This window comes from Antechinus flavipes, chromosome 3 (genome assembly GCF_016432865.1).
Source record: "Antechinus flavipes isolate AdamAnt ecotype Samford, QLD, Australia chromosome 3, AdamAnt_v2, whole genome shotgun sequence".
Lineage (NCBI taxonomy): Eukaryota > Metazoa > Chordata > Mammalia > Dasyuromorphia > Dasyuridae > Antechinus > Antechinus flavipes.
Window position 1 is genome coordinate 383,025,054 of NC_067400.1, and position 72,089 is coordinate 383,097,142.

The window sequence follows — 72,089 nt, forward strand, 5'->3', positions numbered from 1 at the left end:
TTATGTGGGTTTATTTTGTATCCTGCAACTTTGCCGAAGGTGTGGATTGTTTCTAATAACTTTTTAGTAGTGTCTCTGGGGTTCTCTAAGTATACCATCATATCATCAACAAAGAGTAATAATTTGGTTTCCTCATTGCCTATTCTTATTCCTTTAATCTCTTTCTCTACTCCTATTGCCAAAGCTAGCATTTCTAATACAATATTAAATAGTAACGGTGATAGTGGGCAACCTTGTTTCACTCCTGATCTTATTGGGAATGGTTGCAGTTTGTCCCCGTTACATATGCTGCTTACTGCTGGTTTTAAATAGATGCTACTGATTATTTTAAGGAAAAGTCCATTTATTCCTATAGTTTCAAGAGTTTTTAATAGAAATGGATGTTGGATTTTATCAAATGCTTTTTCTGCATCTATTGAGATGATCATATGGTTTTTGTTAATTTGATTATTAATATGGTCAATTATACTGATAGTTTTCCTAATATTGAACCAGCCCTGCATTCCTGGTATAAATCCTACTTGATCGTGGTGTATTATCCTGGGGATGATTTTCTGTAGTCTTTTTGCTAATATCTTATTTAAGATTATAGCATCAATATTCATTAGGGAGATTGGTCTATAATTTTCTTTCTCTGTTTTCAACCTACCTGGTTTAGGTATCAGTACCATGTCTGTGTCATAAAAGTAATATGGCAGTACTCCTTCTTTCCTATTTTTTCAAATAGTTTATAAAGCACTGGGGATAATTGTTCTTGGAATAGAACTTTCTTAACCCTTTTTCTAGTGGGGGTCACTTCTTTGTGCAATCAATATCTGTTATTCACAATACCCATTTTGCACTCTGAATCTCAACCAATCAATTACCCACATGACATGATGGTAATTTTAAAAAACATTATTTAAAATGGAATGCAAGAGAAATAAGAAATTCAAATAATTATCAGGTATTCCTGGCATTCATATCATTGGGCTGACTATTTAAATGTCTTCCAGCAGCACTAATCCACTCCTTATTGAATTGCCTATTGAGTCTTCAACCTGTTGCTAGCAGGAAGCAGACACAATCATTCAACTCAGCACAGGTATCACAGATCATTTTGGCAGCAGTCTCCTAGTGGGGCATTTCTTGTCTTGTCTCATGTGGCTGTCTGGGATATGCCTTTAGCAGGTACTGGAATCTCTGCTCTCATTTGTCTGGAATACCCAATCTAGCAGATGTCAATAGTCTCCAGAAGGCTATCTGGGGTTCACAGTCTATTCAATACAAGAATTCTGTCCTGTGGCTCACTATTCCTCCCCCAATACATCTGGTAATCTTCCTCTTCATTAACACAGCCTACATTTTTTCTCTCCTAGCACATGCATCTTCAGCTTTATCTAAACATTGCCTCCATATCTGTTATCTCTCTATTCATCTATAACTTCCTCCAGTACTATCTTCAGACTATTTAGACTTAGATCTTTTTTCCCACTAGCCAGCCATATGCAGCTCAACTGTATAGTGGAATAAGCATTGACTTTAGATCAGAGAATCTGGGATCAAATTTTACTTTTGACACTTACTATTGTGTGACTTGGCACTAGTCGCTATCCTTTCTGAGTCTCAGTTTCCTCACCCGAAAAGTGAGGAGCCTGGATTAGTCCCAAGGTCCCTTCTTGTTCTATATCTAGGATCCTATGAGTTACACAATTTAGTATAAGTGTATTGCTCTAACCATAATGCATTGTGGGGAACATGTCAATCCTTCAAAAATAACCATAGAATAAAATCATAGAATGCCATATTTATCATTTTTTAAAACTAAGAGGCACTAGAAATGCTATCCCTTGATTCTGACTCATAATACATGCTTAATAAATACTATTTAATTGACTAGATGCCAACCTCCCCAGACCAATTAAAATGTTTTCTAAATCATGTAATTGATGAACCCTAAACTAATTTAGTTCACCCACAATGTGTTTTTATTTTCCCACTGAAGACCTTGTGAGTGCTAGATAGGTCCTAAATGGAAGTTTTATAGGGGGGGGGGTAAAGAAGACTCACAGGAGGTAAAGGCACAAATGGGTCATAATCTGTACCAGTGAGAGGAGTAGGCCCACTGATAAGAGCTTTGATCAGTCAAAGTATAAAAGAAATACCGTTGACAGAGGTTGTTTTTCCTCACATTAATATGAATTGTTTCTCTTTCTGTTATCACAGACTGTTAATACTAGAACCAATTCAACCCTCACACTACATGAAAGAATTGAGGTCCAAAGATTAAGCAATATATACAAAGTCATACATCTAGTCAATTCATAAATTCATAAATTTAGATCTGGAAAGGATATTAGATGTCATTAAGTTCAACACCTTCATTTTTATAAATGAGAGGTGTGACCCACAGAGATATTAAGTGACTTAGCCAGAGTCACACAGGTAAAGCATCTGAGGAATAATTTGAACACTCAAATCTACCTAACTCCAAGTGCAGCATTTTCTCCTCTATACCACCTGGTTGCTCCTAGAATCTGAATCACCCAGTACTCTTTCCAACCCTTATTATCCTCATGGAAATCCCATGAGCTACCTGAGGAGCTGTCCATGATAGCACTAGAAGATATGGACAGGTACAGGAAAAAGTCAGCTAAGTGGTTGTCAGCTCCTTCCCAAACAAGTCAATCTCTACATTAATTGACTATTGATTACCAGCACAGTCCCCTTTTCAATAGCTACTCTTTCACTAGTCTTCAACCTCTCTTTGTCTACTAGCTGCTATCCTACTTCCCACAAACATGTATATATCTCCTTCATCTTCAAAAAACCTCACTTGATCACCCCCCCCCATCCCTGTTAGCTCTTTTCCCATATTTCCCCTTTCTTTTGTGGCTAATTTCCTTGAGAAGGCCTTCTAAAATATGTGTCTCTTCTTTCTTTCCTTTGTCTCTTGTCTTGGCTTAACAGTCTAGTTTCTGACTTAATCATTCACTGGAAATTGCTTTCTCCGATGTTATTAACAGTTTCTTAAATTCTCAAATCTAATGGCCTTTTCCAAATCCTTGCCTTTATTAACTTCTTTGTGGCCTTTGACACACATTCATCCTCTTCTCTTTCATGTTATTTTCTCTTTATGTTTTCATGACACTACTTTCTCCTGATTCTCTTCTGAGCTGACTTCTCAACATCTTTTGCTGCAGAACTTCATCTCAGGTACAACACGCAACTTTGGTTATCCAAGAGGAGTCTGCTCTGAGCCCTTTTCACTTCTTACTCTCTTATGTTTCATTTGGTGTTATTATCAGCTCCCATAGATTTTATTATTATCTTTGTGCTGATGACTCTTAAATCTATTTGTCCATCCATAACTTCTCATTTGATGTCTATTCTTACACTTTTTACTTCAAGCAAGATGTTTCAAACCAGATGTCCTATATTCATTTTAAACTCAGTGTGTCTAAAACTGGACTCATTACCCTTCTCCCGATCCCTTCTTCCTAACTTCTCTATTATTGCTGAGGGTATCACCATCCTTTTTATTCCCTGGGCTCCCAAATTTAGGTATCATCCCAGAATGCTCACTTTCTTTTGCCATTTTCCCTATAACCAATTTGTTGCCAAAGCTCATTGGTTTTACTTTTATACCATCTTTTGCATATGCCTCCTTCTCTTCTTTAATGCTGTCCCTATCCTTCTCTCAGCAATCTGGACTATTGCAGCAACCTGCAACTATTTCTTGTTGTTGTTGGCCTGCCTGCCACAAGTCTCTCCTCATCCTACTCCATCCTCCATATAACTATCAAAAGGATTGTCAGGTTTGACCACATCACTCCTACTACTAAATAAACTATAATGCCTGGCTCTCTATCACCTCCAGGATAAAACAAAAAATCTTCTGTTTGGCATTCAAAGTGCTATGTAGCCTAGTTGTCCTAACTTTCTGGTCTTCTGATACCTTAATCTTCCCAAATACTCTGTGATTTAATGATATTGACTGCTTTGCACAGAATACTCCAACTCCCAATTCTTAGCATTTTCACTATTCCTTGAACACTCTTCCTCCTAGATTCCTTGGCTTACTTCAAGTATTAGTTAAGAATTTATTTTGTAGTGGCAGCTAGATAGCACAGCGGATAGAGCACCAACACTGAAGTCAGGAAGACCTGAGTTCAAATTTGACTTCTTACTTCTTATACTTTTAATACGTCTTAGCTGTGTGACACTGACACTGAGCAAGTCACTTAATCCCAATTACCTCAGCAAAAAAAGTAAAAACTTCTTTTTGATCTCCCTTAATTCTATGCTCTCTCTCTCTCTCTTTCTCTCTCTCTCTTTTTCTGTCTCTCTCTGTCTCTGTCTCTCTGTCTCTCTCTGTCTCTGTCTCTCTCTCTCTCTCTCTCTCACACACACACACACACGTACACACACATACAAACACACAGGGTTGTTCAGGTATTGTTTCCTCTCATTAGATTGTGAACTCTTTGAAAAGATAACTGTCTTTTGTCATTTTTGTATACTCAGTGCTTAGCATAGTACAAGGCATAACATAAGTGTTTAATAAATGTTTATTGATTTATTGTCAATGGGTTCCATTTAATCATACCTTGGTCTCTTAGAACTTAATGGAGTTAGTAACAAAGCCCAAATATACTTTGTTACTAACTTTAATCTTCCTTTATTTCTTTTCTTCATGCTTAAAACCTCTAACAGCAATAACAAGATATATTTATATAGCATTTAGGGTTATAAAACATTTTCCTTACAATAACCCTCCAAAATAGGTAGTGCAAATTTTGGCATTACTATTTTAGAGATGAGAAAATTGAGGCTTTGAAAAGTTGAGTGACTTTCCCATGATTCAAAACTGCTTAGAAGACTGAACTAGGAAGTTGGAGGAAGAAGAAGTGTATAAGAAATGGGACTGGTATGATACGAACAGAATGAATTCATCTCAGCTGGCACAATACTACTACTTAGCAATGTGGCACTGTCTACTTTCTGAAACTGGGAAATATCTGCTAGATTTTAAGTTCTTTTAGGTCAGAGACCATGTATTTTTCATCCTCATCAACTAGCATGTCACTTAGCACAATGCTTAATTGTAGTCATTGCTTAGTAAATGTTTTGTGAATGAGTAAATATCTGGAAGACAAGGTAGGACTCAATTCAATTTGATTCAAGAAAGTCTGCTAGAGAAATGAGACTGGCATTTCATTAATGAGACTCTTAGGAAGACAGCATACATAAAAAAAAGAAGCTGAAAGGGGCATCATTGGAGAAATGGAGTGGGGAATGATGATGATGGAATCCAAACCAAACACTATGGCAGGTGATGTAAAAGAAGAATTAATTGGATTTCTTAGTTCTCTTTAAAGGGAGACTTTGGGAGATTTTTGTTCTGCTCTCTAGCCTTCCAATTAGATGGGCAGAGACTACTGAGGACATTGATGAGGTGTGAATACTGAAGCTGAAGCAATCTCCACGAAGATGAATTTCCTGGTGATGTATTTATCTTGGGGGATGGGGATGGGGATGATTTGGGGATACTAATGGTAGAGCTGAAACCAAATATTTCAGAGAAGGTGGGAAATGAATTCTATATAATGTTTACATGACAGTCCATTCTACTGGATTCCCAAACCAAGAAATATATCAACTAGCAAGCATTTATTAAATGCCTATTATATGCTTGGCCTTTGTAAACAAAATAGTCCTTTCCTTAAAGGAATTCACATTCAATCTGGTGATAATATACATACATACATACATGCATGTGTATATAGATAAATAGATAGATAGATGTATCTCTCTCTCTCTCTCTATATATATATATACATACACACACAAACATATTAGTAAATACGAAAGATTATACAATGTAAATAAAAGATAATTTGGGAGTACAGAGAAGCACTAGCAACTAGGGGTAATTAGGAAAGGCTTCAAATAGGAATTGGCACATGAGATTAACTTAACCTCTCTATACCCTAGGTCAGAGGTATTAAACATTGGCTAGGGGCTATAATGTCATTTTGCAACATTCCTGAGTTAATCCAGAACTAGATTAAAATGTAATTGGCATATAGATAATAAAATAAAAATACAATAAAATATAAATAATGGTAATATATGATTTTTTAAGTCAATAAAGTTCTTCAGGGATATTTGTGTATGGTTTAATTTTCAATGTCTCTATTTAAGTTTGACACCATTACCCTAGGCATTTCTCTGAGGCAATAAATTCTTAGAAAATTTGTTGAGCAGGATAAGTTTCCACCCTGAAAATTCACTTTGTGGATGAAAACACAAGTCCAAATATCCTCTCACCCCCATCAAACACAGCAAATGACAAAAAGTGTAGCTTACATTCCAAATGCCAAAATTAGTTGGCAAGGATAGAGAGAGAGAAATTCTAGGTAGAATTTAGCTAAATCAACACATTTTTGCGACTTGAGTGAGGTGAGCTTTTGGAATCTTTACAAACTGCTAACTCATTAGAGTTGATAGATTATTGATCTGATCTTACAAGAAGATGTTTTGGGCCAGAACCTGAAACAAGGTACTAAGTAGAACTAATTGATACAAGGAGGGAACAGTGGCCTGTTTCTGGGCCCAGAATTAGAAAAAAAATTCAAATAGGTGGTAACTGAAAAGAACCAAATAGAAAAAAAAAAAAAAAAAAAAACGTTGACAGAAGAATTGAACACAGTTTACCTGGAGGCCCAAGATCAGGGATGTGCTAATAAATGTTTGATAACTCTCCCCCCTTTTTTGTTTAAGAAATGACATACTTTTTAGTTGACCTGGATTATTAACATTCTCTATATATCTAAGTCTAAAATAAAACAATAAATCAAACTATGATTTGTGGTAAAATGCTCACATTGAAGATTTAATAATCACTCTCCCTAACAAAGATGAACAACAGCTGATGCAAGGATTCTGGATTGCTAGTGAATGCATTTTTGGCCATAGTTGGGCAAGTTTTCCCTTCCAAAGTTAGCCTTGAACCAGCTAGTTCTTTTTCCAGGTAGGAATTAGTTAGACAAATTATCTTAAGCAAGATTTCCTGGGTATCACTTTTTTTTTTTTGGTAGAAGATTCAACTCTCATTCTTAGAACACATAATGGAGTAAAAAAGTGATCCTGATTGGTCCCAACAGCAGGGGCACAAGACAAAGAAGGCTGTTTCCTAGTTATATGTGTAACTATTGTATCTGACATGACCATGGTATATCTGGCACATTTTAAATGGCTTGAGTCCCCATTCAGAAACCCTGGGGAAAATTACAGGAAACCCTAGTAAGTTGACATCAACTCTCTACTTTCAAATACATGAACAATAGTGTATCAGAAGGAAATCTATTCAGAGAAAAGAAAATACATACATATGTACATAAGTAAATTATAGCAAGCCAAATTTCAATGAATAGTTCCCAGTACCACTTATAGTCTGAGAATGAAAAAATTCAGTTGCACACCACTGATTCATAGACTCATAAACAAAATTGGAAAAGCTATTAGAGATTATAGAATCTTTTCTTAGCTGGACATTAGTAGGTTAAAGTATATTTCCAGTGATGACCTCCACATAACAAGTAGTTTAAGGATACAATCAGAAAAGAAGATGTAAATATAATTAGAAAAGGAGGTGGGTAGGTCATAGTGAGATAGAGAGAAAATAGCTCACATGTTCTACTAGTTGGTATGTAAAAAAGAAAAAAAAAAACCTAGAAAAGGCTTCTAGTTGTTGGGTAGAATCATGGCAAACAGTAGAAGAGAGTTTCATGAGATGTGGACTGCAGTTTATACCCATGGAGAGAATAGCATGAGCTAATGAAAAGAGGGCTAGATTTACTGAATTCATTTACTGGTCTGAATCTCAGCTCTGACATTTCCTGACCAAATCAATTTCATTTTCTGGTTCTCAGTTTCTTTAGTCATAAAATATAGGGATTGGATGGAATGACTTCTTTGTTTCCTAAAGTTGGTTCTGAAGCTATGATCTTAGGAATCCTCATATTGATATGATTCCAAATCTACTGAGGGATTGAAGTGTTGTTATCTGTTGCCCACAACCTTCCCTAGGTTCCACTCTCCTGGTCTGCCCAGTGTTTGGCACTCTTCATAGAAGAATTTACAAATTTTAAAATGAGGTGCTAAGCTATGATTTTTTTTAAATTTTGAGAAATTGTCCCCTTGGTTTATATCTAAATATATCTATATATACATATACCACACACACACACATGTAACATCTATGTCTCTCTATATAATATGTATAGAACACATATACATATAGATTCTCCTGGAAATGAAGATCTTTGTGCTCCTTTAGCAGGTGACATATTTTGTCTTTGGAGCCTTTTTTTCTTGAAAAATCCAATAGCCCTAACTTTAATTATAAATGAGTAACTAAAATGTTTTCATAACATATATATTATCTATATCCTACTTCTTGACATAAGAGCTGGCCATCATCATCTTGTCCAGAGAACACAATTTCACTATTATCCATATCCCCTCTCCAAACACTCTCATCCCCATTTTGTGAATTTAGACATTTGGATAAATTCAGTCAAAACACCAAAACCTTTCAGTGCCTTAGCTCTAATTCATATGCAGAAAAAATTAGCTGTGAAAGTAATCAAGTCTTTGAGGCTTGCCCGCTATTCTCCTAAATCTGTATGTTGAAAGAGAAGGTCAGAGCTCACAATGCTCTTTCATACTAAGCAGTCAGGTTGCATGTCTGGCCAACTCAGGCAAATAAGAGAAAGAAATCCAAACTCAATTGGGTTCATCTACCCTTAAAAAAAAAAAACCCTGCTGAAAATCCTAGAAGTTAAAGTGGAATTTTCTTTGATCTCCTTTACCATTGAGAAAATAACTGTAGCCAAGAAATTCAGGAGGAAGGAAGGAGTGGGGAGGAGCTTTGGGGGCTGCTATAAAGTATTATGTTCCTAAAGGTGCTTTTAATATTGAAATAATCAAGATACGGTAGGGGTTTCCTGCTGTCACTTCTCTATTACATTATTCTGCTAATTATTCCAACATAATATTCCCTACTTGACTTTTTGAGTTATATGATTTAGAGTGGGGCTGGGTTGGGATGCTTTCTCCTTAGAATTCTGTATCAGCAGTGCATCATGAAGGAGAGAGATACAGTACAATGAGAAGCATTTTTCACTTTGGGACATTGAAAAATTGGTGCAGTTAAAATTTTGTTTTGATGACCATTATTATAATAGTTCAGTATTGCAAGGCAGTCCCCAGTACCTGACCAATAAGAAATTAAGAACACCATCTGAGCAAGCATCATTATTTTTGGTAATAATGATGACGATGATATTAATATTATTGTTATTGAAAAGAGTGTTTAGATGATAAGGTTACCATGGGTTCTATTAAGGAGAAAGAAAATCCCATCCAACAGATGGGTTCACTAGTCCCTATGTGGTTTTTGGCATTCTGAGTTTTAAAACATAAGCTGAATAATCAAGGATTCTCATCTGTCTACTTTTTGCTCCTCTCCTAGGAAAGTTCTGAGCAACTGTGATGGGGACTCCAGTTATGACTGGTCTGCAGAGATGAGGCTTTGTGTATGTTATCTTGTGACCTTACCTCCAAGAAGGCAAATGACTAATGTAAGAGCCAACATCTGCCATTTCAAAGCACTCTTTTGATGTCAGTATAAAACTGAAATCTTTCACCCCCCTTGTCTGACCTTAGGTCCTCTTCTGCATCCTATGTGTTTCTTTTCTATGTACGGATTCCCCTGAAGACCAGTGGGAATTTAGCCTGAAGGAGGGAAGAAAGACATATGGTACTGCAGGAGGTAACAAACCTTGGCCTAAAAAAACACAGCTTCTTACAAAAGCATTTTGTTTTGTTTTGTTTTGTTAAGATAAATGAATCTAAGAGTGAATGTTACTAAGCAACCTAATTTAAATTGTTTTGAGAACTGGAAGGAAATGCTTCGTGTGTGTGTGTGTGTGTGTGTGTGTGTGTGTGTGTGTGTGTGTGTGTTTTTAAGAATTTCCATCAAAGTAATTCTTTAGACAGGAATATTTTTTGCTTGAACCAAAGGTTCTTAGAGAATTCATTTTGCCATAACTGGACAAAATCTAGTACTAGGAATTAGAAGATCTTTTATTACATACTATATGAACTAAATGATCATGGGCAAGTCAATCACACAGAACCTCAGTTTCCTTATCTGTAAAATGGGGGTGATAAATAACTTTTATATTATCTACTCTTCCTTCAAGGTAACTATAAGGAAAGTATTTGATAAACCTTAAAATGAGAGATTATTATTATTAATGATATATTTATCCAGTTATATATATAATATATGCACATAATTTATACATATAAGCCAGTGGTTCTCAAAGTATGGTCTAGAGAATCCTGGGGATTTCTGAAACCCTTTTAGAGGATCTACAAATTCCAAAGTAGTTTTTATTTCCAATATGATAAATGTCTATAAATATGATCTAGATAAACAAAAACGCTTTGGAGAGATCCTCAATAATTTTTAATAGGATAAAGATATTGAAAACGAAAGTTTGAGAACCACTGATATAAACTATATATCCATAGCTCAGAAATGACAACAAATGTGGCCAAATTAATTTCTATTACTTTCACCTTGTTTAAGTGCTACAAGCTTTCCCAAATGCCTTCTTGTCACAACTATCTCTTTCTCCTCTGAGTCAATACATCATTCAACGATGGTATACTGCATAAAGTGCCAAGCTGAACCAGAAAGATGTGAGTTCAAATTAGTCCTCAGATATTTATTGACTATGTCACTTAACCCTTTCTCAGTTTCCTCGTCTGTAAAATATCTGACATGGAAGGAAATGGCACTTCACTCCAGTATCTTTGCTATGAAAACTCCAAATGTCATAAAGAGTCAGACAGGACTGAAATGACTGAACAACAAAATGACAATCATTTACTAAGCATCTATTCTGTGTCAGAAACTATGCTAGCATAGAGATTCAAAAAAGAAGAAGAAGAAGAAGAAGAAGAAGAAGAAGAAGAAGAAGAAGAAGAAAAAGAAGAAGAAGAAGAAGAAAAAGAAGAAGAAGAAGAAGAAGAAGAAGAAAGAAAATTCATCTTTGTGAGTTCAATTTAATCTCACACACTTGCCAGCTGTGTGACCCTAGGCAAGTCACTTAATCCTGTTTACCTCAGTTTCCTCATCTGTAAAATGAACTGGAGAAGTAAATGGCAAATCCCTCCATTATCTTTGCCAAGAAAATTGATTGTGTTTAATAGAGTTAGACATGAACAAACAACAATAAAATGAAAACAACAGATTTTGAGAAGGAACTACATGATCAGAATTTTGCACACGAAAGATCAATTTCTAATTAATCTTTTAAAGCTATGCCTTTTTTTTTATCAGAGCCTTTGTAGCATTCAAATTGATTGTAGCATTTATTATTTGGTGAGTAATTAAATACAGTCTTTTAACAACTTTGTATTGGTTTTTGTTCTGTGATATTGCTATTTAACATTTCATGTATTTAGAGTTAGAGGATGTAGATTTGCTACTTACTATCAATTTGTTCATGGTCATTTTACTTTCTTTAATCCTCAACCTACTTATTTGTAATAGGAAGGGGATGTTAGAGTTGATTATTTCTAAGATTATAAGACCCTAGGATTATTGCTTTAGAACTAGAAGGGACCTTATTTATAGTTCCTCAAGTCCCTTACTCTCATTTCACAGATGAGGAAACTGAGAAGTTAAGTAGCTTGCTCAGTTGTCATTCAACTATTAATTATCTGTGGCAGTATTCGAACCCAAATCATTTTATCTCCAAATCCAGTGCTCTATACTATCCCATGCTGGGATATTCTAACTATTAGAGTACGACTTTGTCAGATGATAAACAAATCTCTGTTCTCTGATCTAAGGTTCCTTCTGATTACAAGTCCTATTAACTATTATATGTCATATTTCCTGGATGACAAAACTATTTTAAATTTCTTTTCATGCCTCAACACTGAATATAATGTAAGAAGACACTCACTAAATTTTTGTTGAATAATTGGTCTTCATGATACCAGTAAAGGCTCTGATAAAAAAAAAGGCATAGCTTTAAAAGATTAATTAGAAATTGATCTTTCGTGTGCAAAATTCTGATCATGTAGTTCCTTCTCAAAATCTGTTGTTTTCATTTTATTGTTGTTTGTTCATGTCTAACTCTATTAAACACAATCAATTTTCTTGGCAAAGATAATGGAGGGATTTGCCATTTACTTCTCCAGTTCATTTTACAGATGAGGAAACTGAGGTAAACAGGATTAAGTGACTTGCCTAGGGTCACACAGCTGGCAAGTGTGTGAGATTAAATTGAACTCACAAAGATGAATTTTCCTGAGTCTAGGGCCAGCTCTCTATCCACTGAACCACCTACCTGCCCTTCACATTCAATATCCTCCACAATCTGGTTCCTTTCAAGTATTGTTTCACCTCTCTTCTTTTTCATTTTTACTGATGTAGTGAAAGTACTGAATCCAAAGTCTTCTCCAAGGATAATGAATTCAAGTTGTGGCTTTGCCATTTACTATCTGCATGACCTTGGATTATCTCATCTTTCTAGACCCCATTTTCTTTTATAATAAGGGGGAAATTGCACTAGATTACCTTTCCAGTCTTTTTCAGCTCAAATTCTACAATCCCATGGTCCTCTCCAGCCAAACCCAACTATTCACTGTCCTGCATATACATTCTGCATTTATCTGTCTCTTTTGCTAATATTCTTCCTTCCCTTGTAATTCCTTCTCTCCCTCTCTTTCCTCAGTCTCTACCCATAGAAAAAATAAAATAAATACTAAAATCAAATACCATTTCTTCCATGAAGCCTTCCCAGTTTATTCCATACAGTAACAATTCCCTTCTCAGATTTCAAATCGTAATGGGTTTTGGAAGAGCACTGGAATTGTATATAGCCAGAGGGAAAATATATTCAAATTACTTATAGCACCTTTAACAAGTAACGTCTTTGTTGACTAGTTTTCTCAGTATAATGGACTTAATACTATTTGCATTATCTCCACAGGATAATTGGAATGTATGTATGGAGAAAGCTTGGCAAACATTTAAAAGTCTGCACAAACATCAGTTATTATAATTATTTTATTCATTTTAGGTTTTTCTTATTGTTATTATTATTGGTTTGTCTTTAGCTGAGTCTCTGCCTTGTACTAAAGTTTTTGCATTGGCACAATCCTGGAGAAATTATCTGCAGAATAATTCATTTAGTCATACTATCCATCCATACTCTTTTATTATCTTTCAGCTAAGTCTATGAGGACAGTCATAGATTATGAAAATGAGTGTTACTTCTTTCAAACATACAAATACACACACACACACAAATCCCTTTTCAATCTAAAAGACAATAAACAATATAAAGACAAAAGCAAAACCTTAAACTCGAGACAATGTATCAATTATTGCTTTGAAAGAATAAGATACCACTTTAGGAAATGATTGCAGTTGAAAGAATGTTATTACCTCCTTTTGTGAGGGAAACAAAGAAAATTACAGTTCTACTTGAAGTAGCTATAATTTGTGTGCATCTGGAAATTAATGATATTACAATATATAATTGCGGAATGTCTTAATTTCATCACATAATTATCTTCCTTGAGCAATATAATATATTAGTACAGTGAAAATTTAATCTCTGTAGTTGTAACAGACAAAAGATTTATTAGACTTTCTTCCTGGAAAAAAAAAAAAGTGAATAATTACAAGGAAACAAACACATGCGAAAGATCACCTGTTGTTCTTGACTAGTAGCCCAAGGCAAATAAACCACAAACCCTTTTAAAAAAAAATTATTTAATAGTAATAGTTAACATTTATATGGTGCTTATTATGTATTAGCCACTGGTAAACACTTTACAATTATTATTTTATTTGAACTTCACAACAACTCTGGGAGATAGGTGTTACTGTTATCCCCATTTTACAGATGAGGAAACTGAGGCAAAAAGAAGTTAAGTCATTTACTTAGGGCATTCAGCTGCTAAATGTCTCAGTATCTAGTAAGTGAATCATATTTGAACTCGGTTCTTTCTCATTCTGTCCCAGTATTCTAATTCCACCACCATCATATTGCATTATTTTATCTCTATGCAAACTTCTAGTTATTATCTTTTTGTTTATGTTTTTGTTTTGAAATTTGGTGTTACTTATTAAACAGCTAGATGGTGCCAGGAATAGAATGTTTGGCTTGGAGTCAGAAGATCTGAGTTCAGATTCACTTCTTAAGTATTTATTAGTTGTAGGAACCTGGGCAAGCAATTTAACCCCTGTTTATCCCAGGGTGGTTGTGAGAATCAAATGAAAGCATAATTGTGAAGTGTTTGGCATAGTGCCTGGAACATAGTAAATGCTGTATCAATGTTAACTATTGTTATGGTACTAGACTCACCGCCTTAGTTTTTTCTTTTGGAAAATGGGAATAAAAATGTAGTTACCTCACAGACTGTTGTAAAGAGCTACTGAGATAATGTATGTAAAGTGCCCTACAAACCTGAAAGTACTAGGTAAATGATACATATTCATTAAAAATCATGGGATCTCAATGGTGTATCAAGCACACCCATGCCTGAATAGGGTTCCTCTTTACAATAACTCTGACTGCTGCTTTAAGCTTTGCTTAAATATGAAAAATAATAAAGAACTTGTTACCTGTCAAGGCAGTATCCCCTCTTGGGATGGCTCCAATTGTTAGAAGTTTTGCCTTCTATCGTTCTGAAATATGTCCATATAGAATTTCTATTCACTAATCCTTATCCTGTCCTCTGTATTAAAAAAAAAAAAACAAACCTTCTTTTATATAAATTTTAAATATATGAAGAGTCAAATTATTCTTCTGATATCAAGTCTTCTCCTTTCTCAGCTAATTCAATCTAATCTTTGTATGACATAGTTAATTAAGAACCTTCATGATTCTGGGCACCTCTTTCTAGGTGCTCTCCAGCTCATCATTGTCCTTCCTAAAATTTGGTGCAAAGAACTGGACACAGTTCTTGAGATTTGTCCTACTAGAGCACATTATAGTAGGAGATACAGTAATCTCTCTCATTCTGAGTACTCTGCCTGTCTTCAAGCAGAATTAGGAATTACTTTGGAGCACAAATCACGGGAGGGATCTGCAGGACCTTAAACTAGATTGAGCTGAGCTCCATTGGTCACTTCTAGTGATATAAATGATACAGAATTGAAGGAATTCTGCTTTGGAATGATCAAGCAACCCTTTTATTGCTGGGAATAGGGTAAGGGAGGAGAGGAGCTGTGCCAAAGAGAATTGGTTACTAAGCAAGAAGAGCTGCCCACTTTTGTTGTTGTTTGGTTGTTTTTCAATTGTGCCCAACTCTTTGTGATTTCATTTGGGGTTTTCTTGGCAAAGATACTGGAATGGTTTGACATTCCTTTCTCTAGAGTCCTACTTAGAAGACTTTAAAAAGATGATCCCACTTTTGGATACTCTGTCTCTTCTTTTTAATCAATTAAGTATTTATTATGCACTTACTATGTGCCAGGCACTGGGCTAGAAATGGAAATACAAATAAAAAGAATGAAGTAATCCCAATTTATTAGTAATTTACATTACAATGGAAGAAAAAAGGAATTATTTTAAAAGCATAAATAGATGTTTAAGAAACACAAATGTGTATATACAGAAAGTAGTTGAATATAAGGTAATTTGAGAGAGGAGGAACTGGCAGTTGGAAGATTCAGTAAAGACTTCATATAGAAGACTGTGCTTGAATTATATTTTAAAGGAACAGAATGCTATAAGATGTAAGAAAAGGATGTATTGCAAGAATGTGAGACAACTGGAGCAAAAACAAGGAGACAGGTGATGGAGAGTTGTATGTGAGGAACATAGAGAAGATCAGTTTGGCTGGATTGTAAGTGACAGCATTGAGATTGGAAAAATCTCTCTGGACTTCCTGTAGAGGGAAAATGAAGAGCTCCTTTCTTTTCAGAAACCCCCAGCTAGGACAGCTTCTCACATATTTCACACTTGTTTTCCAAGCAAATCTGAGCCTAGACCTTGGAACTCTAGTTTTCTCTTCTATTCAAGCACTGCCCCCCTCCATGAGAACAGGCAACTGAAAAGAGATCATAAAACAGAGTAGTCAAGAGTAGTTACATTGGATGTTTGGGGATCTTTAGGCTCCTCAGAGTCCAAGATCTGACTGAAAACAGGAGACATTTTCTATAACTATATCCTTCTTGGAAAAGACAACCCCAATAGGTTGGTGAGTCCAAGATCTGAACAAACATGCCAGATTCTATAGACCTTGAAGAAGCTGTTAGGACAGTTAAGAACTATGGTAAATGGAAAATAACTCTTAAATAGTACCACAAAATGTTGCACATTTTGGTCTTTCAAACCATCTTCTTCCTCTTACATGAAACAGGACTGCCCTGGACAGGGATCATTATATAACAACCTTGCCCTCAAATTTTTGCTCAGAGGGAATGATGGGAGGAAGCAGATAGCATTTAGAGTTAAGATTCTGGAGGAAGTAATGTGGGCTGTGTCAGCATGAGGACTTTTCAAGGAAAGGCAGAAATAGATTATGACAATTAGCAGAGATTCAGACAACATTTTCCTGGGATAGAAGACATACTTTTGATGCATGAGCCATGCCCATGATTCTGGAGTAAGGAACCTCTGGTCCACAGGCCATATAAGGCCCATGAAATCATTTGCTAAGACAACCACAGGTGATGATGAACTGAAAGTTTATAGTACAACAATCTCCCATTGTTTGAGTTCTATAAACTGATAATTTTGTATGGCTTAACAATGATATAAACATCCAAATAGCTCTTGGCAGGAAAAAAAAAAAAAGGTTTATCACCCTTGCCTTAAACAGCAATTTTTAGGGTGGCAGATGCACATAATTCTAGCTCACTAACCTCTCTGTAAGGAGAACAGAGTAGCTAGCCTTGTAGCACCAAAACTCCAACTTCCCCTCCTGGCAAGAATCAGTTTCCCCTAGGAAAAAAAGTAGTGAGATAATACTCTAGAGATATCTATTCATTCTATCCTTTGAATCATAACTAGTGATACTTATGTAGAAGATACTCTTTAGCTATAAGACCTTGGGCAAGTCGCTTAATTTCCATTTGCCTTAATGCACTGGAAGAAGAAATGGAAAAACACACCAGTATCTTTTTAAAGAAAACTGATCGTGAGGTGATAAGACAAGACTGTACAATAACAATCTCTAGGGTAACAATCTAAAGCTATAACAGTCTAATATGTTGATTTTTTTTAGATCCTAACTCTACCATCTAAAAGAGGGGGGCAAAGGAGAGATAAGTCTAGATTCTTAGTCTTTCCCAGGTAGAGAAAAAAAAGAAGAATGACTTCTATAATAATACTTTTTATAAAATTAATAAAGCTTAATAAATGCTTGTTAGAGTCATCCTCTTAAATCCCCCAAAAGACTGCACTTTTTTTCTTGCACCCATTTTGGCCCTCTGGGTCATTAAGAAACAACTATGTAGCTGAGACTTCAGGAGCACACTAGTGCTTGCAGCTGCCAGTAACGCTGCTGCAGGTTTATTTACTGAGCACCAGGAAGTGCCTTCAATTCTGCTTTAAAAGTGTGGTGAGAGAAACTAGCCCCTGGGTGTGTGGAAGGAAATTTCGTGTGCAGACTGATGAGTGAGAGGAAAGAGAAGGCAGCACTGGGAAATAGGAGGAGTGAGTCTGTTTATAGGAGAGAAAAAAAGATGGAGTGAAAGGATCTGCATTTATGATGATGCATTAGAAGCTTGGTGTCCTGATGGTTTTTGTAGTAGTGGAAAATTAGCCTAAATGATTGTGAACTAAAGAGAAAGACAGAGAAGCAGAGAGCAAAGAGGAATCAAAGAAGGAACAGACTATTGAGATCCTCTTAGTGTCTATAAAGACTAATATACTCACGTAAAAGTGTGAGTACATAGAGGCCCTGAGCTATGTTTGTGCCATCCCACTCCTACTCCATGCCACAAGCTAACTGGCTGTGTAGGGCTTGACTTGCATATAAACTGGAACCCAAAGACTACATTTAATGTGAAAAAAAGTGATACTGAGGAGCCAAGAGTTTAAAGATGATAGCAAGTACAAATAGGACACTATCCTGCTCCTGCTTCAATCTAGTATCAAGCAGGAAGGAAATGAAACAAAAAAAAAAAGTGGAAGCATATATGCTATATGATGGAAATCAATAGTAAGAAGTCTAATAAAACTGTGGAAGGAAGGAAGGGAGGGAAAGAGAAAAGAGGAAGGAAGAAAGGGAGAAAGGGAAGAAGAGAGGGAGGAAGGAAGCAAGGAAGAAAGAAAAAAGGAGGAAGGGAGGAATAATCATTTATTAAACATTTATTACAAGGAGCAACTAGATGGTACAATGGATAGAACATTAGCTCTAGAGTCAGGAGGACCTGATTTCAAATCTGACCTCATTTACTTAACATTTACTAGCTGTGTGAGCCTGGCAAGTCACATTAATTGCTTCTCAAAAAAAAAAAAAAATCCCAACTAAAAGAAAAGAGAGTTAAAAAAAAAAAACATTTATTATGTATTACAGGACCTTGATGGTAGATCTCATCTTTCCTTGGAACCTGTCTTCCTTCTGTCAGCACATCTTTTGGTACAAAGCTCATTTTTTATGGATTGTATAGTTAATAGTGTTTGTTGACCTTGAAACCAACAAGACCTGACAAATTCCACCTAACAAATACAGACTGTGTGTTGCTGAGTTGGTTATTTATCTTAAGGCTCAAGGCAATGAGGTAGCTAGGTAGCTCAATGGTTAGAGAGCACTGGGCCTGAAGACATAATAGAGCTGATTTCAAATTTAGCCTCAGATACTCACTAGTTATAAGATCTTGGGCAAGTCACTTAATTTCCATTTGCCTTAATGCACTGAAAGAGGAAATGGAAAAACACACCAGTATCTTTTTAATGAAAACAGATCATGAGGTGGTAAAGAAAACTGATCTGCCTAACTTTTTGGATAAGAATTCATTATTTGATAAAAACTTCTGGGATAACTGGAAATTAGTATGGCAGAAATTAGGCATGGACCCACACTTAATGCCGTATACCAAGATAAGATCAAAATGGGTCCATGATTTAGGCATACAGAACGAGATTGGAAATAAATGAGAGGAACAGAGGATAGTTTATCTCTCAGACTTGTGGAGGAGAAAGAAATTTGTGACCAAAGATGAACTAGAGACCATTACTGACCACAAAATAGAAAATTTTGATTATATCAAATTAAAAAGCCGTTGTACAAACAAAACTAATGCAAACAAGATTAGAAGGGAAGCAACAAACTTGGAAAACATCTTCACAGTTAAAGGTTCTGATAAAGGCCTCATTTCCAAAATATATAGAGAATTGACTTTAATTTATAAGAAATCAAGCCATTCTCCAATTGATAAATGGTCAAAGGCTATGAACAGACAATTTTCAGATGATGAAATTGAAACTATTACCACTCATATAAGTGTTCCAAATCACTATTGATCAGAGAAATGCAAATTAAGACAGCTCTGAGATAACACTACATACCTGTCAGATTGGCTAAGATGACAGGAAAAAATAATGATGAATGTTGGAGGGGATGCAGGAAAACTGGGACACTGGTGCATTGTTGGTGGAGTTGTGAACGAATCTAACCATTCTGGAGAACAATCTAGAATTAAGCCCAAAAAGTTATCAAACTGTGCATACCCTTTGATCCAGCAGTGGTACTACTGGGCTTATATCCCAAAGAGACACTAAAGAAGGGAAAGGGATCTGTATGTGCCAAAATGTTTGTGGCAGCCCTGTTTGTAGTGGCTAGAAACTGGAAAATTAATGGATGCCCATCAATTGGAGAATGGCTGGGTAAATTGTGGTATATAAATGTTATGGAATATTATTGTTCTGTAAGAAATGACCAGCAGGATGAATACAAAGAGGCTTGGAGAGATTTATATGAACTGATGCTAAGTGAAATGAGCAGAACCAGGAGATCATTATACACTCCAACAACGATACTGTATGAGGACGTATTCTGATGGAAGTGGATTTCTTTGACAAAGAGACCTAATTCAGTTTCAATTGATCAATGATGGACAGAAGCAGCTACACCCAAAGAAAGAACACTGGGAAATGAATGGAAACTATTTGCATTTTTGTTTTTCTTCCCGGGTTATTTTTACCTTCTGAATCCAATTCTCCCTGTGCAACAAGAAAACTGTTTGGTTCTGCAAACATATATTGTATCTAGGATATACTGCAACATATTTAACATATATAGGACTGCTTGCCATCTAGGGGAGGGGGTGGAAAAAGGGAGGGGGAAAAATCAGAACAGAAGTGAGTGCAAGGGATAATTGTTGGAATCTTTACAAACTGCTAACTCATTAGAGTTGATGTTTTGGGCCAGAACCTGAAACAAGGTACTAAGTAGAACTAATTAATACAATGCTGTGTTTACACCTTTACTGATTGGAATTCACAAATATGGGAGATTCACAAATTAAACTTTGTAGCTTTGTGAATTCACACCTCCCTTGAAGCTCTTAGGGCCAGAGAGCACTATGGGAGAAAACCCATAATCCCATTCTTTGGTATATAAGAAGAAAGCAGAGATCCAGTGGGGAGAATTCAGCCAAATTACATAGAGAGGGGAGCGTCAAGTCAAAGAAGCCACGAGTCGGAGTTAAGCTAGAGCCAGGAGAGAATTACTTTGGAAGGCAAAAGAGACAGATTCATCTTTGCGCTGGCTGGAGGCTGAAGGGAACAGAGGCAAAGGACAAAGCTGCAGGAGTTCTCAGAACCGAGTAGAAAGATAGGCCTCTAAGAATCTAGCTATCTGGGCCCAAGGAAAGAGACAAGACTTGGAAGGAGAAATAAACATTTATATTTTTACCAGCTGGCTGCATTTGGGATAATTATTGATCTGAACTGATACTAAGACTGCCTCCAGAAAATCTCTTCAAGAAACCTTCTCTCGAAGAGAGAACTATTATATTAAAAAGCAGAAAATCACCACATTTTGGTGCCCGAACAGGGACTTGAATTTGCTTCCAGAAAGAATCATTATTATATTATTTTAAAGAAGAAAAAAGAACACCACAGATAATGTTGTAAAAAAATTAGCCTGGCATGGGTTCTGTCAACAAAAAGTTATTATAAAATAAAAAAGTTAAAAAAAATAAAGTAAAAGATAATGCCTTTCTCTTAAAAAAAGAAAAAGAAAAAGAAAATTGATCTGAACAACAATTTCTAGGGTAACAATCTAAAGCTACCTTTGAAGTTGAAGAGAAGGTGCTGACCTATATTGGTACTGGGGGAAGGGGTTGTTACATGGGAGTTCCCTGTCACAAAGAAATTATAGGTCTAGGTACTTTTCCTATATCTTCTTATTTCAAAGACTATGTCTATTGCTGAGATACCCATTAAGTTCATGTTGCCTGCCTAAGAGTTGCCTCCAGCTCTTAACTTATTTGAAGAACAGAAATAATTAAAAGATCCCTTGTTTGAGTGGTCACCCTGAGGATGCCAACTCTGCCCAACTTTCTCTCTTTAATGACTCATCATTTAGATGCTTCCAAGGAAACACTCTTCCAGATCCCATCACACTGTTTTATAAAACCAAAATACACAGATATGATTTTCATTTTTTTTAAAAAGAGGCCATTTTCTTTAAATGTGATAGGAAAAAAATTACTAGATGAATGAATGTTATAAACAACAAATACCAAAGAAATTCCTAGTGAAGTGACATTACTTTCAGCTGGAGCTGTCAGGGACATCTATTTGGTAAAGGAGATGGTATTTTAGAGCTTTGAAGATGTGTAGAGGATGTATAGATGTGCAGAAACCTCATTTATTTCTTATTGGTGGAGAGAAAGGGAGCAAGGAGACATACTAAGGCAGGTAGGAAATAATGAAAATAAAAGCTTAGGAATAGTGATAACTTCTGACACTAGTACTTCCAAGATCAAGTGAACTAAGTGAACTAAGGAGAGAACTCTTGCTGATCTATTGTCTGTATTATCTATTATTGATCTCATGATCCTAGGGAGGTAACACAAAAGTCATATGAGGAAAATCACTAAGGAACAACAGATCTGTGAAGCCACACTAATATTATGAAAAGTTGTCTTCTATCTGGTTCTGGTTTATTATTCTAATACATAATTTGGGAACTACCCTATAACAGCATTCAATAAAAAAGGAATTTGAATCTCAGTGATTTAAATACTGTTTATAGTCAGCTTCAGAGTAGAAGCAAAACTTATGTTCTCTTTAAAAGCTGGTACCTAATAGAGAAATGAAAATTAAAAAAAAGAAACTCTGAGGAACCACCTTACACCTATCAAATTAATTAGATGACAGGAAAAGACAATGATAAATAATGAAGGGCATGTGAAGACTGGGATACTAATGCATTATTGGTGAAGTTGTGAACTGATCCAGCTATTCTAGAGAGCAGTTTGGAACTATGCCCAAAATGCTATCAAACTGCATATACCTTTTGATCCAGCAGCGCTCTTATTGGGTGGGTATCCCAAAGAGATCATAAAAGAGGGGAAAGGACCCATATGTGCAAAAATATGTGTAGAAACTATTTTGTGGTGCAAAGAATTGGACAATGAGTGGATACCCATTAATTGGGGAATGGCTAAATAAGCTATGGTATATGAATGTAAAGGAATCATGAACAGGATGATTTTAGCAAAACCTGGAAAGATTTATATGAACTGATGCTGAGCAAAATAAACAGAATCAGGAAAACATTATGCATAACAACAGCAAGATTGTGTGATGATCAATAATGATAGATTTAGCTCTTCTCAGAAATTCATTGATTCAATGCAATTCAATAAAATTTAGATGGAAAATGCCATGCATATCCAGAGAAAGAACTTTTCACCTTTTTCTTTGTTTTCTTTTTTTTCCCCCATTCTTGTGATTTGTCCCTTTTTTTCTGATTTTCTTTCCCAATGTGACTAATATGGAAATTAAAAATGAATTTATAACCTATAACAGATTGCTTACTAGCATGGGGAGAAAAGAATGAGAAGAGAGAAAAAAATTGGAACTCAAAATCTTACAAAAATGAATGAAAACCATCTTTACATGTAATTGTAAAAATAATATACCGTTAAAATAAAATAAAGCTCTTTCTCTCCTTTTCCACCCACTCCTGACCAACTGATTTGTCTCCCTGATTATAGGCAACATTATTCTTTTCTCAAGGCTTATCCTACCTCCTTCTACTGAAGATGAGGGAAGGAGTGATTCTGACTCTTCAAATTCATTTGATGGAAGGAAGAAAAGGGTGACTTTTACATATAAAGATTAAAATCTTCCTGTTTATTTTTGTGGCCTACTTCTCAGAACTATAACTAGGAATTTATTCCTGGGACAAATGCTGTAAACTATTTCCAGTGAAAATGGCATGCCTTGTATCCTCAGTCAAAAGAGTAGGGACAATGGTCACATCTTACATTTACTCCACATCTTAATATTTACAATGAGCTTTCTTCATGAGCAACCCTGTGAAGAACATGCTGCAGGAATTATTGACCCTATTTTATTGGATGAGGAAATTAAGACTCTACTTCTTGGGTAAGTGGAAAGATCCTGGGACACTAGTTCAAGGCTACTATTTAGGAGGGTGAAGAGGAAGAGAAGAATCATAACTGAGTCCAGCCTACCATCTGGTAGCTTCCCAGTTTAACTAATTATTCTTGCCTAATTGGTGTCAAACTCTATTTTTTTCTAGCTACTGAAGGATTGCAAGTACCCTTACAATATGCTGCTCTCTAAATTGAGCACACCAGAGCAATCCCTGATCGCCCCACCATAGTTATGGCTCTGCAAATTCTTTTTCCTGAGTTGGTGGATTTCAATATGCAGAAATCTTTGGACCTGCATCAGTTCCTTCTTGTCCATCACCCTGCCTTTTCTTCCTTGTCTTCCTTGCCTGCCTTTCTCCTAAAGGGCTGATCAGGCAAGAATTAGAGCTATTCTAGTTACCCCCAATCCCCATCCTTTTGTATAGTTAGGATTTGCCAGAAAAAAAAATGAACTGCTGACTATGGTACTTTCCTCTTTAGCTATGGTTTTTCTATTCACTATAAGAGAGGATCTGAATTTAAAAGTATTTATTCTCTCTTTCTTCTTGCCAGCCTTCTTCTTATCCCTCATTCCAGAACTTCTCCTCATTGTTGTATTCCAGGCCATTTGTTTACTTGATTAGAAGCAGTGAATGCTGGTCAGCTCTATCTCGTGTCAGTTCTTTCTTGGAATATTGTGACTCCTCATCTATTTGTTTTTGTTTAGTCTCTTGCTTCTATGGTGGAGAGGGGGAAAGTGATAACCCTGCCCCCTGTTAAGTCTAATCTGGGGGGCTGGATTGCTTTGGTCCTCGTTGGGGGGGGGTCTTGTGACCTGAACTGTGAGGGCAGGTGCACCTGGCTACCTCCAAAATATGGGTCTTATTGAAAGCAGCAGGGATGAGTACATTGAACTGAAGTTGATGAATATTCCACTTCAGTCTTGTCCAGGGGTTCCAGACTCTCTTTGGTAATCTGGTGAAGTCTATGAACTCCCTTTCAGAATAATGATTTCAAATAAATAAAATCAAATGCATAGGATTGTAAAGGGAAGGGAAGAGAACAAACATTTGGAAAGTGCCTACTATGTGATGGGCTCTATGCTAAGTACTTTACAAATATTATCTTGTTTGATCTCTACAACCCCACTGAAGGATAGGTTCTAATGAGGATCCCCATTTTACAATTGAAAAAAATTGACATAATAAGTTATCTGCCAAAAGTCACACAGCTAGTAAGCATCTGGGGCTAGGTTTGAATTCAGACATTCCTGGTTCCAGGTGTTCCACAAAGGAAATCTATTATATTATAATATAGTTATAAAAAAAAGTTAAGTTCCATGTTAATGCCTAATTCAAGATCTCTCCTATCTTCTTTAGGCCTCTTTTTATTGTCCTAAACCTAGACTCATTAGCAAGATTGAGTTAGATAGAGGATTAGGAGCAGCACGTTCTAGTATTGGGGGAATTCTAATCCTGCCATTGACAGCTGACTCCATATTCCATGGGCTCAAGGCTCTCTTACCTGTCTGTCAGCACTCCCATTCCTCCTGACCCTGAACATAAATCTTAGACACCATATAATCAAACCTCCTCATTTTCCAGACAAAGTACTGATGCCCAGAAAAATTAGGTATCTTGCTTAAGTGACCTTGGATTTGAACCATGCCGTTGAATCCTGGATTTGAACCTCAATCCCTTAACTCCAAAATTAGTACATTTTCTCCTGTATCATTCTGTTTCCTCTCCAGGTGGTCATTTAGCTGGATGAGCAGGTTCCTCAGAGAGTGCCTACCAACTAGCCTTAAAGAGCTTCATCCCTATTTTGAAAATAGCCACTAATATCACTTTCTTCCAGCTCCAAATAGATCTCAGTTGGCAGAATTCATTAATGTACAAGAGCTTCTTGTCTTATGTTGTTCTTCTGTCATGTCTAATTCTTTGTGATTTTATGGACCTATCCATGGGGTTTTCTTGGCAAAAATATTGTTGTTTACCATTTCCTTCTCCAGTGTTATCTCCATTTTACAGATGAGGAACTGAGGCAAATAAGGGTTAAGAGCTGACCCAGAGTCATATAACTAGTAAATGTCTGAGAATGGATTTGAAGTTAGATCTTCCTGATTCTAAACCCAGTGCACCAACTGCACCAACTCCAGCACAAAAATCACAATATTTACCTAGCTATATAGATATCTAAACATAGCCAGCAACTTAGCTTAGAAAACTGATGGCCAAGGGATGCTTTCTTCCAGAGAAATCACTGTCTGCCTAAGCAAGTTTAATTCTTCCTGATTTCTCAATAGTGAATACCACTAATGCATAATCTAACTACAAGAAAGGGAATGCAGGATGTGGCTGTTTTCTAAGGAAGGATAAGTGGATAATTTCTCTTTTCATTGTGTTGTCAGAATGACTAGAAATTGTAGCTCCAAGTACGTTCAAATGGTAACAAAAATACTACTCTCTAGTCCATCCTCCATTCAGATGTTAAAATGGTCTTCCTAAAACAAATCTTACCATATAATTTCCCTATTCAATTAACTCCAGTGATCCCTATTACCTCCAGAATCAAAGACAAAATCTCATAGGTTTCCAAAGGCCTTCATAACCTGGCGCTTTCCCACCATTTTCATTCTTCTTATAAACCTTACTGGCATCCTTGTTGTTGCTCAAACAGGACACCATTTTCCAACTTAAACTCCATTTTTGCTGGCTATCCCCACCCCTGGATCACTCTCCCTCCTTAACTCCATTTTCTAGCTTCTCTGGCTTCCTTCAAGTTTTAGCTAAAATCTCACGTTCTTAAAGAAGCCTTTCCCAGTCATTCTAAATCTCCATATCTTCCCTTTTAAATTACCCACATATCATCCTGTGTATAGCTTATTTGTATGGAGTTTTTTTTTATGTTGTTTTCCTCTACAAGATTGTGAGCTCTTGACAGATTTTATGTACCCAATCTTAGCATTGTGCTTGACATATAAAAGGTGCATAATAAGGTCTAATTGGCTAAATGATTGACAGTGATGAAGAAAGGGAATGGATTGTGAATATAACTACATAGTATGTTTCTATTATGCAACGATCATACAGTCTTAAATCTAGATGGGAGTGTTCTTGATCTGGGATCTAATACTTTAAAAAACTATATTTCAGCATGATGGCCTATCTGATGGCCAACTAAGTTGTGCAGTGAGTTGACAGAATGATGGGTCTTCAGTCATAATGACCTGAGTTGAAATCCAACATCAGACCCTAGATAAATCATTTAATATGTTTGCCTTAATTTCCTCAACTGTAAGATGAAACTCATAAAAGTATCTACCTATTAGGGTTATTATGAAGATCAAATAAGACAGTATTTGTAAAGGGCTTAGCACAGTGTCTGACACAAAGTCAGTATTTTATAAATGCTTGTTAACATTCCTTCCTTTTTCTTCCCCCAACTTCATTCAAGAAGTGACAGAGTTCAAATTTGAGCTCACATCCAATTACTCCAAATTCAACATTCTTTTTCCATTTCAATAAATGATTCTGAGACAGGAAAATTATAGTCTAAGTTTCTCTATAAGTCTCTCAGTTTCTTCTTCTGTAATTTGGAGATGAAATATCTATGGTACAACAGAGTTGTTGTGAGGATCATATAAAAACATCTGATTCCTAATGCTTGGCAAGACTTAAAATGCCATATAAATGCTGGGTTTTTTTCTATTTCCTCCTTCTCATTTACTTTCTTTTCTATTTCCTTCACTGAACTATGGAATCTCAATGTTGGAAGGATCCTCAGATAGTGCCTAATTTCATATTTTCTTTTCCTTTCTTTCCTCTCTTCATCCTACTTTTCCTCTTGCCTTTGGACCCTACTTAGTCCCTTTTCCTCCTCCAACATGGTTCCCTATGAAACAGAGATGTGTCAGTAAAAGCTTAACAAATGCCTAGGGAGGTGGGGGAAGCCATGTACTCACAGCAAACTTTTAAATTGATTTGACATTTTCTCTATCACTTTCCTAAGTCCGACAATCGACAAAATAATATATTAATCCACTGTAGACTTTGCTGATTTCTGAGGTGCAAATACTCATACTAAAAAATTAACAATGCCTCTCTTCTCAGGGACTCCAACATATTGCTTTTACAGATTAACTTTCAGAAATCATATGTGCAATATAATGTATGTTATTTTTCCCAAAACCAATTAACAACATAAAATAAATTATATCTATAACAAGAGAAAAGGCTAGGAGTATAGATTGGGGGCAGAATGTTGCTGGCTTAGAATATTTGCTTAAACATTATCTCATAGGTCAAGGCTGCCCAGCTGATTGATTGTAAAAACCAATGTGATCAATAATAAAGTGGCATCCTTTGTTTACCTATTTCTGTGTCCCACTCACTCAGAGACATTCACACTTCACAAAAGATGTCCCTTAATCACAGCAGGTTTGCAGGGCCCTGCTGCAGGCAATGGGAGATCACTCGATATTTTTTAGTAGAGTTACTGTAGAGCTGAAAGGAACCTTTAGATATCATAGAATCATAGTTCCAGAGCTTTAAGAAGCCTTGGAGATAAACTAATCCAACCATTGCATTTTTAAGTTGAGGAAATTGAGACCTAGAGAAATAAATAGTTCTCCAAAGGTCATCCCAGTTAGAACCAGAACTAGGGCTAGAATCCAAATCTCTATTCCCACTCCTTTGTAATTACTGCTTTTCTGTAACACAACCTCTACCTTTAAAAAGCTTTGGATGTAGGACACAAAACATATAAATATTTTACAATGTTTTTAAATTTATTTTCTTTAAAAAAGAATCAATACAAAGACTATGTCTTTGAAGGGACTATGAGACAGCATTATTAATCTCTGATTAACTAAGGGTTCATGTTGAAAAAAAAAAAAACCTTTCATCTTATCATTCAAAATCTTCCTGAAATATTTGTTGTTCAGTTGTATCTGACTCTTTGTGAACCCATAAGGGCTTTTCTTGGCAAAGACACTGGAATAGCTTGTAATTCCCTTCCTTCAGTGGGTTAAGGCAAGCAGGTTAAATGACTTGATCAGGATCACAAGGCTAGTGAATCTCTGAGGCCTTATTTGAACTCCAGTCCAGCACTCTATCCACTTAGCCAACTAGTGGCCCCTTCTAAAATATGTTAATAAAATAGCTCTCTCTAAGATTTGCAAAATATTTTCATTTAGTCTTCACAATAAGTCCATGAAGTAAGTGATATTAATATTTTTATTGTCCCATTTTATATATAAAAAAACTGAATTTGAATTAAATGACTTGTCCAAGGTCAGTTAGCTACTAGATGTCTATGGAAGGATTTAAACTTGGGTTTTGATGACTTCAAATCCAGAACTCTTATTCACTAACTCTAAACTGTAAACTCATTTTGCAATTTCTAAATTGAAAATGGGCTTGCTATATGCAAGTGGCAACAACCTCTTTCTTATCAGAGGTTCCCACAAGAGGGGAGTAGAAAGTTGGGACTTCCTGGGTTTTCTTTATAGTATCCCACCCCACAAGAAGGTTTGTTTGATTTTAAGGTAGTAAAGAAAACAAAACAAAGTGTGATTCCTGCTGGAAGGCAACCTCTACTTAATGACAGAAGCAGTTTCTAAACATAAGCTGAAATAGGAAAAAAATCCCTTGAGATTTTCAGGATTCTCATATCAATAGATGTACTTTGCTTTCAAGATATTCTTAACTAGAATGATGCACTTCTCTGTCATAGAAGAATTTTGTCTCTTTGAGCCCATAAACAGGCATCTTCTTACTGCTATATCAGTTGTCATTGGGCCATGGTTTTCCACTAAAAAACAACAGGAAACAATGATGTCATTAGTGGCCAGGATATGGACTATGCCATTCCTGGGAACCCATGTAGTGGTTTCTTCCTTGCTCTGCTTCCTTTCAGACTCCAAGACTACCATTAATTAAACTAAACAAAAATTAAACTGTTTATCCTTTCATATGCCATTGGGAGAGGGTGTGTGTGTGTGTGTGTGTGTGTGTGTGTGTGTGTGTGAGATCAAGAAGTGGAAAATAGCCTTTTATGTCCTTGGTTATTTGAAAAGTATGAGAAGCTCTTGGCCTATAAGTTGAAGTACTTTCTTCAAAATTATTTTTGCTTGTTCTGAAAAAAGGAGAAAACATTTGATTAGAAATTTTGCCTTCCCCCTCCTGCATACTCCCTACCATATCTATCCTCTCTCATGCATTTATTAGGTGGATTCTTACGAAGGTTACTTACAATGGGAATAGAGGAATCTAGACATATTTTCAGCTCATTGGGTATCGAACTACAGTCTAAACATCATTGGTTCAAAAAGGCTCAGTGAATAAATTGCCTTTAATCTTAAAACCTGCAGTCTCCTTAAAAAGGAAACATGTTGCTGATTCATTTACATCTGAGAACATTTGGACATTTTAATAAAGCATTGAGATAGATGTTTCCATCAAAACGGTAATCAGAATTTCCACATGTAAATAAATAAAAAATATTAGAGAAGGAGTTGGATTTAGGATAAAAAATTCTAGATTTAAATCGAGGCTTTGCTTTATGTGAACTTTGGGGAATCACTTCTTGATTCTAAATCCAGTGTCCTAGCCCTTAAGTCCCATGATTTAACATGCATTTGTTAGATAAGTGCTAAGATTTTCATCATCATTAATCATTTCATAATCATTCCTTTATCCTCTTCATTACCAAGCAGCAAGCATCCCCAAAGTGCATGCTGTTTCCCCAGCCCCAGATGACTTACTTATCTTTAGCTTTAATAGCAGGAAAGTCAGGATGACTGATACATGATACTAGATCAGACAACTTGCAGAATAAGTACAACTCAATTAAATCAACCAACACCAGGAAATCTCCTTTTTCTTTAGAGATTAATTTCATTCTATATCAATGCTCCAATCACAGTCATTCAATGGTGTAACCAGGATAGGATAATCAGATCCCCACTAAAGAAACTAGAAAGTCTAGAAGACTGTGACCTATAAATGAATGAGTGGATGTGTTAAGTTAAAATCCATTATCTTATTACTTGCAAGTAATAAGATAAGTGCTTGGGATATAAATACAGGCAAAGAAGACGACCCCTGTTCTCAAGCAGCTTATATTCTAAGAGGAAAAGAATCTATACAAGGTGTCCCAAAAGTCTTAGTGCAGTTAGGTTTAATCTTCAATTACCTAAAACCACACTAAGAGTTCCAGGACACCATATATAAGAGAGTGGTGACAAGGGAGGAGTGTTTTGGACAGAGCAGTAAGAAGAAATGGCAGTTGGTCTGTTTTATATAACATGGAAGTCACAAGGCAGACTTCCTAAGCAATGGTCTAAATTTGCCACTTCCTTCCATTTCACTACCAGCTCTCCTGAGGAGTACTCTTGTGCTTTCCCTCTCTCCTTCAATTCAATGAATATTCCTTCCCCTATATCAGAAAGCATAAATCTCTTATTATCATAGGCCAAAGAATGGGTTAAGTTGCAAACAGCCCTGAATTGAGGACCTCTCCATGGTTTGGGGGAATTCACTGCAAGTTGGCAATTGGTAATTTAATTATATTTTTATTTGAGTGAAATATTAAATTATAATTTTGGAAGGAAAAAAACAAGACTACATTTGGATGTTTTGATTTTTTTTAATACATGATTAGATTTGAATAAAGTCCTGATCATAGTGCTAATACTATTGATAGTAAGGGAGAGAAGGGTGTTATTGCCTTCCTTTAAGGATCCCTTTTCACTGGATGTATGTTTGTTTTTTTCTTATCAGTGCAGTCTAGGCACCAGAAACATCCCTTCTTGAGTTCCTTACCCCAGTCAAGCTGACTTGTCATTCTTGAAATTCAGGACACTGGTTATCTCTTGGATGCTAAAAATCCATCCAATTGATGGTCTCAGTTTTGAGCCCATAAACAGGCATCTTCTTACTGCTATATCAGTTGTCATTGGGCCATGGTTTTCCACTAAAAAACAACAGGAAACAATGATGTCATTAGTGGCCAGGATATGGACTATGCCATTCCTGGGAACCCATGTAGTGGTTTCTTCCTTGCTCTGCTTCCTTTCAGACTCCAAGACTACCATTAATTAAACTAAACAAAAATTAAACTGTTTATCCTTTCATATGCCATTGGGAGAGGGTGTGTGTGTGTGTGTGTGTGTGTGTGTGTGTGTGTGTGTGAGATCAAGAAGTGGAAAATAGCCTTTTATGTCCTTGGTTATTTGAAAAGTATGAGAAGCTCTTGGCCTATAAGTTGAAGTACTTTCTTCAAAATTATTTTTGCTTGTTCTGAAAAAAGGAGAAAACATTTGATTAGAAATTTTGCCTTCCCCCTCCTGCATACTCCCTACCATATCTATCCTCTCTCATGCACTTATTAGGTGGATTCTTACGAAGGTTACTTACAATGGGAATAGAGGAATCTAGACATATTTTCAGCTCATTGGGTATCGAACTACAGTCTAAATATCATTGGTTCAAAAAGGCTCAGTGAATAAATTGCCTTTAATCTTAAAACCTGCAGTCTCCTTAAAAAGGAAACATGTTGCTGATTCATTTACATCTGAGAACATTTGGACATTTTAATAAAGCATTGAGATAGATGTTTCCATCAAAACGGTAATCAGAATTTCCACATGTAAATAAATAAAAAATATTAGAGAAGGAGTTGGATTTAGGATAAAAAATTCTAGATTTAAATCGAGGCTTTGCTTTATGTGAACTTTGGGGAATCACTTCTTGATTCTAAATCCAGTGTCCTAGCCCTTAAGTCCCATGATTTAACATGCATTTGTTAGATAAGTGCTAAGATTTTCATCATCATTAATCATTTCATAATCATTCCTTTATCCTCTTCATTACCAAGCAGCAAGCATCCCCAAAGTGCATGCTGTTTCCCCAGCCCCAGATGACTTACTTATCTTTAGCTTTAATAGCAGGAAAGTCAGGATGACTGATACATGATACTAGATCAGACAACTTGCAGAATAAGTACAACTCAATTAAATCAACCAACACCAGGAAATCTCCTTTTTCTTTAGAGATTAATTTCATTCTATATCAATGCTCCAATCACAGTCATTCAATGGTGTAACCAGGATAGGATAATCAGATCCCCACTAAAGAAACTAGAAAGTCTAGAAGACTGTGACCTATAAATGAATGAGTGGATGTGTTAAGTTAAAATCCATTATCTTATTACTTGCAAGTAATAAGATAAGTGCTTGGGATATAAATACAGGCAAAGAAGACGACCCCTGTTCTCAAGCAGCTTATAGTCTAAGAGGAAAAGAATCTATACAAGGTGTCCCAAAAGTCTTAGTGCAGTTAGGTTTAATCTTCAATTACCTAAAACCACACTAAGAGTTCCAGGACACCATATATAAGAGAGTGGTGACAAGGGAGGAGTGTTTTGGACAGAGCAGTAAGAAGAAATGGCAGTTGGTCTGTTTTATATAACACGGAAGTCACAAGGCAGACTTCCTAAGCAATGGTCTAAATTTGCCACTTCCTTCCATTTCACTACCAGCTCTCCTGAGGAGTACTCTTGTGCTTTCCCTCTCTCCTTCAATTCAATGAATATTCCTTCCCCCATATCAGAAAGCATAAATCTCTTATTATCATAGGCCAAAGAATGGGTTAAGTTGCAAACAGCCCTGAATTGAGGACCTCTCCATGGTTTGGGGGAATTCACTGCAAGTTGGCAATTGGTAATTTAATTATATTTTTATTTGAGTGAAATATTAAATTATAATTTTGGAAGGAAAAAAAAACAAGACTACATTTGGATGTTTTGATTTTTTTTAATACATGATTAGATTTGAATAAAGTCCTGATCATAGTGCTAATACTATTGATAGTAAGGGAGAGAAGGGTGTTATTGCCTTCCTTTAAGGATCCCTTTTCACTGGATGTATGTTTGTTTTTTTCTTATCAGTGCAGTCTAGGCACCAGAAACATCCCTTCTTGAGTTCCTTACCCCAGTCAAGCTGACTTGTCATTCTTGAAATTCAGGACACTGGTTATCTCTTGGATGCTAAAAATCCATCCAATTGATGGTCTCAGTTTTTATCCCTTCTGTATAGTAAGAGCACATGTTGCAGGAAGCTGATCAATTTTTTGCAAATATGCTATCATTCCAACCATAGTTGAAATTTTATTCCATCTACCATATAGGACTTGAAGAGAAAATGAAAGTCATATTTAAAGAATGCTGGGATTGACTCCATGCATTACAATTTTGCATGAGTTCATTCTCAATGTGGCAACAGTTCCCCTTGCATATCTTATTATTTTTCACTTGGTCATGCTTGAGCTGCTCTCCCTTCTTAGTTTCACCCCTCAATATTTTTACCTCTCACCAAAACTCATTTCAGATGTCTTTTCTCATCTCCTGCCCCCACTCCCTGTTTTAGGCACTTAATAAATGCTTATACGATTGAATTAGGGAAATTGCAGTTAACATTTCCTTATTCAAATAGGTTTTAAAGCTCTAGTTAGGAGAGACTAGAGAAGAAGTTCAGTCACATGTGTTCATACCTCAGCTAATGCCACTTGTTAGCTATACTCCTCATCTTTAAAATGGCCTTAAAAATTCTTGATATAGCCACTTCACAGGATTGTTGGAAGTAGTGCTTTACAAATCTTAAATCTTTATATAATGTAAGTTGCAAAAAGATTTGTTTTAGGGGCCAGCTACAACCTCCTTTGGGCCACACCCTTTCTCCCTCTTACTCCAATCTGGCACCTTTCTCCCCATCAATCTCTTTTCCAGCCTAAGTACCTAATATGTGTTTTATTTTCCCTGAGTTTTTTTCCTTAGCCAAATCTCACCTAATGAACTAATTTTATCTCTCCCCACCCTCTACAAAAAATTATTTAATTATTTGATTTACCATTCACGCAAACATATGGGGGTGTTAGATTGCTTTAACAACTATAAGTTCTTCAAACCCCAAATAAATTAATCTAATGATAAAAGTAATTAGAATCTTTACAATTCTTTAAGATTTCCAAAGTACTTTACAAATATTACATCCTTACATTGGTGAAATCAGCTGCAATGTTCCTTCTAGTAATTCTAGATGGTTTATCCTGCATAAATTATATTAAGCATAAGCTTGGGCAATTATCTATATAAGGCAGGTAAAAGAAAAGATGTTTTCCAACAAGTTATAGACACAATAATTTCATCCAAGAGAATGACAATAATGAGACAACATACTAAAATTTATGGGATGCAGCCAAAGCAGTTCTTAGAGAAAATTTTATATCTTTAGATGCTTATTTGAATAAAAAGAAGATCAATAAATTGGACATGCAACTGAAAAAGCTAGAAAAAGAAATTAAGAAAAAAAGCTGATACCTAAACCAGGCAGAGTCAAAACAGAGAAAGAAAATTATAGGCCAATTTCCCTAATGAATATTGATGCAAAAATCTTAAATAAAATATTAGCAAAGAGAGTACGGCAAATTATCACCAGGATAATACACAATGACCAAATTTATAACAGGAATACAAGGCTGGTTCAATATTAGAAAAACTATTAGCATAATTGATTATATCAATAACAAAGTTAACAGAAATCATATAATTATCTTAATAGATTCAGAAAAAAAATTTGACAAAATTCAACATCCTTTTCTATTAAAAACATTAGAGAGCATAGGAATAAATGGAGTTTTCCTTTAAATGATCAGTAGCATCTATTTAAAACCACCATCAAGCATCATATGTAATGAGGATAAACTAGAAGCATTCCTGATAAGATCAGGGATGAAATGAAGTTGCCCACTATCACCATTATTATTCAATATTGTACAAGAAATGTTAGCTTTAGCAATAAGAGAAGAAAAGGAAATGAAAGGAATCAGAGTAGGTAAACAGGAAACAAAATTATCACTCTGCAGATATGATGATACATTTAGAAAATTCTACAGTATCAACTAAAAAAACTACTAGAAACAATTAACAATTTTAGCAAAGTTGTGGGATATGAAATAAATCCATATAAATAATCAACATTTTATATGTTACCAATGAAGTCTAGCATCAAGAGATATAAAAAGAAATTCCATTTAAAATAACTATAGGTAATATAAAATATTTGGGAGTCTACCTGCCAAGACAAAGTCAGGAACCATATGAACATAATTTCAAAACACTTTCCACACATATAAAGTCAGATCTAAACAACTGGAAGAATATCAAGTGCTCATGAGTTGGCTGCGCTAATATAATAAAAAATGACAATTCTACCTAAATTAATCTATTTATTCAGTGCCATACCAATCAAACCAACCCAAGAAATTACTTTACAGAGTTATAAAAAATAATAACAAAGTTCATCTAGATAAACAAAAGGTTAAGAATTTCAAGGGAATTAATGAAAAAATGCAAATGAAAGTGGTCTAGCTGTATCAGACTTAAAACTATATTACAAAGCAGCAGTCATCAAAATCATTTGATACTGGCTAAGAAATAATGTAGTTGATTAGTGGAATAGATTTGATTCACAAGACACAATAATCAATGACTATAGTAAGCTAATGTTTGATAAACTCCCAAACCCCAGCTTCTGGGATAAGAACTTACTATTTGACAAAAATTGCTGGAGAAATTGGAAAATAGTATGAGAGAAACTAGACACTGACCAACACCAATACCCTATATCAAGATAAAGTCAAAATAGGTTCATTGTGATACTAAAAGCAAATTGAAAGATCTGTAGAAAAGAAAGGAGTTTATGGCTAAAGAAGAAATAGAGTATATTATGAAATACAAAATGGATAATTTTGATTATATTAAGTTAAAAAGGGTTTGTACAAACAAAGTCAATACATACAAGATTAGAAGGAAAGCAGAAAACTGGGAAAAACAATTTTACATCCAAGGATTCTGATAAAGGCTTCATTTCTAAAATATATAGAAAATCAACTAAAATTTATAAAAAATACAAGTCATTCTCTAATTGATAAATGGATACGAACAGACAATTTTCAGATGAAGAAATTAAAACCATTTCTAGTCATATGAAAAAATGCTCTGTCACTACTGATCAGAGAAATGCAAATTAAGACTACTCTGAGATACCACTACATACTCTCAAATTTCCTAAAATGACAGGAAAAGATAATGATGAATGTTGGAGGGGATGTGGGAAAACTTGAGACATTAATATATTGTTGGTGGCACTGTGAACTAATCCAACCATTCTGGAGAGCAATTTGGAACTATGCTCAAAGGGCTGTCAAACTATTCAAATTATGTTATCCAGCAGTGTCTCTACTGGGTTAGGGTTCATAAAAAAGGGAAAGGGACCCACATGTTAAAAAATATTTGTAGCGGCTATTTTTGTAGTGGCAAGAAACTTAAAACTGAGTGAATGCCCATCAGTTGAGAAATGTCTAAATAAATTATGGTAGATGAATGTTAATATTATTGTTCTATAAGAAATAATCAGAAGGATAATTTCAGAAAGTCCTGGAGAGACTTACATGAACTGATACTGAGACACATGTACACAGCAATAACAAAATTATGAGATGATCAATTCGGATGGATGTGGCTTTTTTCAACAATGAAATGATTTCAGGCCAGTTTCATATTTGTTATAGAGAGATCCATCTGCATCCAGAAAGAGGACTGTCAAGTCTGAATGTGGATCACAACATAGTAGTTTCACTTTTTTGTTGTTGTTTGCTTGCTTTTTTATTTTCTTCCTCATTTTTTTTTCTTTTTGATCTGATTTTTCTTGTGTAGCATGATAAATGCGGAACTATGTATAGAATTGCGTATGTTTAACATATATTAGATTACTTGCTGTCTAGGAGAGGGAGTAGGGGAAGAGAGGGAAAAATTTTGGAACACATTTTGCAAGGGTGAATGTTGAAAACTATCTTTACATTTATTTCGAAAATAAAAGGCTATTATTTTTAAAATTGAGAAAAAAAGTTTATTGCTTGGGCAAAGCTTTGTACATCTTGTACAAGCTGTTTATTCCCGTTCCAATTCTTTTATAGCTCTCTTTTTCAATCTTTTTCTCTAGCACTCTTATTTCATCAACAAAAAGTATTTTAATTCTTAAAAAAAAAGAAGAAGAAGAAGAAGAAGAAGAAGAAGAAGAAGAAGAAGAAGAAGAAGAAGAAGAAGAAGAAGAAGAAGAAGAAGAAGAAGAAGAAGAAGAGATATTTTCCAGGAAGGATTTCGGCTTATAATAGGTAACTTTTATCCTATTCCTGACTTGGATTCCATTCCTCTAGGAAATGTGTTTTGCCCCAAATGCATTTCCTGAATCTGGAGAGATTGAATCAATGAGGCAAATAATAATAACAATGAAACTCCTTTACTCAATCTAAATATAAGATAAATATGTGAGGCTTGTCTTAATATATAAATAGAACTGGTGGGTAGCATGAATAAATGTAATCTAAGATCTGGCTCATCTTTGGTGACAGGAGAAAGGCCATTTAGTCACTGACAGCTGCAGGGAGGACAAAGCAAGGTCTAGGACCACTAAAGCTGGGCAATTTTGAAATCTTTGAGTACTTTGCATACTAATAGGGGAGACACATGTAAATATGTAAGTATATTCAAGATGAATAGAAAATAGTAGGAACCACAATTGTAGAAGGGAAGACTCAAATGGCTAAAGGGATGTGGGCAGACTTTGTGAGATTAATGTTGCTTGAGTCTTGAAAGAAGTCAATGATGTCAATGGGAAAAGAAAAGTAAGAAAAAAAAAGAAAAAAGGATGGACATTCTGTAAAGGCAGGACAGCTGATACTAAGGCATGAAAATAGGAGACAGAATATCATGTTGAAGGAACTTGCAAGCAGGCCAGTTTTAAAGGAAGGTAGAGTGTGTAGACAGGAGAAAATTGTTAGAAGATGGCAAAGGTAGTAAGGAGCTAGGTGGTGAAGACCCTTAAATAAATATTTTTAAATATAAAAAGTTTGAGAAATAGTTTCTAAGTAATTAATCATGTTATCAATCAAAGGGGTCAGTGCTATTCTCTAATGCTAATGATCCTCCCATGGAAACTATTTAATGCTTATATGACCTTGGGGGAAAAAAAAAAAAGGGAGCTCCTGAGGGTGACAATCATTTCTGATTGATTAATAAATAATGAGAAGAATGAATATTATAATGAAAGTTGGTTTATTCTAATGAGGGTCTGAGGGACATGACTGACACTGAGTCTTAGAGAAAGAGACTTATCTCTTCTCCAGATTAATTTATTTAGGAAAATCTCTACAAAAGAGGGTTCAAATTCACCTTGTAAGGTTCTCTAGTTGAGGACTCCTACTCAGGATCAAAACAATCTCATCCATCAACAAAGATCTTCAGATGACTTCCGGTTAAGATGGCGGAGAGGAGGCTCACAGTTGCATAAGCTCCGCGCTTTCTCTCACTATCCACTTCATTACAAGCCTCTGAATCAATGCTTGACTGAAAAAAACCCACAAATAGTTACCAAGAGAAGCCATCCTTGAGATCCGCCAAGAAAGGTCTGTCTTTACTGGAGGGCTGGGACGGTTTTAGATCGGGCGCAGGCGGCGGGCAGCAGCAGTGAGAGCACGGGAGCAGACTGGAGAGGGGGTGGAGAGTGATCATAGCCGTTTCTGCGGGGAGAGCTTCGCTACAGGTTTGGATACTTTCCTCCGGCAGCAAGTCAACAGCCCAGCAGAGAAGCTAAAAACACCGGGGCTGAAGAATACAACCCCAAACAGCTGGAGTCTCTCAGGACCTGGCCGCCCCCCCCCCTTCCCCCCTCAGTGACTCAGCACGCTCTGGGATCTCAGAGCGCAGGCGCAGCACAGTCTTGCTAGTGCCTCACTGCTGCCCCTTGCAGTCTGTAGAGGAAGCTCGATAACACACCCAGCCCCCCACCAAAGAAAGACTCCAGTTTTTTCTGTTTTTCTTTGGTAGTTTGTCTCTGATTAATAGACAGAATGAGCAAGAAGCTGAAGAGGACTTTAACCCTTGACAGCTTCTACACAGATAGAGAGCAGACTCTAAATCCTGAGGAGACTAAAAACAGGCAGTCCCCAGGTGATTCCCCAAAGGAGGAGATTGTCTGTTCCTCAGCACAGATGAACCTCATAGAAGTGATTAAAAAGGCTCTCACAAGGGAGCTAGAAGAAAAATGGGGAAAGCAGAGTGAGGCTTGGGAAAAGGAGAGGGAGGCTTGGCAAAAGAGCCTGGAGAAGTCAGTTAAAGAGAGAGTGGATAAAGAAGTAAAATCCTTGAAAAATAGGATTAGTGAACTGGAAACAGAAAACAGCTCTCTAAAAAACAAAATTGGCGAAATGGAAAAAAATTCCACAGAACAAAAGAACTCAATGGGACAATTAGAGAAAGATTTTTAAAAAGTGAGTGAAGAGAATACTTCACTGAAAATCAGAATTGAACAAGTGGAATTGAATGACTCGAGGAGACAAGAAGAATCAGTCAAGCAAATCCAAAAAAATCAAACAATGGAGAAAAATGTGAAATACCTTCTGGGGAAGACAACAGACCTGGAAAACAGATCCAGGAGAGACAATCTGAGAATCATTGGACTCCCAGAAAAACATGATGAAAAAAAGAGCCTGGACACTGTCTTCCAGGAAATTATCAAAGAGAACTGCCCAGAAGTCATAGGAACAGAGGAAAAAATAAACATTGAAAGGATTCATCGATCACCCACTGAAAGGGATCCTAAAATCAAAACACCAAGGAATATAGTGGCCAAATGCCAGAACCCTCAGATGAAAGAAAAAATATTGCAAGCGGCTAGAAAAACCCAATTCAAGTATCAAGGAGCCACAATAAGGATCACCCAGGATCTGGCAGCATCCACATTAAAAGATCGAAGGGCCTGGAATATGATATTCCGAAAGGCTAAGGAACTTGGTATGCAACCAAAAATAACTTACCCAGCGAGAATGAGCATCTTTTTCCAGGGAAGAAGATGGACATTCAACGAAGTAAGCGAATTTCATCTATTTCTGATGAAAAAACCAGAACTTAACAAAAAGTTTGATCTACAAATATAGAACTCAAGAGAAATCTAAAAAGGTAAAGATTAATCTTGGGAACTATATTTTGACTATATAGATGTATAAAGAATACATGTATACCTTGTTCTAGAAATTGATGTGGAAAGGACATTGTACCAGAAAAAGGGTAAAGTGGGGGTAGTACATCTCATGAAGAGGCATAGGAAACCTATTATATCTGAGAGAAAGAATGGAGGGGGATGAATATAGTGGGTATCTTACTGCCTTCAGAATTGGCTTTAAGTGAAAAATCTTAAGACATATTCAATCTATGGTGAAACTTCTCCCATCTCATTGAAAAGTGAGAAGGGAAAAGTGGAAAGGGAAGGAATAAGCTAAGCGGAAGGGAATACGGGAACTGGGAGGGAAAGGGGTAAGATAGGGGGAGGAACTCTAAGGCGGGGGGAGGGACACTAAAAAGGGAGGGCTGTGAGAAGCAAGGGGTGCTCACAAGCTTAATACTTGGAAGGGGGGGAAAGGGGAAAGAAGGGAGGAAAGCATAAACCGGGGTTAACAAGATGGCAAGTAATACAGAATTGGTCATTCTAACCATAAACGTGAATGGGGTAAACTCCCCCATAAAGAGGAAGCGGTTAGCAGAATGGATTAAAAGCCAGAATCCTACAATATGTTGTTTACAGGAAACACACCTGAAGCGGGGAGATACATGCAGGTTAAAGGTAAAAGGTTGGAGCAAAATCTACTATGCTTCAGGTGAAGTCAAAAAAGCAGGGGTAGCCATCCTGATCTCAGATCAAGCTAAAGCAAAAATTGACCTAATTAAAAGAGATAAGGAAGGACACTATATCTTGCTAAAGGGTAGCATGGATAATGAAGCACTATCTATATTAAACATATATGCACCAAGTGGGGTAGCATCTAAATTCTTAAAAGAGAAACTAAGAGAGCTGCAAGAAGAAATAGACAGTAAAACTATAATAGTGGGAGATCTTAACCTTGCACTCTCAGAATTAGATAAATCAAACCACAAAATAAATAAGAAAGAAGTCAAAGAGGTAAATAGAATACTAGAAAAGTTAGATATGATAGATCTCTGGAGAAAATGTAATGGAGACAGAAAGGAATACACTTTCTTTTCAGCAGTTCATGGAACCTATACAAAAATTGACCATATATTAGGACATAAAAACCTCAAACTCAAATGTAGTAAGGCAGAAATAGTAAATGCATCCTTTTCAGACCACGATGCAATGAAAATTACATTCAACAAAAAAGCAGGGGGAAGTAGACCAAAAAATAATTGGAAACTAAATAATCTCATACTAAAGAATGATTGGGTGAAACAGCAAATCATAGACATAATTAATAACTTCACCCAAGAAAACAATAATAATGAGACATCATACCAAAATGTATGGGATGCAGCCAAAGCGGTAATAAGGGGAAATTTCATATCTCTAGAGGCCTATTTGTATAAAATAGAGAAAGAGAAGGTCAATGAATTGGGTTTGCAATTAAAAATGCTAGAAAAGGAACAAATTAAAAACCCCCAGTCAAACACTAAACTTGAAATTCTAAAAGTAAAAGGTGAGATCAATAAAATTGAAAGTAAAAAAACTATTGAATTGATTAATAAAACTAAGAGTTGGTTCTATGAAAAAACCAACAAAATAGACAAACCCTTAGTAAATCTGATTTAAAAAAGGAAAGAGGAAAATCAAATTGTTAGTCTTAAAAATGAAAAGGGAGAACTCACCACTAACGAAGAGGAAATTAGAGCAATAATTAGGAGTTACTTTGCCCAACTTTATGCCAATAAATTCGACAACTTAAATGAAATAGAAAAATACCTCCAAAAATACAGCTTGCCCAAACTAACAGAGGAAGAAGTAAATATCCTAAACAGTCCCATCTCAGAAAAAGAAATAGAACAAACGATCAATCAACTCCCTAAGAAAAAATCCCCAGGACCAGATGGATTTACATGTGAATTCTACCAAACATTTAAAGAACAATTAACTCCAATGTTATATAAACTATTTGAAAAAATAGGGATTGAAGGAGTCCTACCAAACTCCTTTTATGACACAGATATGGTACTGATACCTAAACCAGGTAGGCTGAAAACAGAGAAAGAAAATTATAGACCAATCTCCCTAATGAATATTGATGCTAAAATCTTAAATAAAATATTAGCAAAAAGATTACAGAAAATTGTCACCAGGATAATACACTATGACCAAGTAGGATTTATACCAGGAATGCAGGGCTGGTTCAATATTAGGAAAACTATTAGCATAATTGACTATATCAATAACCAAACAAACAAAAACCACATGATCATCTCAATAGATGCAGAAAAAGCATTTGATAAAATCCAACATCCATTCCTAATAAAAACACTTGAGAGCATAGGAATAAATGGACTTTTCCTTAAAATAGTCAGGAGCATATATTTAAAACCATCAGTAAGCATCATATGCAATGGGGAAAAACTGGAACCTTTCCCAGTAAGATCTGGAGTGAAGCAAGGCTGCCCACTATCACCATTATTATTTAATATCGTATTAGAAACACTAGCCTCGGCAATAAGAGTCGAGAAAGATATAAAAGGAATTAGAGTAGGCAATGAGGAAACCAAACTATCACTCTTTGCAGATGATATGATGGTATACCTAGAGAACCCCAGAGATTCTACCAAAAAGCTATTGGAAATAATTCATAATTTTAGCAAAGTAGCTGGCTACAAAATAAATCCCCATAAATCCTCAGCATTTTTATACATCACCAACAAAACCCAGCAGCAAGAGATACAAAGAGAAATTCCATTCAGAATAACTGTTGATACCATAAAATATTTGGGAATCTATCTACCAAAGGAAAGTCAGGAATTATATGAGCAAAATTATAAAAAAGTCTCCACACAAATAAAGTCAGACTTAAATAATTGGAAAAATATTAAGTGCTCCTGGATCGGCCGAGCGAACATAATAAAGATGACAATACTCCCTAAACTAATCTATTTATTTAGTGCTATACCAATCAGACTTCCAAGAAAATATTTTATTGATCTAGAAAAAATAACAACAAAATTCATATGGAACAATAAAAAGTCGAGAATCTCAAGGGAATTAATGAAAAAAAAAATCAAATGAAGGTGGCCTAGCTGTACCTGATCTAAAATTATATTATAAAGCAGCAGTCACCAAAACCATTTGGTATTGGCTAAGAAATAGATTAGTGGATCAGTGGAAAAGGCTAGGCTCACAAGACAGAATAGTCAAATATAGCAATCTAGTGTTTGACAAACCCAAAGCCCCTAACTTCTGGGAAAAGAATTCATTATTTGATAAAAACTGCTGGGATAATTGGAAATTAGTATGGCAGAAATTAGGCATGGACCCACACTTAACACCATATACCAAGATAAGATCAAAATGGGTCTATGACCTAGGCATAAAGAACGAGACTATAAATAAATTAGAGGAACATAGAATAGTTTATCTCTCAGACTTGTGGAGGAGAAAGAAATTTGTGACCAAAGATGAACTAGAGACCATTACTGATCACAGAATAGAAAATTTCGATTACATCAAATTAAAAAGCTTTTGTACAAATAAAACTAATGCAAACAAGATTAGAAGGGAAGCAACAAACTGGGAAAACATTTTCACAGTTAAAGGTTCTGATAAAGGCCTCATTTCCAAAATATATAGAGAACTGACTCAAATTTATAAGAAATCAAGCCATTCTCCAATTGATAAATGGTCAAAGGATATGAACAGACAATTTTCAGAGGATGAGATTGAAACTATTACCACTCATATGAAAGAGTGTTCCAAATCATTATTGATCAGAGAAATGCAAATTAAGACAACTCTGAGATACCACTACACACCTGTCAGATTGGCTAAGATGACAGGAAAAAATAATGATGAATGTTGGAGGGGATGCGGGAAAACTGGGACACTAATGCATTGTTGGTGGAGTTGTGAACGAATCCAACCATTCTGGAGAGCAATCTGGAATTACGCCCAAAAAATTATCAAATTGTGCATACCCTTTGATCCAGCAGTGTTTCTATTGGGCTTATATCCCAAAGAAATACTAAAGAAGGGAAAGGGACCTGTATGTGCCAAAATGTTTGTAGCAGCCCTGTTTGTAGTGGCTAGAAACTGGAAAATGAATGGATGCCCATCAATTGGAGAATGGCTGGGTAAATTGTGGTATATGAATGTTATGGAATATTATTGTTCTGTAAGAAATGACCAGCAGGATGAATACAGAGAGGACTGGCGAGACTTACATGAACTGATGCTAAGTGAAATGAGCAGAACCAGGAGATCATTATACACTTCGACAACGATATTGTATGAGGACATATTTTGATGGAAGTGGATTTCTTTGACAAAGAGACCTGAGTTTCAATTGATAAATGACGGACAAAAGCAGCTACACCCAAAGAAAGAACACTGGGAAACGAATGTAAACTATCTGCATTTTTGTTTTTCTTCCCGGATTATTTATACCTTCTGAATCCAATTCTCCCTACGCAACAAGAGAACTGTTCGGTTCTGCAAACATATATTGTATCTAGGATATACTGCAACATATCCAACATATAAAGGACTGCTTGCCATCTAGGGGAGGGGGTGGAGGGAGGGAGGGGGAAAAAAATTGGAACAGAAACGAGTGTCAATATAATGTAATTATTAAATAAAAAATTTAAAAAATAAAAAAAAATAAAAAATAAAAAAAAATTTAAAAAAATTTAAAAAAATTTAAAAAAAAGAGGGAAAAAAAAGAAAATGATCTTTATGTATAATTGGGAAAAAACAAAATACTATTAAGTGTTTTTTTTAAATAAACATTTTAAAGAATTCCTAAAAAAAAAAAAAAAAAAAAAAAACAAAGATCTTCAGTTCAAAGTATTCAATAATATAAGAGAGAAATAATAATTTCTCTCAGGCCAAACAGGCCTAGAGGTCCACCAATGAAATATATCAAGGTGGGGAAGGGAAGGGAAGGTGAAATGATGAGACTTGCACTTTAAGAAAATCTTCTTGGAAACTAGAAAAGATATTAGAGTGAGGAGAAACTTAAGACAAGGGTACCAATTAGAAAGCTATTATTCCTGACCTTAATAATCAGTGAAAAAAAAGATGGACATTTAATAAAAGAGATATTTGAAGCCTTCCTACCAAAACAGATTTAAACTATTCTGATATATCAAAAAACAAACAAACAAATAAAAAAAGGTGGAGGAGATTAAATAAACAACACAGCCCATCCCTGGACTTTAGGTATTGTCTCTAGTTGTCTCCCATACCTAGAATACTTTTCCCTTCTTCACTCCAACTATTGAACTCATTGACTTCCTTTAGTTGTTATTCAGTCATATTCAATTCTTAATGACCTCATTTGTGATTTTCTTGGCATAGATACTGAAGTGGTTCGCCATTTCCTTCTCCAACTTATTTTATAGATGAAGAAACTGAGGCAAACAAGCTTAAGTGACTTGTCCAGGATCTTAGGAGTGTCTTCCTGACTTCAAAACAGCACTCAATCCACTACATTGCTTCTCCTGGCTTCTTTTGAGTCTCAACTAAGGTCCCACCGTCTATAGGAAGCCTTCCCTAAATCCTCTTTAATGCCAGTGCCTTCTCTATGTAAACGACGTATGTATTTATTCTATATATGTTATGTTTTAACTATGTAGACTATGAATCAAAGAATACAAGTTAAGAATAGATAGAAAAGAAAGAATATTAATGAAGAGAATAAGGTCAAGAATCCTTCATAAGAAAAGGCACAAAATTTTTTTAAGGATACTATAAAAACTGAAAGATGACAAGGTAATTCAAAGTGAGCAGAACAAGGAGACCAATTTCTTTTATTAAGACTGAGACTTCTTGCCCACTTATCCCCAGGCTAGACATTCAGGGGCTATTCACCAGATTGATACAACCAATCAGTACAGTAGCTTTCATGGGCTCCATTTAGGAAAATAACTTATATAGTGACAACAATATTGTAAAGATAAACAAATCTTAATGACTTAAGAACTCTGATCAACTTGACACTGTGATCACTTTTGATTCCACAGGATTCATGATGAAAAAATTGCTACCCATCTCCTGATGGAGAAGTAATGACCTTGGCTGTAAAGGAAGATATAATGTTTGTACATATGGGATTTTGTTTTGCTTGACTACACAAAATGATTACAAAGTTTTATTCTTCCTTTTTCCAATGGAGTGAAGATGTTAGAAAAAGAGAAGGTAAGGTTTTTTTTTTTTAAATTAGCAAAAAGTGATTCTTTTAAAAAAGAGGTTATATGGATATGAACTGGGGTGACTGCTCTATGAATGGAGAGAAGTGAACATATATGAAAGCTATTTTGGAGGTAAAATAATAAGATTTAGCAACTGATTGAATATGTGAAGTAAATGCATTTAGTGGTTTGGAGATGCTAAGATTATGAAGCAAGAAAACTTGAGGAGGATAGTGTCTACAAAAGTAATAGGGAAGTTAGGAAAAGGAGTGTTTGATGGGAAAGGTAATCAGATCTATTTTGCTGTTAATACACTATTTTCCTCTGATTATTGCAATGGATGCTGAAACACAATAAAGGCATTTCTGATCCTCCTCTCTTTATCTTCCTGCCCCCACTCATACTTTTGTTCTTAAATTCTCTCTGTTATACTTGGTCATACTTGCGCAAAACAAAATTGGTGAAGCAGCTCAGATCTGTGATTAGAGTTCATCCACCTCCTCTCTCCCCATCATGGCACCTGCCTTTCCTTCGCCTTTCATTCTCTTCTCCTGGATGAGAGCAGAAGAGATCATGGTTGAATGAGAAAGCAATTGCAGAGAATTCCAGAGACCCAAGAACATAGAGTGATGGACAAGATTTGCAGTTCTTGATTTCAAAGTAAATCTATCCTATTTATGTGGCCTACTCAGAGAAGCAGGGCTTTCTAAGTACAAGCCCGGTAGGCATGTAGGACAGCCAAGCAACATTGGCAGATTTAACTTGGTTTTAGAAGATACACCATCTTTTTTGGATTTAAAAGTCCATGAAATTCAAAGTAAGGATGATAGCAAATAACAAATAATAATTGCTGTCATTATCTATGTAGTAAAAGTGATAGCAAACAGCAGATAATAACTGAGGCAACCCCAGAGTGTGTAAAGGAAGTAATACTATCTTCTGTGGTCATAATATTTTCTCAATACTGCCCCCCAAAATACACCACCTAATGCCAAATTGACGATGAGCTTAATTAGGTTCTAATGCACCATCTAATACCTAGTCTATACTCATAGTCTTTGTTAGGATTTTCCCAGGTTTATTCTCCAAAAGCATAATTTTTGAGAAGTCAAAATTATCTCTGTCTCACAATGAATCATTGGTATAGAATTTAGCCTCAGTACATGAAGCTTTTATTTAAAAGTACATGCATCAGACAGCCAATTGGCATTTATTAAGCATTTACTATATGCCAGGTACTCTGCTAAATACTGGGATACAAAAAAGGGCAGAAAATAATTTCTGCTCTGAAGAAGCTTACTATCTATCAGGAGAAACAATATACCAACGATTATGCACAAACAAAATATATATGAGGATAAGCTCAGAGAGAAGATACAAAAAGCATTAAGAAAGACTGGAAAAAAATTGCAGAACATGAGATTTTTAAAGAAGCTTGAAGGAAGCTAGGAAATCTAGAAAGGAAATATAAGGAGGGAGAACATTCCAAGTATGGAGGACAATCAATGACAATGTTTGCAGTCGGAAGAAGGCATGTGCTAGAATGGCAAGGAGGCTAGTGTCACTAGATCGCAACATGTAGGAATGGGAATAAGGTATAAGAAGATGAAATATGGAGGGACTAGATTATAAAGAGTTATAAAAGCCAAATGGAAAATTTTGTATTTGATCCTAAAGGTAATAGTGAACCACTGAGTTTAATGATTCAGGGAATAAAGGAATGATAGCCAGACCTGTATTTTAGGAAAAATCAATTTAAAAGTTACTGTAGAAGCCATTTCTTTCAAAAAAAAAATCTAAGCAATATAAAGAGGGAAGGGTATATGTGCAGAGTATGTCAACATGATTGTCTAAAGCAAATATCCCTCATGGAGAGCCAGCTTGCTAGAGAATTGTGATTACTTTTGGTGAAGTGCCTTGGAGAGGATACAACTATTATCATTCTATGATTCTGCTAACTACATGGAAGACTGTATGTAGTCTCTTTGAATGGTTGCAATTGAAGAATAGCAATCGAAGGCACCTCCTTCAAAAGACAGATGGTTTTAGCCTTCGCTCTTAGTGATTCTCTGTTCTCTGCTTGACTTCTTTGCTAGTAAGAAATAATGCTATCTTTGGGTCCTATCTCTCTCTGAAGCTCATTTGTGAGCCCCTGAAATAGAAACCTCATTCCATTGTCTTGATATTTGCTTTTTATGGAAAGATAATAATCTGCAGATTCCATTCTTGTGAATTTCAAAAGTCCAGGAGACAAAGTATTTAGAAGTCTAAAAGTTTGGCAATCTAGAATTGTAGGGTTAAGGTCCATATCCTTCATTGATGCTCATTTTTTAAGGCTCTTTTGATGTCATTATGTCAAGTGATTTTCACTAATTAAACTTTGATATAAATTTTTATAGTTGGTGTTAATGTCCTTTCTATTTTCCATTTACTAACTTTTTATGTTAGTAACATGTAAATATATCAGGTTGGAGTTGCTTTATTTGCAACCTTTTCTCATTTTTATTCTTTTTCCCCCTCATCTTTACATTATTTTTCATTTTTGTTCTAACAAGTCAGTGACTTGAAAGCAGATTAAAGAATGATTTTACAATCCTCTCATTAAGTTCAATCTCTTCCAATTATTTCCTTTAAGAAGATATTAATGATATACAGGTTGGAGCTGTTTTAATTACATGTATTAGATTTTCTTTTTCATTTTTTCCTGACTTTTCTAACTATATCATCACAAAGAGAAAGGATCAACTTTGGGAGTAACTTTTGAAAGTCATTCTGGTGGTAATTGAGGCAAGGACTCACTGGGCAGCAAAGCTGTCCTTGCAAATCTGGTAGTGTTAAATCTGAACCTATTTTCTCTTGACAGTGAGACTGGGGGACAATGTGTTTCCATGTGTTAGAGTGAAATGTTTTTGGTTTTATTGTTGTTTTATCTTCAAAGCAAATATGCTTTTTAAAAATCTGATGGGTGTTTGATGATTAAATAAAATGGGCTAGTCATTGGTTGGCCAGCTCATCCTATAAAATTCTTATCCATGAAGTCCTATATTCACGTGATCTCTTAGTTGATGAATCTAATAACCTTTTCTTTCTTGACATGATTCCTATTTTGGGCACTGTTTACTATATTTTTCTCTTTAAGAAAGAGAGATTAAAATCCCTGAGGAGTACCCTTAAAGTTCTGCTCCAGTGGAGAAATGCAACAAAGTGGCTCAAGGACTGTGGTTGAGAATGTTCTTGCTATATAAGAATAATAGGAGATTATATTGGTACTTTACCAGAAGGGATGGGGAATTGTCAACATCTACCTAGTAAGGAAAGCAGTGTGGAACATGAATCATAAATATAAGAAATATAAAATGAAGATTATGTGGTTAAAGTCAGGAATACTGTCCTCTTTCTAATATCCTTCCAAAGCTAATAGACAGAAATGGCTACTCCTAGTTTTTACAAGAGGATAGATCTTAAGTCAGAGATGTTATCAGACACCATTCGTCTCACTCCCAAGGTCACAAGTATAGCACACATCAGAGGTAAAATATTTTCATCACATTCAGGTTGTTGATATTTATGTAGAATGGTTTGGAAACCAATGAATTGGCATACTATTGGGAAGCCAAACATATTGATACTGATATCCTCATGATAAACAAAACATGAAGACAAAAGAAAGTTGAAGTTTAAATGGAACAATGACTTACAGGTTCTTTTAGGGGGGAATGGTAATTTTTTTCATTGTGCACAAAGATAAAAGAAATAACATTTCAAGGAATAGTTGGTCTTCTTGTCTTGAGGTGTGAATGAAGAACCCATGGATTATTTCAATTTATACACTAGCATCTGTCGAAAAGAATGAAGAAATTGATAATTTTTTGAAGATCTTGACATTCTTCTTTAGAACAAATCAACATATACTTCAATACATGAATGTAGATAAATGGGAGATGGAAAAAATTATGCTAGAAAATGTTACTCAGGTTTGAGAAATGATTAAGTCCAAAAGCTTGAAGACCACTCAAAAGCTTACATGTCTACATATAATCTAGAAGAGATTTAAAATATGGGAACATGGTATAAAACAAACAATCAAACCAAAATGGATCTGTAATTTCTTTGATATTTGTATTCTCTCCAGGGATGCAGATTATAATCTATTCATGCCAGCCCATTCTAAGTATCTCTTAACCATAAATTTCCATATTCATAAATGATCTCAATTTCCATTCCTAATAGCTTTTGACATCTTTCCTACTTTTGTACTGTCAACCACCCACTTCTAAGTTTTGTGACACTTTGCTTTCGTGGTTCTCTTATCTGTCTGATCTCTTTCTCAATCTCTTTTATTTGGACCTTTACTCAGATCGTGCCCACTAATCATGGTTGTTCCCCAAAGTTTTTGCTTCTTTTCTCTATTATCTTTCTTGGTATTCTTATGCATTCAATGGGTTCAACAGTCATCTCTATGAAGATGATTCCTAGATCCATATACTCAGCCCTTGACCTTTAATGCCATATCAGCAACTATCCTTGGAACATCTTGAACTAGATAGGTAACTCAATTCCAATGTTTACAAAATTGAACTTATTATTTTTTTCCCTACAGTACTAACATATTACTTGTAACATACCAGACTTAGTGTGATTCTTGATTCTTTATTTACATTTACCCCGTATACTCAATCTGTTGTAAAATTTTGTTTCTATCTTTCCAACATATCCCTTAAATGTCCCCTTATCTCCACTCATATGGTCATACCCTAGTTCAGAACCTCATACCTTGTGCCTAGAATGCTACAATTTCTTTTTAATTGGTCTCTCTGCTTCAAGTTTTGCCTTAATCCATTCTACTCTCTACTTAGATGCAAAAGTAGTTTTTCTGAACTGTAGTAACTATGTCACTTCCCTACTCAAACTCCAACGGATCCCAGGATCTAATATAAAATCCTTTGTTTGCCATTTAAAGTCCTTAATAGCCTGGATCCTACCTACCTTTCAAGTCTTCTTTCACTGTATTCTCCTCCCTTTACCTTATGATACAACTACAGGACACCTAAACTTCCAAAACCATACTTTGAATTTCACTGGTTTTTGCCCATGTCTGGAACATTTTCCCTCCTCATCTCCACTTCTGGCTCCTTCCTTGGTTTCCTTTAATATTCAACTCATACCCCATTTCCCACTGCTAGTTCCTTCCCAAAGAGATAGCTTTCAATTTACATTGTATGTATCTTATGTATACATGCTTTTCTTTTTTTGTGCTGTCTCCCCCTTAATACCTGAGTTCTTTGAGAGTTAGGATAATGGTTTGTTTGTTTTTCCTGTTTTTGTATTTCTAGCACATAACAATCATTTAATAAATGATGACAGAATGGCTGAGAGATTAATTGCCCCAGGGAATTCAATAGTCAATCAATCAATACATGTTAATTAAGCATCTGTATTATGAGTTTACAATGCAATATGTGAAGACAACTCACAGAATAATACTGAAATAAGGGGGAGGAAAGATAGAGGAGGTTTGATGAGGAAGTCCATAGAAGTCCCAAATTAGGGAAGGTGGGGAAATAAAATGAATAAATAAGGATTCTGGGGGCCTTTTTCACTTTCACTTGACATTGTAAGAATAATAAAGGAGCACAGAGGCTGTCTATAAATTGTTCTTCACACTTGCTAGGTGACAATCTTTTTTTCCCTGCCCATATATTTCTCTGGTCACATATATTATATTCTTTCTTCATAATTCCTTATCTGTAAGGCATTGTAGTCTACTACACAATTCTGCCTACCATACAGCTCTCTTTTTGATAAAAAGAATTTATTATATAAATCTTTGCAGATCTTTTCTATCTTTCATCTGTATCCTTCCAGTTTTATTCTTGTGTTCTCAAGATGAATTTTCCTAGTTGGTTCCCTCACCAAACTTTCTTAAAACTATTTTCCCTCTCTACTAATTGACTTCTGGGACAATAATAGTCATTGTCTTCAACAATCCCTTTATATGAAATTTTTATGATTAAGTTTTATTTTGTTTGTTTTAAACCAGGATTGTCCTGAGCTATCATCTTTTGGTGTTGCAAGTGGATCAAATGTTGGCTGGCTAATGCACTTTTAAAAGATTCTTTTGATCTCATTTTAGCAAATGATTTTCATTGATTAAGTCCTTTCTACTGTCCGTTTGCTAAATCTTGGTGTTAGTAACTCACAAAAATAAATCTAATTGTAGTTGTTTTAATTGCTTGTTCTAGATGTTTCTCATTTTATTCTTTTTTTCTGTCCTCACATTAATTTTTGTCTTTGTTCTAACAAATCAGTAATCTGAATATTGATCAAAGAATGACTCCACATCTGTTCATTTGCTCAATGCTTTCTAATTGTTTCCTTGAAGACGGCATTAATGATACACAGGTATGGAGTTTCTATGTAGGCTATAGTTCTTTAGTCTCATTTCTTATTCCTGAAATATTTTTCAATAGAGGATCTTGACAAAATATGAAAATCACTACATTTTAATGGGAGGTAAATGGCTAATTATTGATGTGAAAGTCACACCAGAATTCTATATGCAATCAGACCATTGATTAGTTGGAATAAAGCTCAAAATCAACATCAAACCAGAAAAATAAAGGTGAGAGAGGACACTGAACAATTATAATAGCTTCATACCTGACCTATTTAAATAAGAAAAGATATTAGCATTGATTATTTCCATTTTCTGCAAAAGTTTCACTAATGTAATGCAACAATGAGAAGGCAAAAAAGAAACTAAAAACCATATCTGCCAGCAAATACTTCTTGTCCTTGTCAAATAGAAACGTAGCAGCTAAGGGTTACAACTGTTTATTAAAAAAAAAAAAAAACCTCATTTGTGAAAACATTATGGAGGAGGATAATGGAAGGTTTCAGTCAGTGTTGTTTCATAAAACAGTGGAAAATAGTGAAAGTGAAAAGAAATCTACAAGAAGTTTGGCATGACACTCAAATGAGCCACATAAATTAGTCAAGCTGGATGACAACATTAAAAAATGGACCAGATTTGTTTGTGGTTCTTTAACAGAATGAGAAGCAGCATATAATAGTCGGTAAAGGGCCAGACTTATAGACAGTAAGACCTAGATTCAAGTTCTGCCTTTGACTCATACTAGATATGTAATCTCTCAGTACTTCAAAATAATTCTCTAATTCCTTCAGCTATTGCCATAGTATACATTAATAGCCATGACCTATCATTAGTAGATTGCATATTAGCAGTTCCCCATGTGAAATCATAGGATTAGACTAAAATGAGCAAGTAAATAAGTGTTTTAATATCACAAGGAGGTATGGTATGGGAAAGAACAATAAACTTGGAATCAGAAAAGAAATAGATTCAAATTTTGACTCTGATTTTAGTTATATGGCCATGAATAAAGCCTTTAGCCTCTCTTAGTCTCAGTCTCAGTTCCTTCATCTGTAAATTAGAGAGTATAAGAAACATCTATATCACAGGGTTATTGTAATGCTCAAAAACAATCATGAATTTAAAGCATTTAACAAAGCATATATTTTGGATTCTCTTTTGTGGTGGTGAGTGCCAGGACATTACTTAGAATATTTATTTTCTATAACTTTGCTGTTTTCTCTCCAAGTATTCTCACAGGTTTTTAATGTATCTAAAATCTCTTATCTCATGTAAACTGAAAAGATACTCCTGATTTAGACCCTTTGGGGAAGTGAGATGGGAAGCAAAAAACAAAATACAGCTGTTTTTATCTCAACAGTCACTAATCAGATTCAATAGTTTTGTGTTTTTTTGTTTTTTTTTAACTTACCCAGGAGATGGGAGGCAGGGAGAAGGGTCCTTTTTCTCCAAGTCTATCAAAATGAAACTATAGAAATCATGGTATCTACAATCAGAAGACAGCATGTGGTGATGGTGATGGTGGTGGTGATAATGATGACAAAGATGACGACGATGATGATAACTAACATTTATATAGCATCTCCTCTTTTCTCCCAACAGGGTGCTATTATTATCTCCATTTTTACAGATGAGGAAACAGAATTAGCCAGCAGTGGCAGTAGCCAAGTCACAGAGTTAATTAGTGTCTGAAAAATAATTTTAATGAAAGTCTTTCTCATTCAGGTCCCATACTCTATCCATCATATTACCTAGCTGTCTCCATAAGAAGAAAGAGCTCTAAATTCAAAATCAAGAAAACTTGATCCTAGTCTTGCCTCTACTAATTGTGACCTTCAATAAGTCTCTTAAACCCTTAGAGCCTCAATTTCCTCATCTATACATTGGGAACTATAAAATCTGCTCTATATATCTCACAGAGCTGTTGAGAAGGTTAAGGAATAAAAGAAATACAAACATAATTGGAAAAACATCAAGCATTATAAATGTAAGGTATTATCATAAAAATAGGAAACAGAGTCTGAAATCTGTTATCTTTTCAATTAGATATTATACTTTCTGACTGGAGCAGCTGGGTTTACAGATGTAGAAGATGAAGGCAAATCCTATTAAGATTTAAATATATCATTTCTTTTTGTTAACTGTTAGGCTTTGTCTTTGAGTGCTTGATGTTACTCACAAATGTTAGACTCCTCACTGAAATATATGAGCTGCCTAAAATTTTATTAGGAACATACTGGTTTCCATCTCTGGGTCAACCTTTCTGACTCCTTTAGAAAACCTTCTGTCCCTCCCTCACCCTATCCTATCCTCACTACATAGAGGGTGGATCCCTGGCACCCCACTTTTTTCTTAGGTTAATGGTATCAAATTCAAATAGAAGTGAGGAGCCACTAAATCATGGATAAATTGTCACATATGTGTTTAGAAAACCACATATTAAAAATATTTATGTTACATTGAATTTGTATTTATTTTGTCAAATATTTTTGTTCCCAATTACATTTTAATCTGATTCATAGCACACTTGGGAGTATTCTGACCTCTGCATCTAGAACAAGAGTTCTTAACTTTTTAGTGCTATCGATTCCTTTGGCAGTCTATCCCTCCTCAGGGAAATATTTTTAAATGAATAAAATAAAGATTATAAAGAAACTTATTAGGTTGAAATAAAGATATAATTTTTCCTGTTTTTGAGTTCATGCACCTCTTAAAATCTGCTCCATATTTCCCATGTTAAGAACCTCTACTATAAATACTTCCTAGCTTCCTAGCTTCTTAGAAACAGACCCTCAGTTCAATGCATAGGTGACTCTGAATAAGGATCACTGAATTCCTTAAGAAAAAGATTTCTGGGTCTTAAAATAATTTTACAAAGCTATTTTGATTAGCATCTAACAAGCTTTTTTTTTCATGTAATCAGAAGAAATGAAAGAACAATCTAAAAATAAGAGCTTTGGGGGAAAATTTGGGCAGCCAAACAGAATGTTTGGATGGGAATAAACACTGAAAAATGTCCTACAGAATTTCAAAACTCTCTAGATGTTACCCTTCTCCAAGTGGGGAAAGTATCTTGTGTATATTTAATACCTCAATTGTTAAAATAATAAAATGGGGTCATGCAAATGAAGCTAATAAAGTAAATGCCAAACCCAGAAAGGACTGGTTTGTGTATGTTCAGAAATCAAGGAGCTAAGGAGACTAAATCTGTTTTTACAGATTCTCTTCTTTTTGTTTAAGCATTAGTTAGCATGGTTCTTTGAAATAATACAATGTAGGCTTGGCAGAAATCAGCTGCAGAGTTCCATTTGACTAATTACCTTCCAGTAAAAAAAAAAAAAACTGGAGTGCTTTATCCTTGGAATTACTCAAAATGAGAAGGGACCATACCCTTAGATTCTAAAATGCGACAGATTGGCACACATCTTTCCCTTGCTTTCAAATTCTATCATTTGAAATTGAGTAACATAAAGTATTGGTTCTGAAAAGTGTCTGAAAGAAGTTCTTGATAATTTTCCATAAGCAAGCAATAATGAACCGGTAAAAGGGCAAATTAAGGATTATGCATTTCTTATTTTAATTCTGTCCTTCTGACCATCAATTTTTCCAGGCTACAACTCCATTTTTTTAGTGGGTTTAGGTAGTAGTTCTTTCTTTGTTATTCATTCTCACAAAGGACCAAAATGACATCACTATATTAGAGTCAGTTACAGTGTATCCAATTGTGGCTGATCAGATCGATCCATGTTCAGTATTATGCCACAGGTTGGACACAAATTATCCCTATGAACATTTGGAGTAGCTTCTCAAATTTTGTGCATCTTGTGTTTCTTATGAACTAATTCAATTCTGCTTTGCTCCTAGAGCACAGCACCATCTCTGATGAGGGCACACTATTCAGGGCATTCCTCTGTCAGTGTCTCCCGTGTCACACAATTGATTCTAAAGTTGAGAGACCTTGAAAGTCTTCTTGTATTGCTTTTTTTGACCACTTTGTGAGCTCTTAAGGGAAAGAGATGCATCATTGCTACGGAGCAAACTAGTGTTTGTTTATCATATTGGAATGTTCAGGTCTTATGACCATTGCTTTACAAATATCAGAGTACATGCAGTTTGAGACTTGTGGAGGTTCATTTTTATGCCTATTATATGAAACTAGTAGCAACCCAAAGCAATACCTATGTGGAGTCACACTGGTCCATGTACATGATTCTATTGCTGGAGGGAAGCACCCTGAAGCGGGATAGTGTACAGAGAGCTAAGTGTGGAGTAAGGAAAAACTGAGGTCAAATCTATCCTCAGACATTTAAAAGCTGTGTGAGACACTGAAAAAGATACAATCTCTGTTTGCCTCAGTTTATTTTACTGTAAAATAGGGATAATAATAGTACCTACTTTGCAAGGTTGTAGTAAAGCTGAAAAGAGATAATTATAAAGTGCTTAGTGCAGTGTCTTGCACAAAGTACTCTACAAATGCTTATATCTTCTCCATAAACCCCCAAACTTCAGGAGTGAAAACTTGCTACCAAACAAATCTGCACCTCCTCTATAGCATCATTATCTTGAGTTGCTTTCATAACTTGCTTACTCACAAGCAAGACATCAACTTAAGGCTTCATGATTCCAAAACTATTCCTTTAAGCATTATGTCAAGTTGCTTCCCAATTTTTTATAAGAAAAAATGTTTCTTATTTATAGGAAAATATTTTAAGCAATCCAAAAGAAGAACATGAAAATCCCAAGATGTAGTTGTATTAATACACAGATCACAACTCCAACCTTTTATAAATGAAAAGAAAGTTCAAATTTTGAAAATCTGTCAGAAACCTTTGAACACATATAAAAGTGAAAAAAAACCCAAGACATCTGATTCTTTTTCCCAAAATAAACACCACAGCTATCCTTTTGTTTTTGTTATTATTGAGGCAGGATTTATGTATTCATTTGCAACTGATTCTTTAAACTGAACCCTTGGTAAAATGGGCTTCTGAAGTAAATGAAATATATTTAATGAGATTTATCCAACAGCTACCCAAATAAAAAATTGATGTGTGCAATGATCTATTTCCACTGAACATTTCGAATCAAACATCTGTTAGAAATTTTTTTTTCTCTTCCACGCCACCCCAATCCCTGACAGTTGATGAAATCTGAATCATAGAAGCTTTGCACATTCCTTGGCTAATTAAATTCCTCCAATACTTTCTTGGGAATCAAGTGATTTGTGGAGCAAAAAAAAAACCGGACTCTACTTGGATGCTATTGGAAAGAAGCTGGGTACAGGGAGGGAGTCAAACATTAACTTGCCTAGTTCAGAAACCTTTAAAAATGATTTATTATGTTTTTTGTTCCCTAATACATATATTGTTTTTAATCTGTGATTTCAGAACAAAGCTAGAAAACCTACCAGAAGAGATGAGAATGGCCTATTTAGGCAACTTATCTAAGGTTCCATTTCAAGTGTCAGCTTATAGGCCTGGGAACTATTTTAAGAGAGAGCAATGGACAACATATGTACTATACTTCAAAGGAAAATGAGAGAAATTGTTCCTTAGGGTTCTGATAAAGGTCTCATTTCTAAAATACATAGAGAATTGACTCAAATTTATAAGAATTTAAGCAATTCTCCAATTGATAAATAGTTAAAGGATATGAACAATTTTCTGATGAAGAAATTAAAACCATTTCTAGTCATATGAAAAGGTGCTCTAAATCTATGATTTAGCTCAGAAAATGCAAATTAAGACAACTCTGAGGTAACACCACACATCTCTCAAATTGGCTAACATTACAGGAAAAGTTAATAACAAATGTTGGAGGGGATGTGGGAAAAGTAGGACACTGATACATTGTTGGTGGAGTTGTGAACAAATCCAGCCATTCTGGAGAAAAATTTGGAACTATGCCCAAAGAGCTATAAAACTGTGCATACCCTTTGATCCAACAATGTTATTACTGGGTTTATACCTCAAAGAGATTTTAAAGAAGGGAAAGGAACCTGCACGTGCAAAAATATTTGTAGCATCCCTTTTTGTTGTGGCAAGAAACTAGAAACTGAATGGATGTCTATTGCTTGGAAAGTAGCCGAATAAGCAATGATATATGTATGTTATGGAATATTGTTGTTCTATAAGAAACAATCAGCAAGATGATTTTAGAGAGGTCTGGAGAGGCTATATGAACTGACGCTGAGTGAAGTGAGTAGAACCAGGAAAGCTTTGTATATAGCAACAAGAAGATATTCCAATATAATATTTTTACTTTTTTATTGCTGTTTGCTTGCATTTTGTTTTCTATCTCATTTTTTCCCTTTTTTGATCTGATTTTAATTTTACAACATGATAAATGTGGAGATATGTATAGAAGAATTGCACTTTTTAACATATATTGGATTACTTGTCATTTGGGGGGAGGAGGTGGAGGAAAGGAGGGAGAAAAATTTGGAACACAAGGTTTTTCAAGGGTGAATGTTGAAAATGTATAGATATATGCATATGTTTTGAAAATAAAAGGCTTTAATTAAAAAAAAAAAAGAAAAAAAGAAATTGTTCCATAGACAATAAACTCACCATCCCTGCATCTTTGTCTGTCGCTCAATAAGTACTCATTAAACACCTACTATATGCAGGGTACAGAGTGGTATAGGAAAAATACTGAATTTGAAATAAAAGGATCTATGTGGGTTGTAGTGCCAATTCATTTGTATAACAACCATATAAGTAAGTCACTTCAGCTCTCACAGCTTATTTTCTCCTGTATTAAAAGAGGAGACTGAACTAGGTTATTTCTAAGATCCTTTCCATCTCTAAGATCTATGATCCTTTTGGAACACCCAGAATCTGAAAAGTACTTCTCTACTCTTAGCTCAGGTGCCACGTGTTTTCTTGTTTGTGTGCCTTTTACCACCAAAAAAAAAAAAAAAACCCTTAAGATAATTCTGTGCAGCAGAAAATGTAATAATCAGGTGAACTTAGTCTGTATATATAAAAATAATAATAGCTGCCTATATATATAGTCATATATATGCCATTTCAAGATTTATAGTACTCTCTCATCAGAGCAAACCTGCAGGGTACATAGTGCAAGTTTTTATTATATCCATTTTAAAAATTCTTAAAAAGAGGCACAGAGAGACTCACCAATGGTTTTGTTGCTTGTATATGCAAAGCAGGAACACAAACCCAGGTTTTCTGACTATAAATGTTTTCCCCATCATCCTATCTACCTCTTCTAAATACTGATTGATAATGGTGGTAAGATTTTCTAATCATTAACTATAGCCTTCATCTATAATCCATGAATTGTTATGAGGAAAATGCTTTCTAAAAATGTAAATTGTTGAATAAAAGTGACGTAAATTTATGGTTGTTATTCAAATTGAATTAGATGTCTCTAACCTGGGGTCTGTGAACTAGTTTTATTAAAATAATTTGATAATGGTATTTCAATATGATTGATTTCCTTTTTTTCAATCTGTTTTTAAAAATTTTATCTAGCACTTAGCACAAAAATGTGGTACATCATAAGCACTTAACAACTGTTTATTGATTTATTTACTTAAGAGCATTGTTCTGAGAAGGGATTGATAGATTTCACTAAACTGTTAAAAAGATCATGGTACAAAAAAGATTAAGAATTCCTAGATTAAATTAGCAAGTTATGATTTGTGTTTCCTAGAAGTGTCAAGAATATTTTGTTTGTGAAAAAATGGGTAGGAAATAAAGTAGAAATATATGAGAACTAAGACCTCCCATAGTCAACATAGAAGATTATATGAAAGAAAAACTTGAAATATGGTGTAACTGCTATCCAAAAGCAAAAATTATGTGTATCATGTTCTTTTTCAGTCTTTGTTGTTCTTATTATTTAGCTGTGTCTGACTTTTTTGGGACCTCATTTGGGGTTTTCTTGGCAAAAATACTGGGATGTTTTGCCATTTCCTTTACCAGCTCATTTTATAAACGAGGAAATTGAAGCAAACAAGGTTAAGTGACTTGACCAGGGTCACATAATAAATGTCTATGGCCTAAATTTAAATTTAGGAAGACAAGTCTTCCTGATTCCAGGTCTGGAACTCTATCCACTGGACCAATTAGGTATTCATGTATCTTATCCCCTATGTTCAATTGTAAGTTCATTAATGCAGGTGGTTTTTCATCTTTGAAATAAAAGGTCTACACAGTGTTTGCACATAGCAGGCACTTAAAAATAAATTCTTTAGATAAAACATTCACTACCTTCTCTGTAAAATCTTCCCTAAACCATCCTAGAAAAAATGCTTGCTTTCCCCTTGTTTGTTGGTTGATGGTTATCCTTCATTCTTACAGAGAACCAAAATGACATTACTATGTTAAGTGTGTCCAACTATGACTGATCAGACCAATACAAGCTCAGAATGCTCTGCCACACACGGGACAAATATAGTCCCTATGAACAATTTGGAGTAATTTCTATAACTTTGTGCATCTCATGCTTCTTCTGGTAATTCAATTCTGCTTTGCTCATAAAGCACAGCTCCTTCTCTGATGAAGGCATATCATGTTTATAGGACTCCTGTTGGTGTCTCTCATGCAATTGATTGTAAAGTTCTTATGAGACACCTTGAGTGTGTCCTTATATCACTTTTTCTGACTACCCTGTAAGTACTTGCCCTATGTGTGTTCTCCATAAATTTTTTTTTTTGGCAAGTGTACATTTGGTATTCAAACAATATGGTCAGTCCAACAGAGTTACTAACAGAGTTACTAAAAAAGAACTCTGTCAGTCCAACTGACAGTCCAACTGCTGACAGTTTAGTTTTAGAAAGAATCTTAGTGTCTGGTACCTTATCTTTCTAGGTGATCTTCAGAATTTTCCTAACACAATTCAAATGGAAGCGAATCAATTTAACACTAGTATAGTTTATAGGTTTCTCAGATATACAACAATGAGGTCAGCACGGTGGCTCTGTAGATCTTCAGTTTGGTAGTCCAAAAAAAAGACCATCTACCTGAGAACCAATGTGGCTTCAGAAGGTGCCAAGGAGTAGTGTTTATGGTGTTTATTGCTGGACAACTCCAGGACAAATGCCAGCAGCATAACAAAGGTTTGTATACATTTGTAGCTCTGACCAAGTCCTTTGATATTGTCAGTCATGAGAGCTTATGAAAAATTATGTTAAAATTTGGTTTTCCAGAGAAGTTCATCAGTAGATTATATCAATTTCATGGTGGCATACTTGCCCAGGCTCTGGACAGTGGACAATGCTCTTGAGCTTTCCTAGTCACCAGTGGAATGAAACAAGGCTGTGTGCTTGTTCCCATGCTTTTTAGCATGATGTTTTCAGTCATGTTGTGAAATACTTTCAACGAAGACAAATGGAATCAAAGTCAGCTCTACCACACTGATGGTAAATTCTTCAACAAGAAAAGGCTACAAGCCAAAACTAAAGTGGAGGGAATATTGGTACATGCTTTTTTGTTAACAAATGATTGTGTGCTCAATTTAGTCTCTGAAGCTGAGATGCAACAAAATACAAATCAATTCTTTGCTGCTTGTGCACCACACCATCCTTATGTGGAACTATCAGTTATAGCAAATGATAAAATTTTGAATGCTGTGAATAAGTTCTCTTATCTTGGCAGTATGCTTTCCAGGGATGTCCATGTTGATAATAAGATTAAAACACCCATTGCCAGAGCTAGCTCAGTGTTTGGGAGGCTCCAAAGGAAACTGGGAGGGGAGAGATATTATTTCTTCCATCAGTCTATTATTAAGTACCCAATAGTGTTTAATATAGTAGTAAGGGATATACTTATCCCTTACTACTTTGAATTGTTATTTTTTTGAGTGTGGCAGGATCAGATAAGGTGGGAAAGAATTAAAATCCCAAGATGTCTAAGCTCAGAATATGAATACTCTTTGGAAGAGAAAAAAAAGCTCCATAATTGGAATCCATAGCACAGAAAATCAGTGAGGAGAAAAGATTTAGAAGTCTTTTAGGTTTGTGATTATGTGGAGAGACTAACTGAGAAACTATGTATAAGGCCGCAACTTAGTAAGCAATCATTAACACCAGCTTTTAAACAGATTTGCCAGAGATGTCCAGTCAACTCCTTCATCTCCATCTCTTGTAGAGAGAGATTTTTCCCCATGCCTTTCCTACTGGAATTATAAGTTTTGAGGAGCTCATTTTTTAATCTACAAGCACAAAATCATAGAATCTCAGAATTGGAAAGGATATAAAAAAACCATCTAGTCCCACTCATAATTGAACAAGAATCTCCTTCTCCCCTTCCCTTCCCTTAAGGGAAGTAATTGGAGGAAGGAGAGGAAGGTAAAATGGAAGGGAATAATATTATAGACTGAGTAAACATATGTTAATATTTCTGTAAGAATAGGTCTCAGGGGCAGCTAAGTAGTACAATGGCTCCTAAGCATCAGCTCAGGAGTCAGCCTATCTGAGTTTAAATCCAGTCTCAATCACTTGATGCTTACCTAGCTGTGTGATCCTGGGTGAATCATTTAATCCTAATTGCCTTGCCAAAAAAAAAAAAAAGACTACTTCACGTCTGACCCAGTAAAATGTCTTTTCTTTCAATGCTACTATTTGTTTGAGTCTATAATGTAGTAAACAGGTAACTGAGTATCTTTAACTTGAATTAAAGGATTCCTAGTGTTCTGACCTGAATGACAGTAAGGGAGTCAGAGAGATAAAATACTGCTAAAAACCTCACAATATTTGAATTCAAGTACATGAGAGTCCAGAGCTGGTCTGGACTAAAAGCTACTAGTGTTTATAGAGTAGCCCATTTTCCAAACAGGTTACAAATTCTTTGAGAATAAGAACTCTTATTTTTAATTTCTTGGTATCCCTTATCAAGGAGACACAGCTATCTATTGGTTGATTAAATAATATATCAAGATAAAAGAAAGATAGTAAAAATGAAGTAAGGTTCCTTTAACAATTCTTTTCTGAAATTTTTCAATATCTAAATTTTGTCATTTTTTCTGGTCAAGAAAAGGTGAATGCTTCAATGTATTAGCTCAATGTAAACAGTATGTGACTCATCATTATTCTTCTCAGAATGGTAGACATGGCACTGAAGTCCTGACAATTATTGTAAGATATGCAATTGTTATAGGGAGACACATAATATACCTTTTCTACTCCTCCAGCTTTAACTTCTCTGTGTTGGGGCCAAATAGAATTGGTTTTATTTAACTTTTAGAAAAACATAAAAGTCCTCTCTTAAAACTGGGCCTGCTTCACATTATATCTATATATGTGGCATATTTATCTAAGCACAGTAAAATTAGAGTTTAAAACTGATTAAAAATTACTGGTATAGGTTTTTCCTTTTTTAAAAAAACACACCTACTTTTTTGTAAATAGTATTTTATTTTTTCCAATTACATGTAAAGATAATTGTCAACATTGATTTTTTATAAGATTTTATGTTTTAATTTCTTTCTCCCTTCCTCTTACTTCCCCTCCTCTAGATGGCAAGCAATCTGATATATTATTTACATGCAAACATGTAAACATTTACATATTAATTATGTTGTGAAAAAAGAAACAGAACAAAAGGAAAAAGCCACCAAAAAAGTGAAAAGAGGGTACTTCAATCTGCATTCAGACTCTATAGTTCTATATTTGGATGTGGATAGAATTTTCCATCATATGTCTTTGGAAATTGTCTTAAATCATTGTCTTACTTAGAAGAGCTAAGGTAATCATAGTCAACCACTGTACAATGTTATTGTGTACAATGTTCTCCTGGCTTTGCTCATTTCACTTTGCATCAGTTCATGTAAGTCTTTCCACATTTTTCTGAAACCATCCTGCTTATCATTTCTTATAACACAATAATATTACATTCCATTTGTATACTAGAGCTTGCTCAGCTATTCCCCAAATGATGGACTTTTCTTTAATTTTCAATTCTTTACCATCATAAAAAGAGCTGCTATAAATATTTTTGAGCATGTAAATCCTTTTCCTTTTTAATGATCTCTTTGGGATATAGATACACTAGTGGCACAAAGCTCCTACTTTTAATTATTTGGACAATTTCAAACATCTTTAAATATTAGTATATATTTTTTCTTTCCAGATAATTTATATTCAATAAAAGTTTGAAGTTAATGAAATAGTAATTGTGATATTTTATTCTAGATGGGAAATGCTCTCTGAAGTACTGACATTATCTTGCAATTAAGAGTTTCATTTCTTTTTGCCTAAACATAATTATACTAAAGCCAAATAAAATCCGGAAGAAGAGTTGACCTTTCTCTCTGTACTTTAAATTACAATCAACACCACAGATCACTGTTTTATTCTAGTAATTAATTTTCTCTTCTGTCAAAATGTCATGCCCTCTTCCTTTTTAAATCATACCTAATTTAAATAATTTCGATTGGTAATGGAATGCCTATTGCAAAGTCTCTGAGAAACGACTGAATGAATACCCAAGAGAGCTTATGCATCATTTACAGATTTCTTAAGAGAGACAGTGAAAATGGACACTGAATTGGGCCTATAATTGAATGGGTCTGATTTGCATTTAAGAAAGTGTGTAATGCTCTTAAAGATCCTACACTTCTCTTTGAAGTACAGGTTCCTCTTTTTTTAACATTAATATTTTTCTTTTGGAATGTAAGCATCTTGAGAGTAGACTGGTTTTTTTTTTATCAATATCCTCAGTATTTATCATATAGCAATCAATCAATAAACATTTATTAGCACTGATTATATGTCAGGTACTATGCTAAGAACTGAGGATACAAAAAAAAAATCAAAACACACTACTTGAACTCAAAAAGCTTAAAAATCTAGTGGGGGAAACTATGCAAACAGATATATACAAAGAAAGCTATAAATATGGAATAAATAAGTAATAATTAATGAAGGGAAGGCACAAAAATTAAGTTGGGAACTTAATTTTTATCGATTGAGTGCTAATGCCAGATGTATGTTTATATAATGCCTGTTCTAAAGTTAAAGTCGTGAGTCACACAGTAAATAGACTGTAACTCTTATCAATGATGAATTATATTCAAAAATCAGAATAAAATAGACCAATAAAGAAATATGTCAGAAAGGAAGTGAGTTGATTGCCTGGCAAAAGTGAGTAATATCAGTGGAGAATTTGCTTGCCATCCACATATAATATTAAGAGACCTACAGGAAAGTTCCTAATCTATTTGATGTGTTCCCTTTTTAAGATTTTTGGAAGGAAATGAGTAAGAACCACGAAGGCTAAGGATTTGAATGGATTCCTGTCAACAAAACTAGAGAGAGTTACTACATTAATGAGATCTTAGATTCATAGATACACATGGTTTCCAAAACAGCAGGTTTTGGTGTGATCACATCTCATCTAGCTGGAGAGTGGCTCAATGGACATAGCACCATCTAAGAGGCAGGAAGATTCATCTGTTCATATCTTCAGACCTGTTTCAGTTCAAATCTGGCCTCAACACTTTTGATCTGTATGACTTTACCCCTCCAAATACAGTCATGAAGAACTTGGAACTATTGAAATGACTAAACAATAATAATAATCTCACTGAGAGTCCACTTTCTCTATGATTGTTCCTAAGATTACTAAATTAGCATGACCTTGAATTATCATTTTATTCCTTAGAATGGTAAGAGGACTTAACCTATTCAGTACAAATAGTGGGATTTTCTTGAGTTCTATTAGACTGGAGATACCATAATCTTTTTTGCACATACTTTTTCTAAACTTCATCATCTTGATAGCCAAAAAATTATTCTTGTGTTTAAAAAAAATGTCTTTTAAAAAATTTAGTTCATTTTTGTTTTCCATATGTACTGCCACATACTCTGCCACACTTAGACATGAGAAATAATTTTCATATATCTTCTTTCAAAATCCTTCATATACTTGAAAATGCAACTTAATGTACCACTTACCCTTCTCTTCTCCAGGCTTAACCTCCCATGAGATGACCCTCAGCAAGTGTTTTCATGTTCTGCATATGATAGAATTGATTCTTTAACTCATTTTTTTTTACAATGCTGTCACTTTTTTCCCTCAGAATCTCTAGTATCCCTCAGAAGGTGATACCACTTTTTATATGAAATATTTTCTGATCTTTACAACTGCTAATGCCTTTCCTGGGTTATTAATTTGCCCTCATTTTGTTTATAACATGCATGAACATGTCCTCTCACTTGATGGAATACAAGCTACTTGAGGGTAGGAAAATTTTCACTTTTAAATTGTTAGGTAGATCAAAGCATCCTGGTAACAAAATAATTAAGCAAAATAATGCAACCCATTGAAGATGTCTGACAATATAGGACACATTCCACCAGCTCTCCCAAAAAAGGAGAGAGCTATTCCCCTACTTATTTCAGCCCTCTGACGCCAAATTGGACATTATGATTTTTGTGGGACAGTAAATTCAAATTAAAATCAGAGACTCTCAGAATAAGAAAAAGCAAAAAAGGGATTTATTACAGTCTCCCAAGAAAAGACAGCTCCCAACCAATAAGGCATCAGTTAAAGAAGTACTAAGCAGAAATTGCAAATCTGTGCCCACTGTCTTTATGTACCATATACATATATGTGAGTGTATATATGCACACATACACATATATAGTTATGCATCTATATAGGCATATAAATTTGATGAGGTCTAGATTTGGGGTACCTAAATGAAATTAGGGTTTGAGGTCTAGTGGCAGGTTTGGGGTACAGGGAGTCAAATAGAGCTTCCCTGCAATCCCTTTGGATTCGGTACAAGGATACAGAGTTAAATAAAGTCTAGTAGTGGCACAAGAATCCCCTATAAAGGAATTTACAGACCCAAAAATCTAGATTGATAAAAGAGATTTATTATGGGGTTTGGAAGTGAGGTTAATGTCTAGTTAAGGAAATAGGTGAAGATATTCATAAGAGGATACTGGAAACAGGATTCCAGTGGGCAGAGGGTCCTTGGGGTGCAGCATGTTTCAACCCTCTGCAAAGAGAAGACTCCAGCTTGGCTCTTTTATAATGAGATTTAGCTAAAGGGGCCTGTGGGTGGAGTCCCAAGTTGGCTCCTCTCTGGGTTTCAGTGGGGGGCTTGAATTTGCTTGATGGGGGTAGGGAAATCTGAGCAGATCATTAGAAAGGGGGCTGGGACAGCCCAAGTTGGCTCAGATCTGATGGGGGCTGGGAGAGCCCAGATCTATTGGAATTCAAAGGGATGCTTTTGACCAGGACTTGTGAATCAAAGGTCCTAGTTTCCTGAATTGATCATGCATAAGCTAGGAGGGGTTGGGAATCAGAAAGGAATTAATCAATCTGAAAGGACTAGTTTCTTAAAGGGACCACAACCCGCATCAAATTCATACACACAGTATATGTATATATGTATACATACATAAATATATATGTTCTAACTGTCCTAATAATGAGAAAGTTTTAGGAGTTACAGTGTAATTTTTCCATGTAGGAATGTAAACAGTTTAACTTCATTGAATCCCTTATGTGTTCTCTTGTTTACCTTTTTAAAGTTCTCTTGAGTCTCATATTTGGAAATCAATTTTGTTTTAGCTCAGGTTTTTTTTTCAATTCTTGAAAGCTCTCTATTTCATTAAATATCCACCTCCCTCTCTCCTCCACATGCCTCCAAGAATTAGATTCAGTTTTTGCTGGGCAGGTGATTGTTAGTTGTAATCCTAGCTCCTTTGCTTTCTGGAATATCAAATTCTAAGTCCTTCATTCTTTTACTGTAGAAACTGCAAAATCTTGTGCTATTCTGACTGTGGCTCCATGCTATTTGAATTTTTTTTTGTCTACTTGAAATATTTTATCCTTGACTTTAGAGCCAAGAAATTTGGTTGCAATAATCCTAGTGAAGAGAGGACCCCAAACTTGGAAAATCATTGAAGGAAAAAAATCTCCTTCAATTCTGCCTCAATGCCCCAAGTCTTTTTTTTTTCTCTTAAATGAATTTAAGTTTTAACTGCTTGAGGGGGGAATGATGTGGGTTGTGGTCCCTTTAAGAAACTAGTCCTTTCAGATTGATTATTCCTTTCTGATTCCCAACCCCTCCTAGCTGATGCAATTTCAATTTAGGAAGCTAGGACCTTTGTTCACAAATCCTGGTCAAAAGCATCCCTTTGAATTCCAATAGATCTGGGCTCTCCCAGCCTCCATCGTATCTGAGCCAACTTGGGCTGTCCCAGCCTCCATTCTAATGATCTGCTCAGGTTTCCCAACCCCCACCAAGCAAATTCAAGCCCCCTACTGAAACCCAGAGAGGAGTCAACTTGGGACTCCACCCAGAGGCCCCTTTAACTAAATCTCATTATAAAAGAGCCAACATGGAGTCCTCTCTTTGCAGAGGGTTTAAACATGCCAGCTATGCCATGCTTGGCATCCCAAGGACTCTTTGTCCACTAGAATCCTGTTTCTGGTGCTCTCTTATCTCTACCTTTACCTATTTCCTTAACTAGACTTTAACTTTACCTCCAAATCCCATAATAAGCCTTTTTTATTAATCTAGGTTTTCGGGTCTGTAAATTCCTTTACAGGGAACTCTTCCGCCTTTACTAGACCTCATTTAACTCTGTATCCTTGCACCAAATCCAAAAGGGTTTCAGGGGAGCTCTATTTGACTCCCTGTACCCCGAACCTGCCACTAGACCTCAACTAAACCCTAATTTCATTTAGGTACCCCAAATCTAGACCTCATCACTAGGAGTTTTCATTTGGAGATCTCTTTGAGAGTGGTAATCAATGAATTCTTTCAATTTCTATTTTACCCTCTGGATCTAGAATATCAGAGTAGTTTTTCTTGATTTCCATAATTTCTTGAAATAATTTTTTTTATCACATCTTCCAAGTAGTACAATTATTGGGGTACCAGCAGTGTGTTGTGGTGTTATGGCAAAAGAATTCCAGACAGTTCTTTTTCCAATGAAATAATTCATATTTTCTTCTATTTTTTCATTCTTTATTTTTTCCTAATGTCTCATGAAGTTATTAGCTTCCATTTGCTCATTTCTAATATTTAAGAAATTATTTTCATCAGTGAGTTTTTGTATCTCCTTTTCCCTTTGAACAATTCTACTTTTTAAGGAGTTGTTTTCTTCAATGGAATCTTGTACCTCTTTTTTCATTTGATCAATTCTGTTTTTTGAGGAGTTGTCTTCAGTGACTTTTTAATATATCTTTTTTTCTTCATTGATTTTTTTTTATTGGTTTTTTCTGGTTGTACATTCATTTTTTTAAAAATACACATTTCTTTATGAATCATGTGGGGAAAGAAAAATCAGAACAAAAGGGGAAAGCCATGAAAGAAAAAAAAAAAGAAAAAGAAAAAAAGTGAACACAGCATGTGTTGATTTACATTTTCTCTGGATGCAGATGGCATTTTCTATGCAAAATGTATTAGAATTGCCTTAGATCACTAAACCATTGAGAAGAATGAAGTCTTTCAGAGTTGATCATCACACAATCTTGTATTACTGCATACAATGTATTACTGGCATTCAGCATCAGTTCATGTAAATCTTTCCAGGCCTTTGTAAAATTAGCTTGTTCATCATTTTTTATACAACAGTAATATTCCATTATTTTCATATACCATAACTCATTCAGCCATTCCTAAGGGATGTGTGTTGACTCAATTTCCAATTCTTTGCCACAACAAAAGGAGCTATATACCTCTTGATGTATATAAATTTAGTATCGATAACTACTTCATTGTCTATGGTACCCATTAACAAGATAGAATTTCCTTTCTTATCTCTTTTGATTAACTCTATTTTTATTTTTGCTTCATCTGATATTAGAATTGCTACCCCCCTCCTTTTTTTTGCTTTGGCTGAAGCATAATAAATTCTGCTCTAGCCTTTTATCCTTACTTTGTATGTATCTCTCTGTTTCTTTATAGATAGATAGATAGATATAGATATCTATGTATATATCTATATCTATTTTTTTATTTACAAGATATATGCATGGGTAATTTTCCAGTATTGACCCTTGCAAAACCTTCTGTTCCAGCTTTTCCCCTCCTTCCCCTCACCCCCTCCCCCAGATGGCAGGTAGACCAATACATGTTAAATACGTTAAAGTATATGTTAAATACAATATATGTATACATATCCATACAGTTACTTTACTGCACAAGAAAAATCAGACTTAGAAATAAGGTAAAATTAACCTGAGAAGGAAATCAAAAATGCAAGTAGAAAAAAACAAAGGGATTGGAAATGCTATGTTGTGGTTCACACTCATTTCCCAGAGTTCTTTTGCTGGGTGTAGCTGGTTCTCTTCATTAATGAACAAATGGAATTGATTTGGTTCATCTCATTGTTGCAGAGAGCCATGTCCATCAGAATTGATCATCATATAGTATTGTTGTTGAAGAATATAATGAGCTCATTTCACTCCGCCTCAGTTGATATAAATCTCTCCAAGCCTTTCTGAAATCATCCAGCTGGTCATTTCTTATAGAACAACATTCCATAACATTCACATACCACAATTTATTCAACCATTCTCCAATTGATGGGCATCCATTCAATTACCAGTTTCTAGCCATTATAAAAAGGATTGCCACAAACATTTTTGCATATACAGGTCCCTTTCCCTTCTTTAAGATCTCTTTGGGATATAAGCCCAGTAGTAACACTGCCAGATCCAAGGGTATGCACATTTTGATAACTTTTTGAGCATAGTTCCAAATTGCTTTCCAGCATGGCTGGATGTATTCACAATTCCACCAATAATGTATCAGTATACC